The following is a 69,184-nucleotide window of genomic DNA, read 5'->3' as shown; positions in this document are numbered from 1 at the left end:
CGGGCCTAACGTCCATCCTGGGCTTCCAGGAGGGCTACATGGGACACAGCTCCAGGCACGGCATCTGGTCTGCGGCAGGCACAGAACACGTGTGTTCACAAGGCCACGTGCAGCCTGCCCAGGATGCCTGTGTGTTAGGAGACAGAGTGGGACGGGAAGGAGGCCACTGGCCGCTGAACACTTTGGGAGGAAGGGGTGGTGGTGGGATGTGACAGAATGTGCAGAGGGCAGGGCTCCTGACGGCAGCCCCCTGCAGGCAGGAGCAGGGGCACTGGCGAGGTGGGGCAGGGCTCGCGTGTGCAGAGCCCTGGGGCCCGGCCAGAGCTGGACTGTGCCTGCCTGAGGAGCCGACCTGGCCTCCAGGCACAGGGGCGCCCGGCCCACGGGGCAGAGGTTCCAAGGCCCCAGGACCAGGCTCCTGCTCAGACCACAGCGCTTGCCAGGCGGGACAGGGAGGGGGACGCAGCCCTGGCTGTGGCTGACCACACTGTGGGTCTCTCCCCAGGAGATCTGCACGGATCCCCAGTTCATTATCGGAGGAGCCACGCGCACAGACATCTGCCAGGGAGCCCTGGGTGAGTGGGGTGCGGCCAGCCGTGAGGCTGCAGGTGGGGTGGAGGGTGAGGGGTGAGGAGGGGCCGAGCTCTGCCCCTGACACTGCACCAAGGCACCAACTGTGCTGGTCTGCACCGAGGGGCTGCTGAGGCCATGGAGACCTGGGGCAGGGTGCCCCTCAGTCCCTGGGGCCCCATGAGGATGAGCTCTGTGGGGCCCAGGGCGGGGTGGGGGCCTGTGCAGGAAGAGGACCCTGGGAGCTGGCGGGGAGAGGAGACTGCAGGGCCACCACACAGCAGCCCGGCAGCTCCCGGAGGCCGTGTGGCCCTTGGTTACGTGGAGGGGACTTGGAGGACTGAGTGCCTGCTGCGTGAGGTGGCTCCAAGTCGCTTTGGATGTGCGTGTGCAAGGCTAGGAGCTCAGGGCCCTCCGTGTCCTTCCGAAAGCCCCAGGAGCAGTGGGCCTGGGCTGTTATGTGTAAGCTCTCAGAGTCACACTTAGGTTTTCTTATCTGTAATAAATGAGGGCCTGTGGGTAAGGAAGGAGATCTTTGGTCTTGTAAGCAGAAATGTGTCTCCTGCCGTCGGCCTTGGCCAGCCCGCCAAGCAAGCCCACCAGCACCAGGACGGACCGGCCAGAGCTTACCTGCTACCCTGGCCCAGGGGGCAAGACTCTGCCAATGTCCTCACACCTTCCGGACACTAAGCCAGGACTACAGCCTCGCAAGCCCTGTGATTCCCATTTCATAGAAGAGAATACTGAGGTCACCCTGCAGCCAGAGCGGGGCAGGTGCACTGTGCATTTGCTGTGAACCAGGTCTGCATGTGCAACACCCTGCAGCCCTCTACACGGGACCTGGGGTCATGTGAGCCCCAGGGGGATGTCAGGGCCCAAGGGATCGCTAGGATAGCATGGCCTGGGAGGGAGCTGTGACACGGGCCAAACTGACCTGAGAGAACAGATTCCTGAGATGCCAGAGACATTCTTATCTAAAGAAAACAGTCTCGGTCTCCCCGTGGCCCCACAGGAAGCAGAGGACAGATGCCGAAGGTGGGTGCGCCCGGAGCAGGTTAGAGGTGGTGGCTAGAAGTTCTGGGGTAAGGGAGAATCCAGTAACCAACGCAGCAGTTGCTGGACACCACTTCTGGACCAATGCCTGCTTCAGAATCCGGCAACATCAAACGGGCCGATCCCAACAGCAAGAGCACGGCTGAAAAGCCGCTGGATTCCACAGGGCCTCTTGAAGAGGAGATGGTAAAGCTTGCATTCCTGGGAGGAGTCGCCCTCTGTGGGTGCCAAACTGAATGAAAACACGGTGGAACGAGAACTCCTCAGAACTCCCCCAGCCCTGGTCCTCATTTCTACGGCTGTAAGCGCGGCTTGGGCTTCGCATTCTCTCGGGCTTCCTTTTGGAAGCTCCGGGTTGCAGTGCAGGCAGCACGCAGGCACTTTTGCCTACCTCTCGCCCTGATTCCGCGTCTGGGTGCCAGGGAAAGGGGTGGTGACCGCCACCGGGGCCCCCGGGCTCAGAAGCAGCAGGATGGGCCCTGGCACGGAGGCTCAGCAGGGTCCCAGGCTGGGGACGAGGCCAAGACCTTGCTCAGGCCCCGACCTCCCTCTCTTTCAAGCACGCAGAAGAGGAGGGAGCGGGTGGGGCACAGGGGACTGCAGGCGCCACTCTGTGGGAGCCTTGCTGCCCCTGCTCCGGGGGGCCGGGGCACCGTGGCCGCTCGTCTGTCCTCCCATGAGCGCAGGGGTGCGGGCAGCGGGCTCACCTGGGGGACAGCCTCCAGGTGTTGGGCGTCTCCTCTGCGTCTTCCCTGTGCTCATCCCGGGTCAGCAGCAAATGCTTTCCCGGGCTGCCCAGAGGAAAACGGGAGCGGGGAGCAGCGCGGCAGTAGCTGTACAGCTGCCTGAGGAGTGAGCCACAGCCGAGGTTAAAGCGGCGCCCTTTTCCAAGCCTGTGCTGCTGGGCTGGCACCACAAGGTCTTGAATTCCATTCCTGGTACCAAAAAAGAAATTAGACCCTGCTGCGTCTGTCGGCCGCTGCGCTGCCCAAGGCCCATTCTCAGTGACCCTCGGTTGCCCTGCTGAGCCTGGGGGCTGCAGCATTGACCCGCACCCTCCTCGGTGCCCTTCACAGCGCGGCCTGGCCATGGCAACCCACAGACCTCACTCTGCCCGGACACTCAGCCTGGCGCCCCGGGGAGCCAGACCCCGTTTGCAGAGCTGCTCCAGCCACGTGAGCGCAGCGCGGGGCTTGGCTGTGCTGGGAAAAGGCTCAGCACAGAGGGCCCGGGGGGCGCCATAATTGCCAGAGTGACTGCTGGGCGGGGATGGACTTCCCAGGCTGCGCTCCTCTTACCTCGCGGTTTTCCTGGCTGCACTTCCAACCCTCCCCACGCAGTTCACAGCAGCAGGGCCGGCTGCAGGCACAGGGCTCTGCCCTGAGGCCCTGGCGTCCTTGGGCACAGCCCACCCCGTGTCCTCAGCCCTCAGAGCTGGGTCACCTGCCCCCGCCCCAGAGTGACCTGGGCCCAGGACGGGCCCCTTGGAGCCCCGAGGCCAGCTAGGAGGAAAGGTGCGAAGGCAAGTACTGGCCCTGAGCCTCCCGCCCCCGAGAGCCAGAGCAGCTGCAAATCACCAGCTGTGAGACGGGCTTTGACCTAGGGCCTCTCGCCTTCTCGGGTGCGAGCGCCACACACACCCCGCAACCGCTGCACCGTGAACGTTTTACCTTCCCTGGCCACGGAAGAGCAGCGATGGCGAGGGCGCCTGCATCCACATCAGCCACGAGGCGTCCTGGGGGGACACAGGGGGCAGTCACACTGGGCCCCTCGTGCTCAGCGGCGTGGGGTAGAGGACTCAGCCTGCTGTGGGCTCCCGCCCCGTGGCCCCTGTGTGCTGGGCTCGGCAGCTCAGCGCACTTTTGTGGTTTATCTTAATGGGTGCTGGGCTCATGCTGGGTTTCTGGACTGTGGCCCTGGAGCTTGGTCACTGCCTGCAAGACAGCGCCCGAGCCCAGGTGGGCACCGTGCACAAGTTTCCCCCGACCTAGGTGGCAGGTGGGGAGGGTTAGGGTCCAGAGGGCACACGGGGAGGGGGAAGCCCATCCTGTCCTTCGAGAGGCTCCGTCTCTCAGCTTGGGTGGCCGTGGGGCAAAGAGTCCTTGCCCCAGCCTCGCCACTCCTGTGCCCCCAGAGCCGCGTCCTTGCTGCAGTTGCTGATCCAACTGTGGACTCTGGTGAACCCAGGGCCTTGGCGTCAAGATGCATCCCAGCCCTTCCATATTGTTTTTCTTTGAAACAGGGTCTCCCTGAGTTACCCAGGCAGGACTCCAACTTGCTATCCTCCTGCCTCGGCCTCCCTCAGTGCTGAGATTACAGGCCTGGGCCACTGTGCCTGGTTCAGATTCCTTAGTTTTTTCAGTTCTGTTGCAGAATCCAAGAGATCAGAGAGACCAGTGGGGAAGAAAGAGGATTTATTTCCAGGATTTTAGATGCACATTGACCCAGCCCCACTCGGTCCAAAGTGCTGGGCATCAGAACAAAGGAAAGGCTCTGGTTTCATCCATCTGGCTGAGGGGATTTGTCTTCAGAAGCCGGGGACGGGGCAAGCGAGGGACAGAAGCAAGGCAAAGCAGTAAGTCACTTAGCCTCAAAAGAAGACCCGGCCTATGACTCCTGCAGGAACATGACGGAGTAAACTCTGTTCCTGGACACAGCTGCCATCTTACCTGCACCAGAGAACAAGAAGTCTCATGGGGGTGGGGGACAGCGGTGGGGGGAGCCCACGGCGGAGGCCCTCTAAGTCCACTCTTGTTGTATCTCCCTAGGCCGCTCTGGGCATGACGCGTCTGGGTCTTCCCTGTTGTCCTTGACCCTGGCAGTTCCCAGGAGTCCGGACAGGGGTTTTGCAGGACGCCACTGTCCTGGAATTTGCAAGTGGCTTTTAAAAAATAAGGTGTGTGGTTTGGGGAAGAAAAGTTTACTTGGTTAGTCTGATGGAAAGAGTAAATCCCTCCGTTTCTCTTTCAAATGCAAAGGCCTCACCGCCCCCGCAGCCCCAGCCCACAGGCTGGACCCCTGAGTCCTGTTTCCTGTCTTCCTCCAGCCCACAAAGCGGGCTCATAGCTACTGTCCCAGGCGGAAGCTTGGAGCCGCCTGGTGCAGCTCCTAACCGGACAGGATGGGCACGCCCTGTCCCCGCCTGGCCATCACACGGTGGAGCCTGGAGAAAACCTCTGTCCCTGCCCTCTGGGACTTCCTGTCCCGCACACCTTCTCCAGAGCCCCTGGGTGCCCAGCAGGGACCTGGACCTGTGGGTCAGGTGTGACTTCTGCATTGTCTGGTGCCAGGAATGTGGGCTGGAGCCAGGCTACACCTGTGTTTCCCTAGCTCTGAGGCACTCTCCTGGGCAGGCCGTGGGGCTCTGGGCTGTCCGCCCCTTCCCCCAAGCCCTGCAGTGCGGTCCACCCTGGCCATGGTGGCTGTTTCACGCAGTCCCCTGTGGTGCTGGGCTTTTAGAAACGAGGACCCTGTGTTTTATGGCATCTGTGGGCCCTAGGCCCACTGCACTGTGAGGACCACAGGGCCAGCAGACTTGCAAGTCTGCCTGCCCCCTTGATTGTGGGCGAGGGCGACATGGCAGAGGGCCTGAGTCTGTCATTTTAAATGCAAATGGCCACAGGCGTCCTGCAGCACAGGCCAGGGCACCGTGGACGCTAAGCTCTGGGGCCAGCCTGTCCTTCGCTCTCCAGCGGGAGGTGGGGCCCCTGCTCTGCCCGGCGTGCATGGACACTCGGGGAGTTCCAGTCTGCAGCGCTGTCTCCCGGGCTGCTGCCAGGCATGCAGTAGGGAAGGGACACAGGGCAACTCAGCTGCCCAGCCCAGGCCTGGCGCCCCTGGTCACATCTCCCGGGAGAAGCCCCTCCCCGCCAGCCTGGGGCTGCACCCACCCTCGGGGCTCCCTCGACTCCTCCTCAGCTCTGCAGTCTAACAGCTCAGACTATGAGGCCCCGGTCCCTCAGGCAGGGTCGGGCGAGCCGGGGCTGCAACACCTGGCCCGCAGGGTGCGGGGCTGAGCGGCCTTGCACAGGTGGCTGGCAGCGGGGACACCCGGGAGGCGGCACGGAGGCGGCGGAACGCGGGACAGGTGGGGCGAAGAACTTTCTCAGCTTTGGCCCTGGAGACTTTTGGGGCTGAGGCTCTGGCTGTGGAGCCATCGTGGAGTCTGGAGGTCCCTGAGTCCTTGGCTCCACCCTAGATGCCAGCAGCTCTCGAGCATGACGAGCAACAGCACCCCCAGGGCAGAGGACACAGGCAGAAGGGGTGAAGGGGGAGACGTGGAGACAGGAGCTCCGCGCCTGGGCGGGCACGGAGCCACACTGAGAGCCCGGCATGTGCAGCGGCCCCCAAGGAGGTGCTGTGGTATGGGGAGGGCCTGGCCGCATGTTCCCTGGGCAGGAGACCCGCAACGGCAAGGGGGGCCACTGCACGTCGGCTGTGGGTGGAGGCAGAAGCGCTTGATCCGGCAAACCCGCACCTGTCCGTGTGCGCATCAGGAGCATGGTCCTCGGTCCCACAGCGCCACTGGCTGGGGGGCTCGTTGGCAGGTGCGTCCTGCTGACCTCGGGGTGCCGAGGGCTCGAACTCCCAGCCAGTCAGGAGGCCTGGGGCCGCCACACCTGTGTCCACTGAGTGACGGCCGAGACAGGATGGCTGCTTCATCACCTCCCTGTCCTGAAGTGACCAGGTGGGACCGGCTGGCCCACAGGGTCCCATGTGCTCCTGCAGGAGGAAGCTCCGCTGTGGCCTGCAGGAGTGTGTGTGTGTGTGTATGTGTGTGTGTGTTTGTGTGTGAGTGTGTGTGTGTGGCGGTGACTGTGTCCTCTCTGAGCGCACACTCCCTGTGCTGCACAGGGGCTGTGACTGTGACAGCAGCCACCACCCTTGTCCTGCTGCTGGACTGCCCGTCGCCAGGCCGCTGTGCTGCAGGGTGACCTGGAGCCCCTGTGATGTGCTGGCCTCCTGGCTGGGACTGCTCCTTGCTTCGCTGTCCTGAGTGTGAGGGAAGAGTCACAGGGGAGGGCAGAGGGACGGGAAACAGCCCGACCCCGGAGCCTGGAGGAGCCTCCAGTGGCCGAAGGTACCGGCAGGGCCCCAGCACACAGCCTAACCTGACATCACTCCAGCCCTGACCCAGGACATAGCAGCCCCTGCGGCTCTGGAAATTTACCGTGGCCCTGGATGAGTTTCCCATCTCAGCCCAGGGCCTGGACTTAAAGGAACCATTCATGAGCAGGGCTGGGTGCGCCTGTCCCTGGGGGAGGGTCCTCGTGGGCGTGTGATGGCCAAGGACAGCTGGAGGCCACGCCTGGCTGGGGACAGGGAGTCCTTTCACCCGGGAAGCCAGTGCACCCACACCAGCACCCCACGCCTGCACTGCACACTCCGAGGGTGTGGAGAGTGGACACGGGGCCCGCCGGGCAGGCGGGAGGGCGTCCTTGAGGCTCTTGACCAACCATGGGCCGAAGCCGGCCCTGGTCTCCCGGGTGCCCACAGCCAAAGCACAGAGAGAGACTGAGGCCCACTGCTGTGGACTGGGGAGGGAGGAGGGGGCTGCCAGAGGTCCCTTACCTTGGTGTCACAATGGGAGAAGGCATAACAGGGGCACCTGCTGGCCTTACCCTCCGGAGAGCCCAGCACTGGGGGTTGGGGTCGGGGAGCTCATGGTCCCGGCAAAGACCGTGCCGGGGGGAGTGCAGAGGCCAGCTGTGATCTCGGTCTGCACCTCTGTGACCCTGACTTCTGGAGGACTCCCAGAGGCTCAGGACGATAAGGTGGACCCTGTCACCAGCCCCACCCTCCCCCCCACCCTCCAGTCACGTCCCTGTGTCCCCCTCACATTCTCGGGATGATGATGCCCGACAGGGCTGAGGTTTTTCACTGGATCCTGGAGACCTGGGATGACCGGCTTCCATGACTGAGAAACAGGGCTCCCAGAGAGAAGAGGTGTACCATGTTCACACAACCACTGCAGCAGGGCAGCCCCTACCCAGGCCCTGACTGCACACCCTGCCTCACCCCTGCCGGCCTCCCTCTGTCCCCTAATAGCTGCAGGTCTGTGTAGGGTCCCCTAAGGCCCAGCATGGTGTGGGTGTCCTGTGCCTTATAAGGAGAGTATGCCAGCAAAGGTTGGGGAGTAGACACGTGGTCCCCACTGACACGGGACCCTCCCCGCCTAAGCTGGGACCTACACAGGACATGGACCCTCCCCACCTAGGCTGGGACCTACACGGGACATGGACCCTCCCCACCTAAGCTGGGACCTACATGGGACATGGACCCTGTCCGCCTAGGCTGGGACTACACGGGGCGTGGGACCCTCCCTGCCCGGGCTGGCCAGCCCTGGGTCCAGAAGGACCACCTACCTGTTCCACACTCAGTGGCAGCCTCCCCACCGTGTGTGACAGAGACAGCAGGGCCTGGGACAAGGCAGGGCTGGAAGAAGGTGTGCAGGAAGGGAGGTCCCAGGGCCAGCCAGGACACAGCAGCCGCAGGGACCAGAGATGGACCTGAGCCCTGGCTCTGAGGACCCTGGGAGGAGCAGGACGCCAACGCCTCCTGGTGCAGGGGCAACCAGCAGGGCCAGTCCTTGGAAGGCACAGGAGGCCCAGTCTGCAGCAAGACACTCCGCAGCAGGGACCCCAGGTCCCCACCAGAGGCAGGAAATCTCCGTGTAGACCGGGGGACACAGAGGGGCAGGTGTGGCTCAAGGCCACCTTCTCAGGGGAGAGCTCCTGTCCCCAGCGCTGCTCCTTACCCATCTTGCTCCCAAAAGCCTGCTGTGTTTCAATCCCAGGCCTTGTTCCCTGGGCATCTGTAGCCATGGCTAGCGTCCGGTGTGGGCGACACTAAGACACCAGGGCGGAAGGACCTGGTGGTCTGAGGCAGGAGGGCAAGGGCCTGCGGCCTGTCCTGTAGGTGGTGGGCACCAGGGTGGGCTCCTCTGGGGGAGCAGGGCAGGGGGCCCTTCCACGTGGGCCCAGGCTGAGCTGACTGGTGAAGGAGCGGCTACTCCCCTCACGAGGGTGCCCAGCAGCCTCTGTGAAGAGCAGTGTCCAGGCACAGAGCCATGACCCCGTCCCTGCTCAGGCCCAGGGAGCGGGGCAGGATGACAAAGGCCAGGCTGCTGAGCATCAAAGAGGAAGTCGTAGCGCTCAGGGGAGCACAAGCCCTGGCCGAGGTGACTGCAGAGCAACTGCATCCTGTAGAGAAAGAGCTGGCTCTAAAGGAGAGACCGGGGCTGGGGATATAGTTCAGTGGCACAAGCGCCTGCCTAGCAAGCACAAGGTCCTGAGTTCAATTCCGGGTACCGGAAAAATAAAAAATAAAGGAGAGACCAGCGGGCAGAGGAGGGGTGACAGCCTGGAGGAGACAGGCGCACCCTGCCTTCGGGGCCGATGCCCAGGAACCCTGAAAGACTGCAAGGTCCCCACAGCATCCCCTCACTAAGCCGCCCAGCGTTTCCAGGGCCTGGGCGCCCGCCTGAGAGTGGTCAGGGAGCGGACTCAGGATCGAAGGCCTCTGGGAGCTGCACAGGGCACTGGCCTGGACGCTTACAGGAAGCCTCTCTGTGACCGACGGCTTCCGCTCTCCCAGAGCTCCCTGACCATCTAGCGTTTTCTCGAGGGTCTAGACCTGGGGTGGGTCAGGCACAGCGCCACCTGGGAGGCACTTTGCCCTCCCATGGGACACAGCTCTGGAGCTCAGAGAAGGGGGCCCACCCCGCCCCTCCATGGTCTGCAGCGCCCACTCCTCAGCCCTGAGCCGGCTCCTGGGCAAACGGGAAACACGACAGCCTGGGTGCCAACAGGTGAGGGGAAGGCGCGGCCCGGCCCGGCTTCCGGCTGGAAACGACGGGGGACGGGACAGAAGGTGACGGCCACCAGGACAAAGGCAGGCCCGGCCCTTCCTGGCGCAGGGGCCTCTCCCCTGCGGTGGAGCAGAGCCCGAGGGACAGCACAGGATGAGGACGCCGTCACTGGAAGTCAAGCGTCCTGCAGACTGGAGGCGCGAGCCTGGGGATGCGACTCGAGCCTCAGCCGGTGGCATCCAGGAAAGGGGGCATCGGGCAGAGCCCTGAAGCCGGAGGAGCCCTGGCGCTTCCAGGGTCAGCGCGGTCATCAGCCTCTCCCCGAGGAGCCGCTGCTTCAGCGTCGACCTGGGCAGCAGTTCAGGGACTTCCTGGCCGGGAGCCGGTGGAGCTGGTGCCCAGAAGAGAGGGGCTCCCCTCCCGGGTCACCTCAGAGGGCGATGCCCTCCGGGGTGGGCAGAGCCAAGGCTGGGCCCTCCCTGGCCCCGAGCCCCTTGAATGGGTGGATGCGATTGGCACGTGTTTGCAAAGCAGACTGGGAGACGGAGAGCTCTCAACACGCAACAGAGGCCTCATCAGCCAGGGCCCCTGGGTGAGCCCCCCGCCCGCCCCGGAGCCCCGCTCCTCCACTGTGGGTGGGGTGACAGGAGCTCCACCCCAGCCGGTTCGTGATGGTGAGATGTGAGCTCACGACAATACGTAGGAAGCTGGCCCAGCACACACACGTCCCTGGAGCGTCAGCCGAGTGTGAGCTGCTGCGGCCCGAAGCTTCAGGAGCTCACGGGAAAGAAGAAAGGGGGGGCAGGGGACAGGACGCCCCGACAGGCTGAAGACACCGAGCTGGCGAGGCGAGGCCGAGCAGCAAGAGTCTGGAGTAGGGCGGGCACTCAGTGTCCCCCGTCAGAAGTGCAGACGTCCCCGGAGTGGACGCCACACTTTGTCCCACCCACCACCCAGCCCGACTCCCTGCTGGGAACGTGGAGACAAGAACATCCGCCTTGACGCTTCAGCTGCAAACTGTGCCACGCGCGCCCGCTCCAGCCTGCGCGCCCCTCGGTGATGTCGTGCTGCCGTGCACGGGCGTCAGCCTGCTGTGCGGTGAATCACGCTGCACGGGGACCCGGCCTGGTGGCGCACACCTACAGTCCAGCCCTGTGGGAGGCTGAGGCACGAGGATCACAATGTGAGCCAAGCCTGGGCAGCTTACCAGCTTGTGAGACCCTGCCTCAAAGTCAGAACTATAACATGGTCTGGGATGAAGGAGTTCAATCCCCAGTACCACGAAGAAAGAAGAAAAAGAAACAGGACTCAGAGGAAGCTACCCGGTTCTTTCTCCTTACTCTAAACGTGGGTTGCAGTTGGGTACGACCCCTGCACCGGTGCGCCCTGGCGTCCCCACTGGCACAGTGGCATCCCCGTGTGCACAGGGCCGGCTGCTCCGGGGCGCAGTGCAGGCGGTCAGCAGGGAGGAAGCGCGGGACTCAGAGCCTCATGCGTCTCTTCGGAGCCTGTGCCTCAGCAGATAAACAAGCGTGAGCCCAGCCCACCTGAGTCTGTTCCCCTCAGTGTCAGGCTTCGAGGTTTAGGAGCCAGCACACCCTTAGAATGCAGTGGACGCCCTCACAGTACCCACAAGAGACAGCGTGGTGCCTGCGAGCTGAGGCCGGGCCACCTGCATGACCCATGTGCTGCCCCCGCCACATCTGCCGTCCACAGGGGCTGCACCCAGAGGGACCAGGCTGCCCGGTGGCTGCCGTGCCATTGCCCCTGGCCTCGCCTGCTCGCCTGGCGACCTTGCCCTCCTAGGGACCCCACTGATGTGCGGCTGCCCTGGTGTCTCCTCCCTGCTCCGAGCATCCTCCTGAACCCCTTCCTCTGGCACTGACCTCAGCTGTGTGCAGAATCCTGGTGGGGTCCCTGACACCACAGACAGTGCAGCTCCGGGCAGAGCTGAGCACCGTGACCCTGGCACTGTGGCTGTCCCCAGGGCGGCCTCCTCCTCGTCAGCCCCCCCCTCCCATCATGAGGTTTCTCCCCACCCTGCAGCCTGAGACAACGCGCCCTCCGCTCCTGGTCACCTGAGCCCTGTAGCCCCAGCGGCAGGCACAGCTATCGCCCTCCTGGGATACGACCCTGTGACAGCGCCTGCCTGTGTTCACAGGTGACTGCTGGCTGCTGGCCGCCATCGCCTCTCTCACCTTGAATGAAGAGATCCTGGCGCGTGTGGTGCCACTGGACCAGAGCTTCCAGGAGAACTACGCGGGCATCTTCCGCTTCCAGGTACCCGGGGCCTGGCTCTTCGTTTCTGGAGTTTGCCAGCTCAGGACTGGCTGTGCTCTGGGGAGGTACCAAGACCCCAGGAAACGCGCAGCCTTCCCAGGACACTCGGTGGGGCAGGCCAGACAGGAGGGGACTGCCGAGTGGAAAGGTCGTGTTTGAGAGTCAAACTGAAGAGCTGTGTCCCTCTCGAGCTGGGAAAGGATGTGATATTTTGCAGAGATGAGTGTAGACTTGGGGTGCGGGAGCCCTCTGTCCTAGCCTGCTCCGTGGGGATGGCTGCCGTGGGGAGCAGGGTCTCCACCCAGCCCAGGTCCTAGATCCTGCCCCTGCTGTCCGCCCGCAGTTCTGGCAGTACGGCGAGTGGGTGGAGGTGGTGGTGGACGACAGGCTGCCCACCAAGGACGGGGAGCTGCTGTTCCTGCACTCGGCCGAGGGCACGGAGTTCTGGAGCGCGCTGCTGGAGAAGGCCTACGCCAAGTGAGTGCCCGCGCCAGGCTATCCCCAAAGACCAGGCCTGTGCCCAATGCCTGGGCCCTGTCCACAGTGCCCTGGACTCCAAAGGCCAGGAGCTACTTGAGGGGCCTTTTGCGTAGGAGCCCAACCATATGAGGCCTGCTGGGCCCACCCTGGACCTGAGGCCCAGGTCGTGCATGCGGGGTGCTGTCTGCATGCTGCTCTGGTGAGTGGCAACTGTGTCCCTCGCCAAGTGGCTCTTTGGGGTCCTAAAGACCAAGCAGCTGGTGAGTGGCCCTGCCCTGAGGATGCAGGGGAGTCCCGTGGGACTAGCCAGTCATACAATCCTGAGGGCTCAGCTACAGGGACGCTGGAGGAGGCAGGCACCCTCCTGCCACCGTGAGAGCAGAGGACCCACGGTGACAGACACACGGGCCCACGGGTGTGGGAGTGCTAGGGGCGCAGGGACTACAGTGGCAGCCTCCACCCCCGCAGGATCAACGGCTGCTACGAAGCCCTGTCGGGGGGTGCCACCACCGAGGGCTTCGAGGACTTCACTGGGGGCATTGCGGAGTGGTACGAGCTGCAGAAGCCACCACCCAACCTGTTCAGGATCATCCAGAAGGCACTGGAGAAGGGCTCGCTGCTCGGCTGCTCCATCGACGTGAGTGGGGCACCCTGCGCAGTCCGCCCAGCAACCAGGGAGCCCCAAGCAGGCCCTGGGACCACGGGTGCAGCCCGGTCCAGCACGGGCTCTTCACCCAGAACCAGGGGTCACCGGGCAAAAGCCTGACCATCTGGGGTGCAGGAGATGGGGTAATGGAGCGCCAGCTCTGCCGTCTCCCCGTACTCCGACCCCTCCCACTGGCAGGGCACGCAGGCCACAGCTTCCCGGCTCTGTCCACGCGTGCTGAGCCTGGGAGGCTCTCGGAGGCACTGGAGGAAGGCATTTCCTGCAGCGGTCATGCCGGGCCGCTCCAGGGGCCAGGGCTGTGTGCCCACAGCCTCCAGACAAAGACCGTGCCCCACCCGAGAGCCGTCACCCCTGGGGACACAAGGGACAGACAAGCAGCCCTGGATTGGCGCCAGAGCTCTGTGGACCTTGGGGGGCCCTTGAGTCCTGCAGACCAGCTGAGGTGGAGGCTTCTTTCGCCCAGCCTCTCTCTGCTCAGCTCGCCCGGAGGACACTGTGTCTCCATCAGACAGGGCAGGCGGCTCTAGTTGTGGGCTGGGCCCGGGCTCAGAGTGAGCCTCCCCAGCGGGGTGCGCCCTCCCTAGCCTGCCGCTTCGTGAACCCTGGCGCTGCTGTGGGGGACGGGCTCGCAGGGAAAGAGGGGCCGGTGGTGCTGACCGCGGCCGCTTTCACAGATCACCAGCGCAGCAGACTCGGAGGCCATCACCTACCAGAAGCTGGTGAAGGGGCACGCGTACTCTGTCACCGGGGCTGAGGAGGTACCGTGTGGGTGGGGTGCATGTGGGTGCGGCCGTGGCAGGGCCCTGCACTGTGGTCCCAGCACCTGTGTGGAGTCTGTGCCCCTGCCCAGCCTCAGGGCATCCTCCGGGCCCACCTGCAACTCGGCCTCCCGCTGCGGCCTGGCCTGGGCAGGCTTCTGTGGTTCTGTCCCGAAAGTGGGTAACAGACCTCCGTGAGGGCTGCCCTGTGTGGAGTGTGGCCAGGCTTGGCTGGACATCGGGGGAGGTGGCTGTCGCCATGCAGCGTGGGGGGGGCAGCCGAGCCCAGGCCCGCTGTGGGGCTGCTTTGTTGCCGGAGACTTGCCCTCTGCCCGTGGGTTGTGCACAGGCCCACACTGCTACGTGCATGCCCTTTCATGGGGCCCTGTCTCCCCCCGTCCTCAGGTGGAAAGCTCGGGGAGCCTGCAGAAGCTGATTCGAGTCCGAAACCCCTGGGGACAGGTGGAGTGGACCGGGAGGTGGAACGACAAGTGAGCTGGGTGCTGAGGGGATGCTGAGCTGGGTTCTGTGCTGGGTGCTTTGTTGGGTAGTGAGCTGAGTGCTGAGCTAGGTGGACCTTCTCCTGGGAGACCCTGCTGAGCTGCAGGCAGAGGTGCTGAGGGCTGGGCTGGGCGGTGACTCTGAGCACAGTGACCCTGAGCAGGCGGCCAGGAGCCTGAGGCCCACCTGGTCTCACCGGCTCCCTCGCAGGTTGCTGCAGAGATCGGGAAGAGGCTCCTGTGGGTTTCCGAGGCCCGTCAAGGAGCCCGGGCTGGCTCGGTCCCCGTGACAGCTGCGTTGTGTCCTGGGCTCCTCTGCCGGGTCCTCAGCATGTGCCCACCCTCACTGCACTCCTGGGCAGCACCATGCTCTGTGAAGTGCTTTGCTCCTCGTACGTGTGGCTCAAGCCGGCTGGGCACCACCTGTCGGGGCTCTGGGTCCTCGGTGGCCATGCCCCGGCTCTTGGGGTGGGAAGGTCGCCATCACGTGTGTGCTCCTAAGGCCTCCGCCTCTGCTCTGCCCCCAGCTGCCCAAACTGGAACACGGTGGACCCAGAGGTGAGGGAGAGGCTGACCGTGCGCATGGAGGATGGGGAGTTCTGGTAAGGCGGGCAGGGGTCGGGAGGCCGCGTGGGCCTGGGGCAGGCTCGACACTGCTCCCCGCCTCCCCTCTTTCTTCTTCCCTCCCTCCTCCCTCTGTCTCTCTCTCTCTGTGCATCTGTGTGCGTGTGTGCACAGGGGATTGAACCCAGGGCCTTTGTACTGAGCTGCATCCCCAGCCCTTATTTTGAGACAGTCTCACTGAGTCACTAATTGCCCAGGTGGGGCTCCAACTTGGGATCCTCCTGTCTCAGCCTCCCAGAGTGCTGGATTTTTAGGCAAATGCCACCATGCCAGACCCACCCAGTGGTGGAAAATTGGTAATAAGAGTGAGTTTATTATGGCAAGGGCAAGTGGAGTCCTGGTTTCATTGTCTTAAATTCACTGCAAAGTCCTGCACAGAACCACCCTCCGCCTCCGGAACCTGCCGTCTCCCGGCAGGATTCCTCCGGCCCCGTGCTGTTCAGACCCCCAGGAAGTGCCCGGGAGGTGGGGTGTTCTCCCACAGGCCTCGGGAGCCTCAGCATGTATCTGCAGTGCCTGGGGTCCCCTGCAGCTCAGCACAGGCCTCTGTTGCCCCCGCTGTCGGCCGGGGCCCTGGGACTCACTCCAGCCACCCAGCTAGCGTGGCAGCACCACCCTGGAGCTGGGAGCTGCGAATTCCGGGCCCCGTCCACCGCTGGGCCTCGGCAAGGCTGGGCCTGGCCTGGGAAGTCAGGGCGGGGGACCTGTGCTGGGGCCGGAGCTTCAGGTGAGCTGGGTGTGGGTCCCTCCTGCCAGGATGTCCTTCGGCGACTTCCTGCGGCACTATTCTCGCCTGGAGATCTGCAACCTGACGCCCGACACGCTCACCAGCGACACCTACAAGAAGTGGAAGCTGACCAAGATGGACGGGAGCTGGCGGCGCGGCTCCACCGCGGGCGGCTGCAGGAACTATCCTAGTGAGCTCCGCCCAGCCCAAATCCAGGCCCAGCTGACCTGACCCAACCCCAGCCCCAGCCCACCGCTCCTGAACCCCTTCTCCCGAGCCCTCAGCCCTCAGCCCGCAGGTGCGGCCTTCTGAGACCAGCTGGGAGGTCGGAGCCCTGGGCTCACCTGCCCCCTCATGCTGAGCTCCTTCATCCAGCCGGAGCCGAGACAGGGCCTGCAGGCTCCCTGGCACCATGAGCAGGAGCCGCCCACAGCCTCTGTGCACCCGGGTGGGAGGCACACCCGGCCTGGGTCCAGCTTTTGTTGATCCCCATAGCCCCTGTGATACCACTGATTGTGGGGCGCACACCAGGCCCCAGGGGCGTCCTGAGTGCTCTGTGCATGTGGCACCCCCTCCCCTTCCCAGCAAACCCATCCATCGTCTCCTCCATCTTCAAAATGTGGGGCCCGAGGTCCAGGAGGCTTGGTGACGCCAAGGCCACACAGCCTCCGGCGTGGGAGGGTCACCGTGTGCGCGGGTGTGCGTGGGTGATAAGTCAGTCAGTACTGGTGCTGTTACCAGTTTAGGGCGGAGCTGGTGGTGCACCAGGCCCACAGAGCGCGAGGCCTGGGACCAGCTGGCCCTGCCGCCAGCTCAAGGACACACCCACCAAGTGAGGATCCCGAGGTGCCGCAGAGGCCTGTGTCTCTGAGTACTTCCCATGGAGCTCCACTAGGAGGAGCCCCAGCCTCACGAACTCGGCTTGAGTGGGTCCAGATCCCAGGCCGAGCAGCCACAGGACCTTCCGCTGCGGGTCCCTGCCCTCCTGGTGCCAGTGCCTGCTGCCGCCCTCCCTCGCTTCCTGCTGCTCAAGGAGCCCTCTCTGCCCTTGCAGACACCTTCTGGATGAACCCCCAGTACCTGATCAAGCTGGAGGAGGAGGATGAGGACCAGGAGGACGGCGAGGGCGGCTGCACCTTCCTGGTGGGCCTCATCCAGAAGCATCGGCGGCGGCAGAGGAAGATGGGCCAAGACATGCACACCATCGGCTTCGGCATCTACGAGGTGGGCAGCGGCTGCGCAGGGTGCCGCCTGCCCCTGCTCCTGGGAGATGGGGAGGGGCCGAGGCCAGGAGCTCAGGCGTGCAGAGCAAAGCCAAGGGGTCCCTGTGGGTCGCACGGAGTCCCTGCTGCTGACCTGCGTCCTAGGCTCCCAGCCCCTTCCTGAACCCCCAGGGGGCGCCCAAGTTCTTCTCTGGAGTGGCTCCCCACCCTCTCCCACGACCCCCATTGCAGTCAGCACAAGTTCCAAACCCCGAGGTGACTGACCAGAGCGAAGCCCTGGTCCCACAGAGAGCCCGTGGGGGTTGGGTGGAGCCACAGGCCCAGGGGTCAGAGCCCAGAGGGTCGTTGCTGGCCCAGGGCAGTGCTCAGAGCAGATCAGAGGGACACTGTCCCCAGGGCCTGCTGGCTGCAGCCCGCTCCCTGCAGACAGCCTGTCTTAACAGCCCGGCCTCTCATCTGCGCCAGGGCAGAGCCCCACGGGCCGCTGCGGCTCAGGCCCCTGGGCAGGGACAGGGAGCTGGCCCAAGTCGGCCCGGTGGTGCTCGAGGCTTAGGCTGTGTCACTGAGGGGAGCAGAGAAGCCAGGCCTCAGGGCAACTGAGAAGACGGCTCCTGCAGGCCCCGCAAGCCACTGCCTGTGCTCGGGGAGGTCCCCTTGGCTGAGGCCAGCGTGGGGTCGTGACCCTGTGGGAAATGGCAGATACTGCTGAGCGGGGCTCCTGCCACCCGCGCCAGTCTCCAGCATGCTGGTGGCCATAGGCGGCCTTTCACCCTGTCCCCTGGAAGTGGGCCTGGCCACCCATAGCCCAGCGGGGAGTCTGGATATGCCCTGCTCCTTGGGGGCTGCAGAGATGAGGTGCCCAGCGCGGAGGGTAGTGACCGGCGCTGCTGCCCGGGCCTGAGCGCCTGCCCTTTCTTTTGCAGGTTCCAGAGGAGGTACGTCTGCTTGCTGCAGCCTCCCCGGGGCTCAGGGCTGCCTGTGCTTCAAGGCTCACACTACAGCGCTCAGGGAGTACTGGGGACCCAAAGGCCAGGGCTCCAAGGGATGAGTCTCCCCCAAACCTCAGGGCCTGCTGAGGCTGCTGGGCCCGGGCCCCCACTCCAGCTTAGGGCCAGGTATAGGGGAGGCCTCGAGGGGCTCTCACCCCCGAACATGGGGCCAGGCAGGGCTTAGCCTCTGCTGCACAGAGGCTTGTCACAGACCCCGTGTGTGGCAGAGGCTGGCATTGGCTCCCAGGCCGTGTGACCTCTCCATCTGCCACCCGCAGCAGTGGGCATGAGTCAGGTCGTACCAGGCCAAAGGAGCTGCAGTTAGGGTTAACAGCCTCAGGTGGGTGCCGGCAGCTGTGCTGCTTCCAGAGTAGGCACTCAAGGTGCCCGGCCTCCTTCCGCTGCTTCCTCGAAGGAAGGCAGGGCCATGGCTCCCCTGGATGGGCCCCTGGGCCCTTCCTGCCCGCATCTTGGCTTTGCTCCCTTAGCGCGTCTCCAGCCCTACCCAGGACTGTCCCCGCCTACAGGAAGGCCAGGGCCCCACAGGGAGGGCAGGCCTTGCAGCTGCAGTGGACAGTGGTCGAGCCGAGCCTCTTCATAGCAGCCCTTGCGACTGTCATCCTTGGAGCATGCTCTTGTCCACCGGCCCCAGGCACGTTCCTGTGAGGCTTCACCCCAGCTTTTTCTCTGCTCGCCCCCCAGCTGTCCGGGCAGACCAACATCCACCTGGGGAAGAACTTCTTCCTGACGACCCGCGCCCGCGAGCGCTCGGACACCTTCATCAACCTGCGCGAGGTGCTCAACCGCTTCCGGCTGCCCCCAGGCGAGTACATCCTCGTGCCGTCCACCTTTGAGCCCCACAAGGACGGCGACTTCTGCGTCCGCGTCTTCTCGGAGAAGAAGGCCGACTACCAGTAAGTGGTGCGGCCCCTCTGTCCCGCCACCATCTGTCCTGCCCCTGTAGGCCAGTGTCTCCTCCGTGCAAGCAGGGTGGGGTGTGGAGGAGTTTCGGGGCTCTCTGGGAAGCACGCAAGCCACCCCGATGGCTGGCGCTGGACAGGGCAGCCACAGAGACGCAGACTCCAGTCTCAGCCGTGCGTCTGAGTTATCCCGCGGTCCCCTCACTGGACCTGGACTGGGCCAGCCCTGACTGGCGCCCTCCTGTGAAGGGGGCTGGCCACGCTGGCATCGCGCGTCGTGGTGGCCTCAACTCCAGAGCTGCCCCACCACAGCCTGGGGTCTCCGACGCCCCGGCTCTTGGGTCCCGGGGCCGTTGTCCGTGCGACCTCAGTCCTCAGTGGCATGTGCGTGCTGGGCATTGACCCGACAGCATTTATTCAGCGGGTGGCTGACTGCAGGGACAGAGCCCACCCGGGCCACTGAAGCAAAGGGGAACCTGCTCAAGGGCCCGGCGCTCCAGGGCTGGGGGCGCCTGGGACAGGACACGGCCAGGGGCTGGGGTGCGGGGTCCCCCCAGTTCAGGCCATGGATCCGTGGTCCCCAGATGCCAGTGGGCCGGGCTGGCCTGTGAGGGAGGAGGGCGCACAGCAGAGGCGGGAAGGAGCAGCCTCGGTGCTGACAGTGGATGCCCTGGCATCTCCCGCCACCTGGGCTGAGCCTGCCGCGGGGGTGGGGCAGCTCCTGCTCCTGGCTCAGTCCTGCTGACAAGGACACAGGATGTGACCAGTACCAAGGTGACGGCCCTGTCCCCCCACCAGCCACTGTCCGCCAGAGGGCCCAGACCCTCGGCTCCCCGCAAGGCGACTCCGCAACACTATGCTTCGCTGTCCTGGACAGTGACCCCGTCCCATCCCTGTCCTCCCTGGGTGGGATCCCAGGTCAGAGCTGGACAGGGACCCCCAAGCGTAAGGACTTCCTGAGGAGTGCATGAGATGTGGGGGCCATGGCCCTGTGGCGGGTGACACTCCTGGCCTCGCCGGGCTGCAGTAGGGTGAGGAGGCCATGTGAGCCTCCGTAGATGGCAGTGTCCCCAGGGGCACCGCAAGCAGCCTCGCATGGGCAGAGCCGGGACTCAGGCACAAGAGGGCCGAGTCCGGGGTTCTGGGCACGCCTGGGGCCCGGGCTGCACGCCATCCTAGCCAGGCCTTCGCTGCCTTCCACAGTAACAGAGCTTTCTCCCATTTCCAGAGCGGTGGACGACGAAATCGAGGCCAACCTGGACGAGGTGCTTGCTCTCTACCTCCTCTGCAGGCCCCAGAGCTCAGGGCGGCCGAGGCCACCCATGGGGTGGAGGGGACCACAGTGCCACACCGCGCGGCCAGGCCCTGCCACGTCCACAACGTGGACATGCAGGATGACGAGATTCTTTGGGGTCCTGGGGTCCCCAGTCCCTGTCCATGGAAGGTGGTGCCTGTCACCTGCACGCAGAGGCATCAGAAACGGTGCTCACCGCTCACAGCATTGCCAGCCCGGCCTGATCTGAGGCCCAGGCAGAGCAGAGCGTGAAAGGCCCCTCCAGCCGGATGTTGGGGGCGCCCAAGAGTGGGTCACAGCGAAACTCCTTCCAGGGTTCAGAGCCCTCTCGGGACTTCCTCACCCGTCCTTTACGGCGACCCCAGTCCCTTAGAATGGGAGCGAGGAGAGGGGCAGGAGGTATCTGGGGGCACCCTGCGCCCTCCCGCAGCGCCACCATCTCCGCCCTCACTTGCAGACAGACATCAGCGAGGAGGACATCGATGATAGCTTCCGGAGGCTGTTTGCTCAGCTGGCAGGGGAGGTGGGTGCTGGCTCTGGCTTGGAGTCCTCTTGCCTTGGGGTGCAGGGTCTCTCATGAGGTTTGCTTTACTTTCCCTGTTCCATGCCAAAGGTGGCATGAATCCAGGCCTCACCCTTGGTATTTGGGGGGCCTGGGGGGGCTCCTGGCAGCCACACAAGAGCACCAGGCTTCCTGTGCACTCCCAGGGTGTGGCCCTCTTCCTTCCTGGTCACCCACCTCTGTTGTGTGAGGGGCTTAGCACTCTCGGCGACCACTACACCCCTCCGGGCCCCTCTACCAGGCAAAGCCTCCCCAAGTGCCACCAGGCCCCGGCCCCGTGCCCTACCCTCCTTCCTCTTGTGTCCCTGGAGGCGCCTGTCTCCCACTGACCACGTCACATGCGGGCCTGGGCCCAGGAAGGCAGAACGCTGCAGGTCCCTGGCTTCCACCCTGGGGCTGTCACACGAGTCCACCTCAGCCTCAGCGCAGGTCTTGGAGCCAGATGGCTGGTGTAGCCAGCACTGCTGAGTGGCAGAGCCTGGTGCTAAGGCGGAGAGGAGGACTGGACACTGGGTGAAGAAAGGCCGAGCATGGCACAGAAGCAGTTGCCAAGCTCTGGGCGGGGTGGGCTGGGCGGAGTGGCTCCTGAGGGCTGGGGACAGCGGTGCTAGCATCGCTGGGCAGGAGACACAGTGCCAGGTGCCACACGGGTGCACACCCCAGCCCCGCCAGAGAGTAACCCCATTCTGTCCCCTTCAACAGGACGCAGAGATCTCGGCCTTTGAGTTGCAGACCATCCTGAGGAGGGTGCTGGCAAAGCGTGAGTGCCCCCCGCCCCGTGGGCACGGGACACGGCCACCTCCCCTGGGGGCGCTCCCACCTCTGTCTCCAGGGCTGCCTCTGGGGAGGTCTGAGTGCAGCAGTGACCAGGAACAGTGGTTTCTTGGGCCCAGAGGGCAAAGCTGGGTGTCTTCCGCCAGCCAGCCTGGGACCTGGCCACACCCGCGGCCCGTCTGACTCTGGCTCCTCATCTTACAGTGGCCCAGCGTCTTGGAGGTGACACGTAGGGACCCTAAATCCCGGAGTCAGGAAGCTCGCTGGGCTTCTGAGCTCTCTGGCAGCACTTAGTGGGGAATCCACATTGATTGGCACAAAGGAGAAATAAATATGGGTCCCAGGACGGGCAGGAAGCCGCTGCCTTGTTCTCACGGAGCCTCGGCTGCAGGCCCCGCCCAGTGACTTTTGTGGCTGTGGCCCTGAGCCCCGGCCACAGAGCGGTTACGCTGGGACAGAGACAGATGCGGCCGCAGTGCCCGCAGACCCCTCCAGCTGTCACCGTCTCCTGAGCAGAATTCCCTGGGGCTGGCTGTTGTGGTCCAGCGCTGTGCAGCGGGGAGAAATACGCCTTCCCTCAGATCCGGAGCAGGGCTCCAGCGTGTCAGGAGTTGGAATCTGGGTCAGACTGTCAGCGCTTGGAACTCCGCCCTGGCACAGCTTGGGAAGCCCCAGGGCCTCTGAGGCTGCCTCCCCCAGCCCACCGGTTAAGCACACACCCTGCAAGGCGGAGTCAGCAGCAGGGCCTGTGCCCTGGGTGGACCTGCTGAGGCCCCGTCTGGTGGGAGGACAAGAAGGCACTGTTGCCGGGCGTGGTGGTATACGCCTGTAATCCCAGCACTCAGGAGGCTGAGGCAGGATTGTTGTGAGTTTGAAACCAGCCTGGGCTACAAAGTGAGCAAAACGCCAGCCTGAACTGCATAGCGAGACCCTGTCTCAAAAAAAAAAAAAAAAAAGAGAAGACACTGATTACCCTCAAGGCCGCCAGACACAAGAGGTCATAAGTGCAGCTGCCATGGGCAGTGGAGACCGAGGCCTCTTGCCCTACATGGATGGAGGGCAGGAAGAGTCAGGCCCCCTCGGCTTCGCGCTCCCAGGGACGTTTCCCTGTGAGCCCAGGTCTCTGCCCATGCCCAGGCGTGGGTGGCCAGGTAGCAGCAGTTCGGGAACAGGACAGGGACACAACTCCAGGACAGGCCCTTGGACATGCTGGGGAGCAGATGAGCACTGGGAGCCAGGGCTCACACTAGTGACACGAGCCTAAGCCACCCAGGAGAGCACGGTGGCTCGGGGCAGCTTCCCATCCCCGTCCCTTGGTCAGAGGGGCCACGCCCACAGATGGCAGCTGACACCCCTCACTGGTCTCAGCCTGCGACACATGACACCCCCTGTGATTTCTCTCTGCCCCCCAGCAGGCACAGGCTGCTCTCCACCCTGGGGGCACTTGGGGTCCAGTCATGTACCCTTCTTCACTTATTTGAAACACAGTGGAGTCACGCACTGCGGCGCACACTTGTAATCCCAGCTACTTGGGAGGCAGAGGCAGAAAGATTGCTTGAGCTCAGGACGGGGCAACAGTGAGATTCCACCAGTAGATGAATGAAGAAAAATAAACAAACAAAAGGCACTTTTTAAAACCCTGCTGGCCACAGCAGATACAGAAAAGTCAGGCAAATGTGGGGCATCTTCTTCGTGGGAACAGGGAGGTGGCCCCCACACCCGTGGCTGTTTGCGTGGCATGGAGCAGGGACACTGCTCCCGCAGAGGTCGCTGTGTGGTGCCCCTCTGGATGACTCCTGTCCCTCTGTCTTTCAGGACAAGACATCAAGTCAGACGGCTTCAGCATCGAGACCTGCAAGATCATGGTGGACATGCTGGACGTATCCTCCTTGCACTCCAGCGGGGTGGCTGGGTGCAAACCCCACCCGGAGCACCAGACATGGTTTCCTCAGGACGGCCAGGCACGCAGGCTCGCCACAGGCTGAGGGCTGTCCCCAGCCCAGACCGTGGTGCGGCATGCCCGCCATCCCCTGCCCAGAGCAGCCCTAGGTTGTTTCCCAAGGTCATTTTAGAAAATACTCCTAAACCATAAGATCTCTGATGTGAGCTGGGCATGGTGGTACACACTTGTAACCCCAGCTCTCTGGGAGGCTGAGGCAGGAGAACTTGAGGCAAGTTCAAGACCACCCTGGGCAATTTAGCAACTTATCATGATCCTGTCTCAAAAAAAGTAAAAGATCTGCTGACCGAGCTCAGTGTGAAGGCCCAGGGCTCATCCCCCGTGCCTGGGAAAAGAAATCTCTGATGTGATCCGTTTTCCACCTCCCTGGCCAGCCCTTTTGCTCTGCTCTGGCCCCTTCCTTGGCTGCCACCTCCTGTGAGCTGGTGAGCCACGGTCGCTTGTCTTGTGGCTCGGGGAGGAGCAGCGTGACAGTCTTCGCTGCTTGCTGCTTGCATCTGTCTCCCTGGTGGGCACCCTCGGGTGACTCCTCTCGGATGCTGCCACATAGCACAGCACCCAGCTGCCCCAGTGCACGGCGGGTTCCCGCAGGCGGGAGGTGCAGTCTGGGAGGTAGGCGGCAGGGGCGTCCTTCTGAGAGCCCTCGGGCAGACGACACGGGACAGGGCAGGTGACGCTGTGCCCACGTGAGCTTTCCTTGACGGAGCCAGTCGGACGGGAGCGGCAAGCTGGGGCTGAAGGAGTTCTACATTCTGTGGACGAAGATCCAGAAGTACCAAGTAGGACCGCGCGGGGCGGCTGTGTTGGGAATTGCGGAGGGGTTCTTTAGACGCAGTTGACTTGGTGGGGGGGCATCTCCTCGGAGACCAGGACTTCACCAGGGCACTTGAGGAAACAGAGATGTGAAGACGGATGGACAGACCGCTGACCTCTGCACGTGAGGGTCCACTCTGCACGCACTTGGTGAAGGGCATCACCAAGAGCCACCTTCAAAGGCTTCCTGAAGAGGCCCTGTGGCCCCTTGGCCTTTGGATTTGTGGCAGCTTGAGCACCAACACCACACGAGGCCCTTAATGGGCCTGTGGTAGGCACAGCCCACGCGCAGCCACTCTGAGAAACGGCTCACAGAGAGGGCAGATGCCAGCGGGGACGGGAGGCAGGCGACACAGCAGGGCCAAGTGAGGGCACCGCAGGGACCCACCCCTGCTGGAGCCTCAGCCTGTTTTGCTTCAGGTCTTGAGTTTTCCAACCGTCTTCCATATTCCAGAAAATTTACCGGGAGATCGACATAGACAGGTCTGGCACCATGAACTCCTACGAGATGCGCAGGGCGCTGGAGGAAGCAGGTAATGCCCCTACCATCCTGTGCCCTGCTTCCGTGCTGCACACCGGCTCTGCCTGGCGGGTGCTGGTCCAAGACAGATGCACGCGGCCCGTCGCCTCTCCTGGTAGCCTCACGAGGCAGTGACGTCCTGTCTCCGTGCATCCTGGCATCAGTGTCCCAGCCTAGCGGGGTGGGCAGCAGAGCTGGCCGCAGCAGATGCCCCCACATCCCTTTCCACGTGGAGCTGGCCAGGCGGGAACAGAACCTCCCGGCCCAGCCCTTCCGGGAGCCAGGGCACATCTGGCTGTGGGGACGGCTTCGGCGCCCAGTGCAGGGAGACTGGTGTGCTCGGGACGGTAGAACACTGCCGCTTGCTGTTAGCTGGCACACGGTGCTGCAGCAGAGACCCGAGGATCGGCGGCTCCTCAGGGGCGTCCTTCATCTCGGGCAGTCCAGAGTGGGTCGTGCCTCCCGCCCCGAGGGCCACCAGCCTTGCTCACTTCCCTGGGGGCAGGCTCCTGGGACCGCTTTGCTACAGCCACCGCTGCCAGCAGGCTGGCAGAGGGCTCCTTCCCGTGAGGGGCATGGCCACCACACCCACCCACACAGCCACTGCCAGCCCTCGGGCCTGACCTCGGGAGGCTGCCGGAAGCGGGGCCGGCTCACACCCCGCCCACCGGGCAAAGAGGAAGTGCGCAGCAGTCACTTCCAGTGGGAGACACCGGCTCCGTGGAGATTCCCAGCTAAACAGACGAGGAGGCGTGGCTGGAGTGGGGCAGCCAGGCCGCGGAAGGGACAGGCAGGAAAGCCGAGCCCAGCACAGGGCACCCGAGGGACAGGCAGGAAAGCCGAGCCCAGCACAGGGCACCCGAGGAGCTGAGGGGACGGCAGAAGGCACTGGCTTTGCAAGACGAAACCTTACTTGAGCGCAGCCAGGACAGAGGCCGCCATGGGCGGTGCGGGTGACCCATCCTCAGCAGGGACGCTCACTTGCCCGCCCGCAGGGTTCAAGCTGCCTTGTGAACTGCACCAAGTCATCGTCGCCCGGTTTGCAGACGACGAGCTCGTCATCGACTTTGACAACTTCGTTCGGTGCCTGGTTCGGCTGGAGACGCTGTTCAGTACGTGCTTCTGGGGGAGCCCTGAGACCTGTCCCTGAAGCAGCTGCCTCTCCCTGGGACACGGTCACCTGACCGGAGCCCACTGTCCAGCATCCCCGACGCCACGCCTCCCGCGCACCACTGGGGAAGGAGCAGGGACTGGTGGCCTTAGCGACAGCGGCTGCCATGCTGGAGCGGAAGCGACTGCAGTCCTCAGCTCCCTCAGCGTGGCCCCCTTTTCCCCACAGAGATATTCAAGCAGTTGGACCCTGAGGACACCGGGACCATCCAGCTTGACCTCATGTCGGTAAGTCAGAGCCATAACTTCGAGGCTCAGGGTCTGGGGCCCTGCCTTCCAGAGCGCTGCTCTCCAGCCGCAGCCTCCTGGGCACGGGCCTGCAGTGGTTCTATAACCCGCTCGCACTGGTACCGCTGCTGGTTCCAGCTCCTTCCTGACTCTTGAGCCAAGAAGACCCCGGGCCCCTCCCAGGAGCCCTGATCTGTGTGTGGCACGGGGTGGCCAGCGCTGTGGAGGGGCTTGGAGGGAGGCCCTGGACAACACCCGAGTGGGGTCTCAGGAAGACCTGGCGCTGTGCAGCAGACCCACCTAGGGTACTTTGAGAACACTGCTTTTCTCACCTCCACCATTAAGACAAAACCACCCACAGTAATAGGTTTGCCCACATGGTGCCGCCCAGCGTGCCTGTCCCTGAGGGCTGCCTGGTCTGCGTTGGCTGGTGTCCGCCGTCACACAAGTCCTGTGCCACCTGATGACAGGGGGTCCCACGGGAAGGAAGAGGCAAGGTGGGGCACGTCCATGTTGTAGGACAGCCACCCGCACAGGGCACAGAGGGACACAGGGCGTGGCCGGTGCTCGGGGGACGGGTCATCTGTCCTGACCCCACGCCACACAGGAGCCAAGCACTGAGCAATGCAGGGCTGGGGCTGGCAGCTCTTCCTTGCACCCTGAACTCTGGAAGGAACCAGCTGCTTCACCCTGCTGTTGGGTTTCGTGAATACCTTTGTCCGGCAGGAAACACCCTCTTGCTGGTTATGAGTAACAGCTCAGGATTTGAAACCTTTTGCCTGGGAAGCCCCTGACCCCAAGCTCGCAGTCTCAGCACAAGCTGTGACATGAAGCCCCAGCACCATGCTTTTGGGATGCCTGGTCCCACCCTGCCCCGCCCTGCTGCTTCCCGCTTCCGCTGAGACACACTGAGGTCCGCTGAGACACACTGAGGTCCTGCGAGCTCGCCCCACCTCTGCTGTGATTTCCCAGTGTGGCTGTGGGTTCTGCCCTGGGGTCTGCAGAAGTCCTGGTGCCTGGGCGTGTCCCAGACCTGGCAAGGATCAGAGGGAGAGTTCCTGTGTGCTCGGGGCCCTGCAGGGGCCACCTGACCAAGTCACGAGCGAGCTGGTAGAAGCCAGACTCAGCAGGCAGGCGGAGATGCACATTGGCGCTCTCCTGTCTCAGCCTCTGGTCAGCTTTTGGGCACAACAGTTATTCTCCCAGAATAACCCACAGGGGCCGAGAGAGCCCATCGTCTCGGAACGGTCGCTGAGATGGCTGTCCTTCCTCCCACAGTGGCTGTGTTTCTCAGTGCTGTGACACTGCCTGGAGACGTCGGAGAAGGAAAATCAGCAGGGACTAAGCTTCTGGACACTGCATCAGGCCCTGGGAATTGTGGGAACATTTACGTAAACTGAGGGTGGTAGCCGGAAAGAATACTGTCTGTCTGAGATAGCCTCCCTTTCACATATCCAGGTAGAAGGTTTGCGTATTATTGTACTAAATGCAGGTGAGCTGCTTAACCCTTGACAAGCGCAAAGGAAGCTTTACATCTATAAACAGTACATACTTTCGACTTTTACAACTTTCCTGTTCAGAGCAATACTAATCCACGAAGACATGCAGGGAGGTGTTTTAAATCAGTCTCCAGGCCTTGAGGGCCTGGCTGGTAATGTCACCTTTACAACGAGGTGGTGGCATCTACCACCTGGCAGCCCAGGTAGGGCAGTATCCCCTGTGGGCACCAGGAAACTGGTCTCCCACGGCCTGAGAGGGCCCGCAAGGGAAGCATCCCTCATCGGGGTCAGACAGGCCGGCACGCGCAGCGCTCAGGTCCTCGCACACACGTGGCCTCACCCCGACAGGATCCGTGCGCCACCCGGTGGGCTGTGGGCCATGCCAGGCCCCTGGTTTGCAACCTCTGACCCGTCGGCCGCCTGGACTCTTCAGGTCCTCTACGTACCTCTCTGACACTCTGCAGGAGATGCCGCAGGCCCGCTTCCTGGCTTGACTTTGGGAAAAGCTGGCCATGCCATAAAAACATTGCCTTTTGCCTTACCGCCATGCTAGTGTCCTGTTGAATAAAGAGTTGCCTGCCAGCCACGCTGCCGATTCCTTGCTGAAGGGCACCTGAGGGATGCCGGGGTTCCCACTGGCAGTCGTCTGCCTCATCAGGAAGAGGATGCTTCTTACCTATGACCAAACACAGGACTCGAGCTTGAGCTCAGAAACGCCGTTTCTCATCGGTACTCTGTGCCGCTCGGATGGCCTTGCCCGTCGGCTCAGTCGTGACGTCCTGGCCCCAGCTGGGACTGGAGTCAGTGGCCCCCGGCCCCAGGAGGCACCTGGAGCGGGGAGGTGCAATGACCCGACGGCAAGCGTGGCCGGGCACTTCCTGCAGAGACAGCGGGGCGCTTCCCACGCCCCGCTGAGGGAGGCTGGGCGTGCAGGGACCAACGGGTGGGCAGCAGGATGCCAAGCGGGTAGCCCTAGGTTGGGAGGAGGGCACAGGGAGGCAGGTGGCTGAGGATGAGGCTGGGGCGGGGGCAGAGGTGGGCGACCGGACCAGGGCAGAGGGCGGCCCCTGGGGACCCCAGACAGTGCTGACCTGGCAAGGGCTTCACTGGTTCAGACACAAGATGAGATTTTAAAAGTTGAAAAAGAAACAAGGTCAAAAAAGCCTGAGAAGTCGAGGAGGGAGAGGCCCCGCATCCTGGCTGCCCACGTAGTGTCAGACCACCATGCCCACTTTGCCTGGGGAAGCAGCCCCTCGGCTTGCTGCCTGTGGAGAGGCCCGGCCTGCGCCTCTGCCTTCCCTGGTCCGAGCCCAGCCCCACTCAGCTGCTGCACCAGCTCAGCCTCTCCTCTGCTCCCCTCCCATCCTGCCACGCCCGGCCTCACTGCACGCCCCACCCCACCAGCCTGCAGAGGGCTCTGTTTCTCGTGGCCTCCAGCCCCGGGCACCATGTGGCAGCAGCTGATGAGACTTCCAAGCCGCTGCTTCTGCTGACCGGCGGTCGCCTGGCACCGGTCCTGTCAGCCCCCACCCCATCTTCAAGGCTGCCCGGCTAGTCAGGGTTAGATTAGTGTCCCGCCCATCTGCACCCCATCCCATCCTGTGGGCAGCTCCTCTCCCTAACTCTGCTCCTTTCACAGGACTCCCCCACTCAGGACCCAGTTACAGCCCCTCAGAGCTCCACTGCCTTAGAATCTAGCAAACCCCAAGCCTCCATGCTCCCTGGAGCGCGGCCCACGCCCCAGCTCCTTTACTTCTGTTTTCTAAAACCTACAAACTGCTACCATAAAAACATGACCCCAGCCCGTAATCCCAGCACTCTGCAGGCTGCAGTAGGAAGATCGAGTTGAAGGCCAGCCTGGGCTGCGTATGAACACCCTGTAGCAAAAACAAAAAAATGACCCCAGCACCAGTTACACTAGGCCAGGACTGAAAACCACTAAGCCATGTGTTCAAAACAGACATCTGACTGGGTAGGTTACATGATGGGATATTACACAGCCATTAAAAATGTGCTTATCATGCAATCGCAAGCACAGAACAGAAGACAGGACAGCTTTGTGTGCTCTCAATTATGTGAAGAGAATCGTAGGAAGGGCTCCAAAGAAACATGCCCACGGGTTAGTAGCGCCTCTAGGGTAGCCTTTCCCACTTTTCTATACTTTTAAATATTCCTACAAGGAGCTCTGATATCAGGATACTTTGATAATAAAGAGGAAAAAGGAAGCAAGTGGTGCTCCAAGTTAGGGTTATAACTTAGTGTTCTAAGTTAGGAATATAAAACAGATCCCCATGGCTCCCTCATTTCCCAGGTCAGCGGCTTACCCAGAAGCTGCGTGTGTCATAGTCCGCACAGTCGCCCTCAGCAGCTCTCAGGTACACAGAGGTGCAGGTGTCAAGGGCTGCCCACAGAGCAGCCGCGGCTGGGGAAGCCCCGTGTCCGGGCAGGGCGGCCGAGGGGGTGGGTGACAGTCTTGGCCCACCCAGAACCCACGCAGCTGCTGCTGCAGCTCTCCACACAAACCGAGCGGCTCAGGATCGCTCTCATCTCCCAGCAAAGCCTGGAGGCCATCGGTTTCGAGGTTCCCTGAGACGCAGGGAGGACGCTTCCCAGGCTGCTGGCTCAGCTCTGCGTGGCCACGAGAGAGGCCCTGCCTCCTGCCACAGCCTCTCCTCAGCTCCAGGGCAGTGGGCCCAGCCCTTCCCCCACACACACCTGTTTACCCTCAGGAGCCTCTACACCCCCCCAGCTGCTTCCTCCTGCCTTTGAAGCTCGGGATAACAGGCTCTTCGCCCTGCAGGCAGGTGTGCTGATTTGCGAGCCAGGCCGACTCTGCAGAGCCTTTCACCACACAGGTCAGGGGCGGAGACCCCAGGGCAAGATGGCGGGGGAGGAGTGGTTACGTCCTTTCATCCCATCCTGTTGCAATTTAGCTACTCGTAAAAGTATGTAAGGAAAAGTGACCCTGTTCTTCGTTCGGATCCTCTATTAATTACCATCCTACCAACAAGATGGGTTCCAGGACCATTCCTGGATGCATCAACAAAATCCATGCGGGCAACTCCTGAAGCAGGGAGCGAGGACCCCGGGCACCAGGGAGAAGCAGGCAGGCTTCGGGCAGCAGTCCTCGCTCCACGGCAAGGCCCACCCCCGCCTGCGAAACGGAGAGCTCTGTACGCAGAGAAACGCTCCCTCACTTACCCATGCGACTGCCAAAGAAGCCTGACTGCCCGACCTGTGGCTGCATTTAAACGAGGCTGTCTGTGATATCAAAAATGAAGGCCAGCGAACAGCTCAGAATCAAAAAGCTTTATTTTATTACAACGAAAGTCAGCTATGATCTTGACAAGTATCAAAGGTAAATCTGAAACAAGTTTCTAATTTCCAAGATACAAAAGATAATAAATATAGATTCAAATTCAGCCTAAAAACAAGATTCTAAATCTAGTTTAGCTTAGGTAGTGTGCCTTAGTTTCAGTATTTCAAATGTACGCATAATTCTTAAGATGCTACAAGAAACTCCTACGATGTTATTGCTCACGGACGCCAACCCGCATGCGTGTGTGCGGCCTTGGAGCCCAAGCTGCTGTGCGGGGGGCCCAGGGAGGCGCCCCAGGGACACTGGTCCTTTCTGACCAGAGACAGGCACAGGGCAGTGCTGGGGACGCCCGCCGTGGGGCCGGGAGCCGCACACCGGCCAGTGTCTTGCAGGAAACGGGGCTTCCCCACGCGTCGGCCTTGTCCACGAGGTGCGGCCTGCGTCATCACGAGCCGGAGCAGCGCGTGCGACCTCCCAGGGGCCTCCTCGGTCCTTCATTCTCTCCCAGAGCCGACTCTTCACTCCTTCCGAGCTATGCTGTCATTCAAGTACGTCTTGCTAGACTTTTGCCTGGAACAAGTGTATTACTTCTTCTTAGTGACAGCACAGAGTGAGTCTTCGTGAGGTGAAAGTCTGCGAAGTTTCAGGCCAAGCTCCTTTGTCTTGGTTTGATTCTTGGGTACAGCTGGAAGAGAGTTTTAAAAAATACTTACATCCTGCACAGTGGGTGGGAGTGTGACAAAACTTCAGGAGACACTGGCAGGAGGGGAACAAACACAAGACAGACGTCAAAGAAAGCCCTGGGCCTCGCGCTCTGCACAAGGCGGGTCACAAGAGCCACGGCTGCGGCGCAGCCACGGAGCAGCCACACGAGCACCCGTGAGGGCAGCGCCAAGCCTGCGGACCTGAGAACAGCATCTCTGTGCGTGGGTCACTCGGGCGGCTGGACGCACTCCATGCTCCAGTGACGCAGGACAAAGACAGCACAGAGCAAGGGCTGAACTGTCCCCAGCAGATGGAACGCTGGGTGGGGACTCCAGGCTCGGGACCAAACGCCACCGCCTCAGAGCATGCAGAGGAAGGAAGAACAGCGCGTGCACCGCTTCAGACGCGGGTGACCTGGCACCGCCCACTGCTAGCGCCGGGCAGAGGCCGGCAGCCGGGAGCACGCAGACCTGGAGCTGCCACTGGCCACTAAGCAGATCCCGCCTCCTCCTTCCTCCTTCCCCAGAAGGTGAAACCCAGCCTACCAGAGACAGCCAGACTTCCCACCCAGCAGGAGAACTAACCCGGCCCAAGTATCTCTGAGAAGAGATATTTAGCCAGTACAATGTTCTAGACTCAAAGCTAAAGCCTCTGCCCCAGAATGCACCATTTATGGACTTTTATTTTTTTAAACATCAAAAAAAAACCAACCCAGAATTGTACAGAGAACACTTCTGACCAACTCTTCCGACCAGGAAAGAATCCCAGAGGACCAAGAACATCTAATCTTAGAACTCAAATGACATGCTCCCCAGCCAGCAGCTGGCCAGGCCTCGGTGATAGGACATTACTCAGATTCAAGAGCTCTACTGTGTATTACAGTGATCTCGGTCAGTAACAATGTATAACATCCTCAAAAGCTGCTAAAATAGATTTCATTCTCACCGCCAAAAAGTCAACTGAGGTGACATGTGTTAATTAGCTTGATTTAGCCATCATACATATATACTACATAATATAAGCGTGTATAATTCTTATCTGACAACTACAAAATTAGACTTAAAGACTAAATCCAGCCAGGTGTGGTGGCACACGCCTGTAATCCTAGCACTCGGGAGGCTGAGGCAGAAGGATCATTGCGAATTTGAGACCAGCCTGGCTACAAAGTGAGCTCAAGGCCATCCTGAACTGCACAGCAAGACCCTGTCTCAAAAAGAACAACAACAAAAAAAGACTAAAGCAAGTCCCCAGCTTGAAGCAGCAGCCCTCTCTCAGAGAATGTGCACCATGTCCATATTCCTGGGTGACGGGAAGCTCTCTTTACAAGCGCTGCACACTAATGTTTGAACCTTCACTAAACTGGACACTGAGATCGATTAAGTGACACTAATCCCAGAGGAAGCATGTCACAACAAACACTGCCCTCGGGAGGGGGACCGTCACTGCACGTGACATTGCCCACGCACCATGGGGAGGTGGTCAGGAGGGGACACCGGGCCGAATCCTCCAGCCAGGCCCTGCGTTGGTGTCGTCCCAGGAGCTGCACAGTGCCAAGCAGCAGGGACCCCCAGGCAGCGCCTGCTTCCCGCTGGTGGGGTCCAGGTGGCACATGGGAGGACACCTGCGGGGCAGGGCCGCTGCTCCACCTTGGCTGCTGTGCTGCCCTCACCAGTCCGGGGTGCAGGCCTGCTCCCCACCCCCACAGCTACCAGAAGAGGCTGGGATCTGCGGAGCCGGGACCCTGTGCATACACTGCGAGTCCCACAGGCCTGCCCTCCCTCGAGCCTCCCTACTCCTCACCAGAAGCAGGCTGTGCAGGGGCTTCTCCCTGCGGACTACATGGCCTCTCTCCTCTATCCTCCTCATCTCTGTCTCACACTCCACACACCCCTGTGCACAAAGAACCTGTAAGAGACACAGGGTCTACGGCAGAGCTTAACGCAGTCTTCAAGCACAACGTTCTCACGCTGAGCATAAGGGAAGCACTGACTACGTCTAATCTAAGAGGTCAAAAGCTCACAACGGCATCCTCGTAACAGGAAAGTGTATGCGTGGCACACGGTCTTCACAAAGCCCTCTCTTACATGCACGCACGTGCGCACACGCGCACGCACACACACACACACACTGAGGGTCACTCACGCCCAGCAGGTTGCGTGGGACGTAGCCCTCCTGGTCGCTCAGCCGCGCCCACCACCACTCGATCTCGTCCTCATCCTCTCGGCGGATGATGGTCATGCAGTCTCCTTCCTTCATGGACAGCTCGTCTGCGTTCTGAGGCTCATAGTCCCACAGCGCGTAGATGACGCCTTTGTTCATGATGCCCATCTTCTCCTGAACCCCTGCAGAGGCGAGGGAAAGGACAGCAGAGGAGACGTCACTCAGGGACTGACTGGGACGTCGGAATACTCCAGCAGATGCTCAGTGAGCATGTTCCGGGCTGAAGGAAAGACCAGCGGCGTGCGGCGCACAGAAGACACACGAGGTGCGTGATCACATCTAACGCAGCCCCGACTCCAGCCCCGTGAGCACCCCTCACACTGTCTCACTCCAAGGACAAAAGCTGCTGCCAGCCCCGGACCTAAAACCTGCTCAAGTTGAGGGTTTTTCAAAAATAAATGATCCGCTTGTCAGCTCTGAGCCCACTTCACAATGTAATGAGCAAGGAACTCTGGAAACATCGCTCTTTACCCCAAACCCACCAGAGACAGAAAAGATCGGCAGTCTTGAGTCTATTCTTTGGGGCTCCACTGAGCCCCAAATGCACCAAGGAAAGGAAATACACTATCAAGCATGGTAGAAAGTAGAAATTCAGCAGTTTAGACTTGATATAAAAGTTTATATGCAAGCTACTCTAAAATAATGAATCAGAACTGAAAAGATGTTGAAATCCCCAAACTGGGGCTGGAAAAATCTTCAAAGGCCCACTTTTCCCCAGAGTAAATAATCCCTCTGTGAAACAGCGTTCAGCGTTACTTTTCTCCATTTACCCCTTCCTGTTCTCGGGGGCCATGCCACGCAGAGAAAGCGATCGCCAGCCACAGGCCACCGGAAAGGCAGACAAGGAATCAGTGACTCGGCATTTACTTATTTTCACCTTTTTCTGATACTGGGAATCGAACTGAGGACCTTGCGCTTGCCAGGCAGGTGCTTGTGCCACTGAGCTAGATGCCCAGCTTATTTTCACCTTTGTGTCTTTAAAAATCCAGAAAAAAAAAAGCCCAGGGGAATACATGCTTGTTCTTGAATAGATCTTTCAATTTATATGAGCACCAAAGTATTAAGTCTAAACCATTTTCTCTGCACCAGTTCACACGATGTACCATTCTCATTCCCACCCGCCTCTGACTGTCTGCCTGTCTGTCTCTCTCTCCCCTTCCCGTGGCAAAAATGAAACAAAAAATGAAATTATACTTCACCAAAAGAAGGCTCTACCAATCTAGAGAGTTACACAGATTTCCAACTTTCCTGCTGAAATAAGACTTGTAAAGCATGACAGAATAAACATCATGATACAGCTCAATTCCACCAAGTTTTAGAACTGGCCGTTCACATATCTCTTTGGGATGGGAATGGAGAAACAGGTAGGGAAGAAATTCTGGACATTTTAATATGCTCAGAATAACAGCTCAGGGCCAGGGATGTAGCTCAGTGGCACAGTGCCTGCCCGGCAACCACAAGGTCCTGAGTTCGCTTCCTGGTACCAAAAAAAAAAAAAAAAAACCCTCAGACAGCTGGGGCACAGAGTCCCGGGCTGCACTGCACGTCCCCTGCCTGTGCCCTGCTCCTCTCAGGCAAACTGAAAAGAGCTACTTCAACTTCTAAGTCTTGTGAATAAAAAACTTTCCCCAAATAAAAATGGAAACTGGCATGTACCCAGCTAAACCTTCAACTCTGCTTTTCTTAGGGATTGATCTGATGTGAGCAATCAGAATCATCAACTCAGACTCAAGAAATAAAAAGAAAAAAGCCCCAAATAGGCATTGCCCTTGACTTCAGGATGCGGCCGATTTGCCTGCAAAGTTGGGCCGTCCGGATTCCTGCGGCGGTGAAGCGGGGTCCACTCACTGCAGGTCCAGCACCTCACAGCACCAGAGCCCCCGGGGCTCTCCCGGACTCAGAGCAGGACACCTGGCATGGCCGAGGCCAGGTGACACCCGCGACCTGGCACCCTGCGCTCGGCGCCCAGGACGACGCGGGGGTACATACCGTAGAGGAACTGCGAGCACTGCGTGTAGCCCTCCTCCATCTCCTCGCACTTGTCAGCCGCGGTCTGCATGTCGCTGTAGGTCATGGCGAACACGGCCGCGCCCGACTCCACCAGGAACTTACACACCTGCACGTTGTTGCATGAGGCCGCGCAGTGCAGAGGGGTCCTGCAGGAGAGAGGAGCGCAGCCATTTCCAACCACGATGGCACTGCGGCTCCCTCCCAGCCCAGCTCTCCAACACGCGAGGGGTGGTGCCGTGTGGTGTGGTGTGGTGCGGTGTGGTGTGGCACTGTGCAGTACGGTGTGGAATAGTGTGTCATGTGGTGTGGTGTCATGGGGTTGGTATGGTGTAGTGTGGTGCTATGTGGTATGGTGTGGTGTCATGTGGTGCGGTGTGGTGTCCTGTGGTGTGGTGTGGTGTTGTATGGTCTCCTATGGTGTGGTGTCATGTGGTGTGGTATGGTACAGTGTGGTGTTGTGCGGTGTCCTGTGGTGTGGTACAGTGTGGTGTCCTATGGTGTGGTGCGGTGCAGTACGGTGTGGTGTCCTGTGGTATGGTGTGTGGTGTGGTATGGTACAGTGTGGTGTTGTGTGGTGTCCTATGGTGCCGTGTGGTGTGGTGTGGTGTGGTGTGTTGCAGTGCGGTGCGGTACGGTGCAGTGTCCTGTGGTATGGTGTGTGGTGTGGTGTGGTATGGTACAGTGTGGTGTGGTGTGGTGTGGTGTGGTATGGTACAGTGTGGTGTGGTGTGGTGTGGTGTGGTGTGCTGCAGTGTGGTGCAGTACGGTGTGGTGTCCTGTGGTATGGTGTGTGGTGTGGTATGGTACAGTGTGGTGTTCTGTGGTGTCCTGTGGTGTGGTGTGGTGCGGTGTCCTATGGTGTGCTATGGTGTGGTGTGGTGTGGTACAGTGTGGTGTTGTGTGGTATGGTACAGTGTGGTGTGGTGCGGTGTCCTATGGTGTGCTGTGGTGTAGTGTGGTGTGGTACAGTGTGGTGTCCTGTGGTATGGTGTGTGGTGTGGTATGGTACAGTGTGGTGTTCTGTGGTGTGGTGTGGTGCGGTGTCCTATGGTGTGCTGTGGTGTGGTGTGGTGTGGTGTGGTGCGGTGTCCTATGGTGTGCTGTGGTGTGGTGTGGTGTGGTGTGCTGCAGTGCAGTGCGGTACGGTGCAGTGTCCTGTGGTATGGTGTGGTATCATGTCAGTGGTGCTGGGGACTGAGCCCAGGACCTTTGCACTGAGCTATACCCGCTACCCTTTACATTTTTATTTTGAGACAGGCTCTTGTGGAGTCACTGAGTTCCCCGGGCTGGGCTAGACCTCACATTCGCCCATCTCTGCTTTGCAGAGCTCTGGGGTGACTGGCTTCAAACAGCCTTCCACAGCCAGAACCACCACAGAATCACAACGAAGGAAATGTCACAGAGCAACAGGCCCCACGGGCCAGGCGCCAGGTGAACAGCGAGAAGAACCAAGGAGACGCAGTTCACACACAGTCCAGGGAGGGCAGGTGAGGCAGGTTTAGTTTTATGTCTGATTCGCCGGCCCAGTCACTGCTGTCCAGCGGGAGGACCTCACAGCCGAATCTGGACACACTGCGAAACACACCCCAAACGCTCTCTACTGCCCCTACCGAGAGAATCCAGCGGCAGGTACGCTATCCCTACAGTGGTTTTTAAAACGCAAAGTAAATTTGAACTGAAACTATTGGTTAATTCAGACCAGAAAAGTAACTGTAAAACGCACATTTCCATCTGTTTTAGGGACCTGATCAGCAGGAACTTATTGATGCCATCAGGCAGAATCCTCAGCATCACACACGTTTTCGGTCATCAGAGACCCCATGCAGACAGCGACGGCATAAGAGGAGAGCGCGTGCACCTCCTGTCCCAGCGAAAAGATGGGCTGGGGCGTCCGACTCCCTGCTCACTCCTCTCCCCTTCGCCTGGCTCCCTCGGGTGCACAGTCTTTAAAAGAAATTTCCCTGCCCGGTCCAGGGAACTACTGATGGTCTGTTGAATATTACCATGGTCTTCCCTACATCATTTTTAACAGAAAAATTACACACAAAACTCCCCGTGTTAGGGAAACAAGGACATTATGATACAGTAGGGATTTATTTAGGGGTAAATAATCACACACGCACACGCACACGCACACACACGAAATGATCTCCGCTACCTTCTTAAAGCACACACAAAACCAGCTGGGGCTGGGGGTGCTCAGTGGCAGAGGCCATGCCAAGGCCCTGGTTCAGGCCGCGTGCACAAGAGGAAAGGGGGGACAGTGAGTGAGCGCAGTGTCCATGGCGCTCGACGCCAGGCCATGGAGATGCCCTGGCTTGTTCTCATCTTCTCAGTTCTCTATCCTGTACATTCTCCACCGTGGGTGTACATTACTTTTATAAACGTGACCCTTTTTAAAAGCACAATCAAAAAGCTTCTCCAAGTATTAGTTCTAATAAAAACAACATCCAAAATGAAAATCAATCTCAATGACTACTGAGGGGGAGCAGCCTCGACAGACGCATCTGTGGTCCCCCTGTGCAGTAACATGAAGTCGGTTCATACGTGTGTGAGCCATGTGCCGCCTGCACGCATGCATGTGAGGATCTGAGGCTGCAGCATAACCACTTCTATGTAAGTGCCTCGCACTAACCAATCATGCCACTGGAGCTTCTGACCCTGACACTGGTGCCTGAAATGCCCCCACCTGGCAGTACGTCGGGGTGGGGTGGAAATGCTAGGAGTTGAGGCCTGAGGGGAGGAAGGGGTCCAGGCGGCCTCAGGAGGGGACGTTCTGCCCCTAGTCTGGGCCCTGTGCTGGGGCCACTCACCTGGATGGAAGCCTCTGAAACTGTGAGCCTATCAAACCTCTCTTCCTCCAAGTCACAGCCCTCAGCTTTTCGGTCACAGCTACAGAAAGCTAACACAGCACTAAGAGGAAAGATGGATTAAAAACTAAAAATACTATGGTATAGGAGTATAACTTTTTCTATAGTTGCCCAAGGCCAAAAGTAGCCTGAAAAGTCTAACCAGAAAATTCCAGATGAAATACTCCACAAGCTCTACACTGCACCTGTTCTGCGTGGTATGATGAAATCATGCACGTACTCTGCCCCACCACAATTCGGACTCTCCTGCCCAGTGTATCTGCACTGTATATGCTGCCTGCCCATTAGTCACCCAGTTCACTGTCTTACCCATGGTCACCGCATCGCTCGTGATCAAGGAGACGACTGCTCCACGTCACGCATTTATTCCTTAAAACCTGAGGCCACATCCCTCCGGCTGGGCGCGCAGACTGGAGGACACGCAGGGACACTGCTGGCCTCCAACAGCACAACAGCCCCCACCAGCTGGGCGGGACCCTTACCACCCGTCGCTGTCGGCAGCGTTCACATTCACCCCAAACTGAACCAGGAACTTCACGATCTCCGTGTGGCCGGCACACACAGCGTTGTGCAGTGCGGTGATGCCCTCATCATTTGGCAGGCTGGGGTCCTCCACCTGGAACCACACAAGAGGGACAAACTTGACTTCTGTCGCCTCAGCTGTCCCCCCGACTCCTCAGTCACAGGCATGGAGACAGGCTTTGTGACATCTCTAAAAATCACAGTGAAAACCTACAGGAGCCGAGAAGACTAAACCAGGAACAACCTTAGAAATAAAGGTACAGCCACACTACGTAGGCACTCACTGGGGAAAGGTTTTTTAAAAAAATGGATGTAATTTTTGTTTGTCCTCCCAACTTTCTAATTAATTGGTTTCCAAGCAGAAGAATGTTCCAAGCAACATTTGCTATGGAAAAAGAAAAAGGCAACCAAAAAATATTTTAAATAGTAGCCTTCTGAAAAGTAGGGACCACATCTGCGATCCAACACTGTACAAGTCCACACATGAGCGATTTCTAAAGAGTCATAATCTCCCCGGGAAAGAGGAATACTCCAGCAGATGCCAAGTGAGGGGGCCGCCTCCATCATCAAAACGTTAGTCACACTTTTAAAACAGTGGAGCCTACTTTAGCATATGCTCCAAAGCTCCTCAACCCCACAACCCTAGAAAAGAAATTTAAAAATACAACTTCCCTAGAGTAACTTTCTAATTTGAGCTTTAAAGCAAAATCTACAAGGTTATATCCCAGAAATGAACATCACACCTCATAAATGATTCTCTGCACAAGGTCGAATTCTCCCTCCAAAGAGGAATCCAGGAGCAAGGCGAGAGGGTTGAATTTGACCCTCATTCCGTGCGCAATCCGCTCTGAGCCTGTTTTACGCAAGTTTGTCCTTTTGCCCTGCAGAAGAAAGGTGTGGAAAATGAAGCGAAAGAAAGCAGGGTGAGGAGGTGCTCAGCTGAGGCAGTGGAAGGAACTCTGACGTATGATGTAGCTCATTATACCGCAGACAGCGTCACTCAGAAAAGCATACAAACCACGGCACGCACTTCACCAGTGTCCACAGCGCCACTCCACGGGGCTGAGGCAGGGGCCTGGCCTGAAAGTACCTGGTGACAGTGCGGGGGGACACAGTGACCAGGCGGCGGGCAGGCGCCCCTGCCACGCACCCCACCGCCAAGCCAGGCTCCATGCGCTCACTTTCGGAGGCTCATGGGGACAAATGCCCATTCATGTCACCTCACAAAGACCCCATTGTCCCGACTCACACAAAAGCGACTAAGGCAGGGCCAGAGAGCACAGAGCGGGGCTCCAGCCCCGGGGACCGGCTTCTCTGGGGCCCTTCCTCTCCGCCAAACCAGACCATCTGTGCAGGCCAAGCACACCGCGAGGCGCGACGCAGACTGTTGTGACCGTCAGGGGCACTGAGGGACCCTGCTAGCCCTAAAATGTTCTGGTAAGTCAGGCTTCTAAAAGGCACCGGGCACGATGGTGCACGCCTATAATCCCGCTACACAGGAGACCGAGGCAGGGGCACTGTAAGTTCGAGGCCAGCCTGGGCAATTTAGAGAGAACATCTCAAAAACAAAATAAAAAAGGACTGGGGTGCAGCTCTTGCCTAGTATGCGTGAGACCCCGGGTTTGAACCCCAGTTAACACACACACATGCTCACACTCAAGAATCTGAATGTCTACATCTAAATCCTGTAAAACAGATTTCCTAAACACATCCAAAGAAGTGGAAAAGTTCTCAAAGATACCACACACTTCTCTCTCGCTTTGTATCAGCTGTAGAAAGCCACTGAGTTCTGCAAACACGAAGTGGCAAATGATACATCTCACAAGCGTGCCAGCCCCCGTGGACAGAGTGCCCTAGAGGACGTGCTATGCCCGCCCAAGGTGCAGCGCAGGCAAGCTGCCACCCACCCTAAGGACACTCAGGATGGCAGTACCCATGCCACCTGCACAGGAGGACGGAGCGCTCACTCTCCTAGGAAGAGCTCAGCAGAACCTTCAAAAGAAAGCACACTGCTTTCACAAACCCTGGCTTTCTCCTCCTCAAGTGTGCATTTCCTTGACACAACCACCACCAGCTGCAGTGTGGGTTGATTTGGCCAACAAAGCTTGGTTGCTTTCTTCTCTGTCACACTTAAAACACGAATGCACAGAACCAGGCCTTCGCCCTGGAGGGGCGTGGAGTTGTTTGAAAACTATTAGCCTCATTTTAAAACATCTTTCTCTAACTTGAACTGTTTACTACCTAAAACCTGTAAGCAGGTATTTATCGGAACCAGTAAGGCAGCTACAGATACTCATCATCTTGTACACTATCACAGCTAAAAGATGGTAGAAGGCACCAAACACACAAAATAAATAGCAAGATGCTATTTTGCTTTTAACCACACTTTAAACTCACAGCTCTGCACTCCACTCCTGTGCTTGTGGAAACAGAACAACTTCCAAGTAAAACAGACTATTTTGGGATATCCTGGAGTTCTTATTCTCACATCTGTGTCAAAATAACACAAGAGCTTCCAAACAAGTGCTTGCCACCGTGAAAGGGCTCCAAGGCAGCCCGAGCCAGCCCCTCACTCCCGACATACCTTCCCGGGAGAACGCAGAGAAGCCGGCCCTCAGGTGGGCAGAGACCTCCGACCCCGCCAAAAGGGAACTTGGGTGGCGGTGCCCCCACAATGCCCCTTCCTCCAACCCTGGCAACCACACACAACCCACATTCCACTAAAAATAAATGTCCTGCACTGGGAGTGCAGCTCAGTGACAGCAATCCCTCAGCTTGTGCAATGCCCTGGGTTCCATCCCCAGCGCTGCACAAAACTTTAAGAAAAGCTTTTTTGAAATTCACTCCTAGAAAAAGAAAGGTTTGAGAGAGTGGTAGTGCCACCTAGAGCAGTCATGCCACCCTGAGCCGGGGTCACAGGGCCAGGCCAGTGTTCAACATCCAATCTGCCTCGGCTTCCCCACACGGGATGAGAGCCGGGGAGGAAACAGCAAACGCGGCCCCAATGGGGATAAGAACAACCAGCACTGTCCTTCACAAACAAGTGCGGGCTGTCTTAGACTCTAGAAATGTTTCTTATCCTGAGCATGCTGCGTTTTTGTGGTTTCAGTTGTGTTTTCTGGGATAGGGTCTCGCTCTGTAGCCTAGGCTGGTCTTGAACTCACAATCTTCCTGTCTCAGCTTTCTGGGTGTGTGCACCTGCCCCCTGCTTCTACATAAACTGCATCTGGTTACAGTTCTAAGACCTGCGCCAAGACAAAGTAAAAACCGAACTGGAGGAGAAGGCTGGGACCACAGGAAGAGGGAGGGAGGCAGAGACGCGGCGTGGCCCGGGCCACGGGCACTCACGGGAGGCAGAGCACCCTGCCCGGTGACCTCTGGGGGGCGCATGCTGGCAGGGTCTTCTCCAGGCACCTCAGGCTCCCCAGACGGGTAGGGTGGTGGCGGGTACGGAGGGTACTCCTCCAGGTACACCTCCAGCAGGTGGGGGGGCTCTGCACGTGGCTCCTCTGCAGCACCCTGGGGACCCGGGCCGCCATCCGCAGCCCCTTCAGACACACAGTCGAGGCCCGAGGGAGGAGCAGGCCCTTCGCCGTCCCCTGCCCTGCTGGGCCCCACGTCCTCTGGGGACAGCGGCTCGGGGGCAGGGGCAGCCTCCTTCTCAGGCTCCACATGTAAGTAGGGGTTGGGGATTTCTCCCGGGCTTTCTGAACCATCAGTCACGGGGGCGGGTGCCTTGCAGGGGTGCGTGGGCACCGAGATGGTCTCCATGGCGGCCAGCGTGGTCCTCTGGTACAGCAGCTTCTGGATGTTGGGCCCGTTGGGCCCCTCGGGCTCCGTGATGGAGCTGCGCTTCTTCAGCGGCCTGGGCGCGTTGGAGAGCTTCTTGCGCAGGGCCTCCAGGTCGGCGTCACTCTGGTTCCGGTAGGGGTGAGACAGGAAGGGCAGCAGCTTGGTGGGGCTGAGTGGGCGTGGAATGCGCTCGTGCTCGTGGCTCTCCTGGGCCGAGGACGCGGACTCCACCTCGGGCTCTGGGCTGCCCGGCGGGCCCTGGCCGCCGCCACCGTACACGTTCTCGGGCTGCTGCTGCTGTAGGTTCTGGGCCGCGGCAAGCACGGGCTTGCCGTACACTGACCGGAAAAGGAAAACAACAAGATCCAGGTTAGGACTGCGCAAGCAAAGCGGCCTGGAACCCAAAGGGACAACAGCAACTCAGTCTCCTCTAACTTCCAGGTTAACGCACATGTCCCTGAAGCACAACCATTCTTAAAGCTCATCTCTGCATAACACAATTACAGAATCGAGACCGTCGCATGTGCCAGTACTTTGTGAACCAGTCAAAGGAAAACGTCTGTGTAAGAAATCTGACTCCGGTATCCAAATTGTCAGAAGTGCAGAAAAACACTGGGACCCCTCCTGAGGGGCTGGAGATATAGCTCAGTGGCATAAGTGCTTGCCTGGCAAGACTGAGGTCATGAGTTCAATTCCCGGTACAAAAAAAAAACCAACACTGGGAACCCTCACACATGTCCAGACTGAACCTCAACTACATGCAGATGGTCCAGAGGTGAGACAGCGGGAGGGAGCTGGCCCGCTAAAATCCCCACAGGGGTTCGGGCAGTCCCCTTCCAAAAGAGGAGCCACTGTTAAAGTCCTGGGACAGTGGCATCAGTGCCAGAGGGGCCAGGGGCTTTGCTGTCCCGGACAGCGGGCGGGCGGGCGGGCGGCGCGGGCTCACCACTGGCGAAGTGCGGGCCTCGCGGCTGTGTCTTGGTCAGCGCACTCTGCACAGCCTGCTGGAAGTTCTTCCCCGGCGCCGGGTGCTGCGTGTACATGGAGTAGATGGAGCTTGCTGCCACGGTCTGGGGCTTCCTGAGGGCTGGGAGGGAGGCGTCTTTGGGAGGCTGGGGCGTGAAGGGCCGCACGGCGGCAGCAGGGGGGCTCTCCTGCTTAGGGCCCGTGGACAGGCCGTGGTCGTGGCCGCCGGCAGGCATGCTGGGGGACAGCACCACCCTCGGCTGAGGCCCTGCTGGCTTGGGCTTATGGCTCACAGCTGTCACAGCGGACGGCAATGGCTGCAGGTTTCCTTCCGGCTTGGTGTCAGAAGGTGATGGGCTGGCTTGTCCAAAATAAGGCAGGTTAATCTGCTTCGGTTTTGTAGGAACTGGAGGTGGCACTTTAGTCATGTTCTTATTTGCAGCCTGTAAAACACACACGCAGAGCCAGTTAGAATGCTGTTCACTGGGTATCCGGGCTTCAGCTGACCTCACAAACATAAGTACACACTACGAAATATCAGCTCCACATTTCTGCACCTCCTACCGGATCTCACTTAACACGGGCTTCAGCAATACGACAGGCTCCTCTCAGGACTGCTCCGCCTCCTGTTGGGCATTGTAAGTGCCACTTGAAAACACCTCCCTGCTGACTTCACATTCACCGATGGCCCCCTCCTAGACCACCACCTCATTTACCAGAACCTTGCACCGCCTGGGCCACCGCTGTCAGACACCACCTAACCGGGGCCGACAGGGCAACCTGCCTCTCCACGGTTAAGAGCTTCCCAGCACTGCTTCACATTAGCTCAGCCCCAGACTTCAGAGAAATAAGATCCCCGAACAGCACAAACACTTTGTTCTTCCACACAGCTATACTCTTGAAGAATCACACAAAACAGCCAGACAAATACGCCGGCCACTCTCCAAGCACTGGAGAGCTGCTGGATTCCCTAGGCCTCCTATCCACTGCATTTCTTTTGCTCTCTCTCCTAACTCCTTCCCCTACACCACAGAATTACCGGCATATTTAAAAACCCACATGCCCCAGTACCTGGGCGTCCCGCAGGATGTCCTCGCTGCTCTGGTTTTTCCGCAGCATGCCGAAGCCGGGTGGGACGGCGCCCTGGTCCACCGTGTCAAACATGGAGAACGGCCGCACTTTCTTCTCCTTGTCCCTCAGTGGAACCTCCCCATCGTCAACTGAGGGCGGAAAGAAACCACACTGATATGACACTGTGTGGCACGAAGCTGCTTACCCACTCGGAGGCGCCCGGCCTTACTCTAAGCTCCGCCCCACCAAGGGCTTTCCTGCTTGATGCCACGCTGGTAACACCACCGTGACACCACCTCAGGCTCGGCTGAGTGAAAGTGTCCAGGAGTCAACAGAATGCTCTCAGCAGCCGACCCCAGGTGTCACGCCCTAAAAACCACCCACCTAGGAAAGAAGACACAGGACCCTTTAGATGGTCAGCAGGCAACATCCGGGAGCCGCACGGGTATGCTCACCTTGGTCCGCGGCAGGCCTCGCACTCTGCGGCATGGACAGGTCTGCACTCGAAGGGGCCCAGTCGGGGACAGGGACGGCAGGAGGGGCTTTCGGGCCTAGGGTGCAGAGAGAAGGCAGCTACGCTCCAGTGACTCAGCACACTAACAACACTTTGATCTCTAGACAGCTCTAGATTCACACAACCGCCCCGGAGATGCGCTCAGACCGCACCTCAGCAGGCTTGTACTTCTCATCTGGGGCTCTCCACCGCACTTGGGGAATTCAACTGAGTCCCAGCAAACAAAACGCCTGCCGCAGTCAGCGAGGCCCGGCTCCTCCTCGCTGCTAAGAAAACTTCACTGGCCACCAGAGCACGTCTGCCATGCAGCAGGACAGAGCCTCCGAGACGCGACCCGCACGGTACTCGAATGACCCGCGCCGACAGAAAGGCCTCTGTGCACTTGTCAACGCTCTGCACTTTCGACCCCCAACTGCGACCTCCGTCCTTCACACATCAGTGTTTGCAGGCTTTTTCTACACTGACATTTAAATTCCAGATGCCACGGCTTTTATTTTCCCCTTCTAGAATAAACAGAGCCAGATGACTCGGCTCCACTTCTCCCCAGCACAGCGATGGTAGTTACCCGCTGCATATAACAATGCTGAGGAAAGTGCCCAGGCTGGCGATCACATCCTCCTCCCAGGGGTCTGAATGGTGGCATTGTTAGAGGAGCTCTGTGCGCTGCCCTTGCAATGACTGGCCCTTCAATTTCTGTGTCCACACAAAACCCTGCTGCACCTCCCCATGTATCTGGACTACGCAGAATGCCAAGATCACACGTGCAAGAAGCCTCAGTATTTTCACCCTAAACCTCCTAGCATGTGTTCACCTCTGTTCTAAAAACTATCAGTGGGCAAGTTATTGTGCATAAGCACACAGGAACACTCGGCACCATTCACGAAGAGAACAGATTCACAGCCTCACTTTCTGTAGAGACAACACTAACGTTTATGTGTGTGGTGCTTTTATACAAAGACCAAGGTCCTCAAGTTACTAACCTCCGACCAAATTTCCTACCTAACAAGAGGGAACTTCTTAAAGCAATTTTTAGATTTGCAGAGTATTAAATTTCATTTTCTGAATAGAATTTATATTAATCAGAGTTTAAAAAAAAAAAAACACTGACCGACAATCCAAAGGGAATTTCCAATTTTAAACATGAATAGGAGCATGCAGGTAACTTTGTTTCTAACCCTGACTTGGGGGAATCCAGGGAGAGAGCCGCGGCGCTGTCACCTTTGGGCAGTGTGGCCGCAGTCCTCATGTTGGGCAGTGTCTGCATCTTCACCGGCCCCTCCAAGGCCTGCACGGTCAGGGGACTCTCGAGCAGCGCCGGTTTCACCAGCAGCTCCGGCCTCGGGGGCATCCGCGGCATGGTGGACGACTGGATGTATGGGCCTACGGCAGCCACGCGGCTCGGAGCGGACACCGGCGGCTGGGAGAGATTCCCATCAGGCAGAAGCTGGGGAAAAGGGCCCAGGGCCCGGGCTGTGAGTACCAAGCGGTGCAGTGGGAAAGGGCTGGGGAGACTTCACAGTGTTTTCAGCACACAGGCATAATCTACAGACACCCCCGAGCCCCCAACAATGCGCCCACGCCCAGACTCCATCCTGGGGGTCCGTAACAAGGGAACAAGCAGCGCTGCACAGGTGACAGCATCAGAAGGACGCGGAGGACTGTCGGGCTGACCAGCTGCCGGCCCCGCCCCGCCCACCCCACCTTACCGGCAGGTTCTCCTTCTGCTGCAGGGCCGCCTTCTTCTTCCACAGCCGGTCGCGCAGCTCGCTGACACGCCGCTCCATGACGGCCACTTCGGAGTTGCGCTTGTTCAGGCATTCCCTCTGCTGCTGCAGCTTGGCGTTCTGCTCCTGGTTCAGCTTGTTCCTCAGCTGCAGAATGGATGGGAAGGACTAACAGGCGGCAGAGAAAGAACAAGAGGAGGAACCTATCCCTGGCAGGCAACCACATGGTTCACTGTTGCCCAACTTCTAACACTGTGAGGTGTGGCCACACAATTCACTCCTGGGTTAAAACTAAGGGACATCTGCGCTGGCTGCGGTTGGGCCCATGTTTCCTGTCTGAGGTGCCACCAAGTTTATTCTGGTCCTTTGGGACAGTGCCACCCGCCCGCACCCTCCCAGGAAAAGCAGCTGCTCCAGGCACTTCCCGCTACCCCAGCTCCCAGACGGCTCTGCCGCACGCACCTGCAGCTCCTTGTACAGCCGGTCCAGCTCGGCCACCGCAGACTGGCTGTCATGGTGGCCGTCGATCCTGCCATTCCTCAGCATTTCCAGCTGCCTCGTGAGCTCCTCTACTTTAGACACGGCCAGGACCAGCTCCCTCTGCTTCTGCTGGAACAAACTATTCATCTGTTCAATTTCCTCCACTGCAACGAGAGAACAGAAAAGAAAAACAGGGATGGACTCCTTCCCAGAACCAGCTCTCTTGAGAAGTGGAGAAACCTTTCAGAATGGCCTGGAACCAACCTCAGCCTTTCAGAAGCAACTGAAAGGAACCTGGACATCTCAAAATGTCAGTGCAGCGTCTGCAGGTGCTGCAGGCTTTGTACAGTGAATGTATGAAACATTAAACTCCATATTTTGGGAACAATGAACTTTTATTCTCAATTGTACAATGATGGACAGAACTACTGAATTACTAAAATCCTAATTTTAAATAGTATTATAATAGATGGAACTATTATGTGAGTAAAATCTATATCTTCATCAAATTTTTACTCCAGAGTTAATTCAACAGAAAAGAAAGTACAACCTTTTCCACGGTTAATTTGAAAAAGTCTACAAAACACTCAGTGCCAAATTCAACTGAGAAGAACTTGCAATGTCACAACTGCAATAAATTATGCTTTTTCCAAAAATTCCTTTTAAAATAACCTACAAAAACTCATCATCTGAGCAAAAACTCACATAAACTGCTGACGGCCCTGAGTCTACGCAGCCCCACATCCACGTAGCCCCATATCCACGCAGACTCACGTCCACACAGCCCCACGTCCTCGCAGCCCACCATCACCCAGCCCCCATCCACGCAGCCCTGGATCCATGCAGATTCAAGGTCTTCCTGACCCCAGATTTTTTGAGGGGTAGTGGTGCAGGCCTTGCTGTGTTGCCCAGGCTGACCTCAGACTCCTGCCTAGGTGACCCTCCCGCCTCAGCCCCCGAGTAACTGGGGGAATCCAGGGTGAGAGGGGCGTCCACACAGCCCCACGTCCTCGCAGCCCCGTATCCACACAGCCCCACGTCCTCACAGCCCCATATCCATGCAGACTCACGTCCACACAGCCCCACGTCCTCGCAGCCCACCATCACCCAGCCCACATCCACACAGCCCTCGGGCTCAGCTCACCCAGCTTCCCGTTGCTCAGCCGCTTCTGCTCCACGTGGCCCTTGAGCGCCCGCACCTTTTTCAGCTTGGCTTCCTGGCTCTCGGCCAGTTCTCTCAGCCTCTTCAGCTTCTCCTGCTCGGCGGCCTGGTGCTGCTGACGCTGATCTTGTTGTTTCAAAAACTTTAAACGTTGCTCCTAAAGGCGAACATGGCAAAAGCAGTCACCCGCAGGTCCTCACAGTAACCACCGCAGCAGGCGCCCCGCAGGCACCCCTGGACAGAAGACCCAGGAAGCCCAGCAGTTCACACCCAGCAGGCAGCAGAGACCTTGAACAGGTTTTCCTAAACTGCACTGCAAGGTTAGGACGGAGCTCAAGTGCATAGGAGGCAGCACGCGAGGTAGAGAAGTGTGCAGGATGGGAACTCAAATCCAGATTCAAAGCCCAGCTCAGCCACGTCTGACCCACGAGAGCCGGCCCGTCCCGCGGCCCCGTGACGTGCACAAGTCTTTGCCTCTGTCCCTGCTCAGGGTGACGGGGTAGCCGTGGCCCCTGCCACAAGGGTTGGGAGGCGGAAATGCGGCTCTCCCCGGTCTACACTCACTCACACCCCTAGGACACTGCAGCAGGGCCACGGAGACCTTATTCTTACACTGAAACCGTAGCCACCTGAGAAGCACAGTCACACGCCCAGAACACTGAACTCCGCCCACGTGCTCACAGCTCAAGGGACACGGAGGCGGCTTCGCCACAGGGACCCTGCAGCAGAGACCCATCGGGCGACCCCTTCCCGCGGGAACGCGTCCCTGCTGCTGCCCCAACACTGCCCCCTCTCAGTCGGAAGGCAGGAATGGTGTGGGCGCCCTGGGAAGTCCCGCTGGACAGCACCACATGCGCACGCCACATGGCCGCAAGGACGCACCACCATGGGAAACCATCCAGTGTCCACTCCAGTGGCAAGGGACAACGGTCCCTGCAACACCGGTGCAGGCAAGTGCGGCCCAGGCCAGGCCTGGCTGCTCCTGTGGGAGTGTCCTGGCACAGGGCACGTCCCGCACGGCTGCCCACAAAGCAGAGCCCAGCAGCTGCCACCGAGGTGGTGCGGCTCTCGGAGGAGCACGGGCTGGCAGTGCTGGCTGAGCTCAGACTCTGCCGGGTTCCAGGAGGAGCCACGAGCTGGGACGTTGATAGTAACAGGAAGGGTTCTGGTAAGGGCTTTTCTTGCTCAAGGCCAGGTGTGGGGTCAGTTTGTGGGTAAAAAGTGTCCCCAAAAGGCAGTACTCTACCGCTGGTCCCGAGCAGCAGAGGGACAGTATTGGGTCAGTAAATGTTAAGAGTCACTCCATCTGTGGTCCAGAGGGGTCCCGGAGGCAGAGAAAGGCTCTTAAAACTTGTTCCACCCACCCCCAGCTGCACAGTCAACCGGGATCACAGTCGGGATCAAGCTGGGCACTGTGGTGCTCCCAGTTACTCGGGGGCTGAGGCGGGAGGGTCACCGAGGCAGGAGTCTGAGGTCAGCCTGGGCAACACAGCAAGGCCTGCACCACTACCCCTCAAAAAATCTGGGGTCAGGAAGACCTTGAATGTGTGGGATGATACAAGCCTTCTGTACCACGCCACGGCAAGAGGAGGCAAGCACCAAGGCCGGATGAGCTCAGGGCTGGGGACTGCCTCCTCTGCAAGGAGCTGGGTCAGGCACGGGCGATGGCAGACGGCTTCACACACGTGCTGGCCATGGGGCCACACACCTGGGGAACAGACACTACCTTGGTGGCCAGCATTTGCTGCTGGGCCTCGATCTGCTGCTGCTGGCGAGACGCCATCTCCTGGAGCTCAGCGAGCGTCAGGTCCATGCGGGGACTGTTCACCTGTAGCCAGAGACACACACCGAGCTCCAGCCTGCTGCACTGCACGGTGACCAGGCCTGCACGGCCACAGCAGCCTCAGGGGCCAAGGCCAGCCCGGGCAACAGCGAGACGCTGTCTCAAATTCATATCACTTAGCTGCTTTCCTTCCTGTAAGCGAGTATATTAGCAAATAAAATTACTAAAAAACACGTAGACTTGTTCAACACATTGTGTTCTTGATTTGCGATGCATTCAGCATCTAAATCCTCACAGTCGTCACCCACGTGGATCTCACAAGCAGTGACAGTGTTTATGGTAACCTTGGGGGGCCATGCTCAACCCACTGGACACAAAGTAGCTTCCAGGCAGCCTCGGTTTCCGCACAGCAGGTGGGGATGGAAAGGGACACTCACTCCATTCTCCTTTCTCCGGTGTTCTCCGGGCACTTTCACACCATTTCTTCTCAGATTCGGCTCCTGAGGCCGTGGGCCACTCGCTAAGCACAAAATTGAGAAAGGGACATTAACCCAAGAGCCGGGAGCCTGAGCCACTCCCGTCAGGGTTTTGTCCTGACCACACTGGGCTCGGGGTGAACAGGTGCCCGACCTGCTCCTACAGCGACAAGTTAGGGTGCAGGGTAGGGAGCAGTCGGCCCCAGGACACCGCACACCGGCCATCCACTGGAAAAGCGCCGAGCTGCCTAGCAACAGTAGAAACCCCAAAATACGCACTCCGGGTACGGGGTTTCACACCGTTTGCTACAACATCCGAGTTCTGAGCTACTCGGAAGTGAAACGAAAGAGCTTCAGGAACAGAAATAACTGAAATCAAGTCAGCCCTTCCCTATACTCATTTATGACTGTTGAAACTCAGACAGGAAGGAGGCGACCAGCAGAAAAAGCGGGGTTTTGGTTACTGCGGCACCCTGTGGTCAGTCACAGGCACACTCTGAAGAACTTCCTCACGTAAGTGTTCTTCTCTGGAAAACACTACCTGAAAAGCACTGAGTGTTCTGATTTTTCAGCTAAAAATAATTCTCCACGCCAAAATACATGAGTTTCTCAGTCCCATCTAACACATCAGAAAAGGGAAAGTATTAAATTAATATATTATAAAAATAATATCAACAAAGAACTTCTAAAAAAACAAAACAAAGTACTTCTAAAATAAACTTTATACTTGTAATCCCAGAGATCAGAAGAATTATTAAATTATCTCTTAAATGTCTATTGTACCTGCCAGGAAGCACTACAAATCCCCACATCAATAAATCAATAAATAAGCGTGTCTCTCTTCAGAGCCAGACGTAACAATTATACACAACTCTCACGGTGTAACTGTATTTTTATTTTTTGCAATACTGGGGATTAAAGCCAGGGCTTCACACATGCGAGGTACGGGCTCCACCGAGCAGCTGCAGCCATAGCCCATATTTTTTGTTTCATTTGTTTTGTTGTGCTTTGTTTTGTTCTTTTGAGACAAGGTCTCACTGTGTAGTTCAGGTTGGCTTTGAACTCATGCTATACTCCTGCCTCAGCCTCCCAAGTGCTGGGATTACTGGAGTGCCCCAGCACACCCAGCCTCCAGGACCGTATTTTAAAAATACTACATGGACATGGCAGTCAAGATACTGAGGAGACCCAGCCAGGAGAATCACAAGTTCAAAGCCAGCCTGGGCAATTTAGGAAGACCCTATCTCAAAATCAAAACGTCTGTGAATACACCTCTGTGGTAGAACACCATGAGTTCAATCCCCAGTAAAAAGAAAAAAACAGAACAGTACTGCTCAAACTGGGCACAATGGTATGTATGCATAATCCTAGCAATTCAGGAAGCTGAAGCAGGAGGATTTTGAGTTCAATCCTGGCTAGGGTAACATACTGAGACCTCACCTCAAGAACTAAAAAAAGTAAATCTTGCTGAATTCTCTCACAAAAGAGCTCAGGAAATCTGTCATAACATTTCTATAAGAAAAAAGAAAATACTTGTTTGCTGCCTCGAAGAGAGAACACTTAGCTAATCTCTCCCTCATACAACAGTTACACAACTACAATAAAAAGCAAGAGCCTTAAAAATAACTTTATACACACGTGTGCCAGAGTCCCAGTTACACGGGACAAAGGCCAGGGCGCCACCTCCTGACTCGCGGTCCTGAGGCCGGGCTCCCCGGGGCAGGGACAGCAGCCCCGCTCTGCCCACCTGTCTGTCTAAACACCGTGGCGCTGGCGTTTTGTGGCAGGGTGGCAACGCCTCCGTGTCGTCACATTACACGTCTCAGGTTTCAGGCACCGAGCCTGAACAGTGCGCAGCGGGAGCCTCGTTAATAATTCGCCACTTTGCAGCGGATGCTTGAACCGGGCCATGGACAGGGAAAGCTCAGCTGTGAGCGAGGAAGGACCGCGTCGTAACAGACTCAGGTGCAAACACCACCTTCCACGTGGAGAGAGAAGGCGGGGAGGAAAACACGAACACTAAGATGGAATTACAGACACAGGCAGGTCGTGGGCACTCGGGGTGCCCTGGCTGGGGAGGGCCCCTCGCTCTCCTCGCCTGTGGAGCAGGGCATGGTAGAGCTGCCATGTCTAACGTCAGTGGGGACAAAGGAATCAAACAGGCGGGAAGCAGAGTAAGATGTCACCTCCATCACATCTGCCACTGATGCTCTGACTCCCGCGACAACTGCCCTCAGCTTTCCATTTCTAAAATTCCAAGGTTTCCACAGATACCTGGCAAATCTGCTTCTCCCTGGGCAGAGGTCCCCACTGACTCCGGACCCAGAGCCGAGCCTCTTGCGGCCTCACCCCCTGCGTCACCGCCTACCTCCTCCTGCCATCCCCACTGCTCACTAGGACGCGGCCCCAGCTCCACCACGCTCTGCACCGCCAAGGCCTCCTCCCTGGGGGCGATGCTGCACCAGCACCAGCGCTCCGTCCTGTGGCCGGCTGCCCACCAGTCCAGCCCAGCTCACACACACCTCTGACCTTATAAATTCCAACACTGTTTCTGAAGAGTCCTCTCAATCTCCCGCCTCGCTCATCCTCTCACTGCACCTGTCATCTCCTCTGTGCCCACAGCCCCTCCAGAGACCCCTCTTCCCGCCCAGCTGAGCCGCCACCCTGTCAACACCGTCCCCTCCCTGCCCCGCTGACTTCCGCTGAGGCCTCTGGCAATACCCAGCACCGGTCACTGCTGCCTCCTCCCACAGCTGCCTGGGCTAAGAGCACTGCGCCCGGCCTCAGGGTGATCTGACCCCCCATGGCCCCGGGGTCTCTCCTCCCAGCTGACCTCGAGGCTTCCCCGAAAGTGCCCTCTCCCCTTGGACAGCTCACCCTACACCCCACTTACATCACTGTCGGTCTGGCCAACTTTCCACCCCACCTTGGAAGACACCCACGTGCGGACGAGAAGCCCCTCAACTCGCACCCACAGAGCGCACACAGTGAGCTGCAGCCACTGTGCTCCTGTCCTGGGCAGCATCTGGGCCTCTGTGGTCCAGGGGACTCTCGCGGGGCTGGGGAGCGCCCAGGAGCCTGGTCCTGCTGTTCTTACAGCTTCAATCTCCAGTCCGTCCCATCCCGCAAAACCCTGCTGCCCACCCTTGCAGCTCTCTGCGTGACAGCCAGGCTGAGGAGAGGCCTGCGCTGCCTGTTCTCTGCCTCTCTTTGCCTCTCAGATTAGTGGCCCTCTCCATGCCTGCCCTCCTCTCCCCACAATCGTCAGGCAAAAAGGAAAGGCTCAGACATCTGTCCTAAACCACAGACTACAACCCACGTATGCCCACAGTCCACGACTCGCCCACGTCCACAGTCTATGACCCACCCACACCCACAGTCGACAACCTGCCTACATCCACGGACTACTATCCACATACATCTACAGTCCAGGACCCACCTACATCTCTGCTGGGAGGGCGCTCGTGACGGAGGAAGAAACGAACTTCATTCCGCTGACTTCCAAATCGCTGGAGAACTTCAAACATTCGCTCATTTTCAGCAACTGGACGTTCTGTGAGAAAAGAGAAGTCACATTATCTGCAGGAAAAAAGAGTGATGAACACATTTATTACCCAGTCCTGAGTGGATCACACATTAGGGGTAGAGGGAATACTTTGCATCTTGACAGTTCTTTTCTTGCAGTGAAAGAAAATGAAGTGGAACCCATTTCCACGCAGACCACCAGCGCTGAGCCAGGGCAATGCCCTGAGGGAGGCAGCATCCGGGCCTCTGAGGCAGCATGCACCTTCCTTGCCCCCTTTCTTTTTTTTTGAGACAGGGTCTCACTCTGCAGTTCAGGCTGGCCTTGAGCTCACTTTGTAGCCCAGGCTGGTCTCGAACTTGCAACAATCCTCTGCCTCAGCCTGCCGAGTGCTGGGATTACAGGCGTGCGCCACCACGCCCGGCATTTGCCCTTTAACTTGTGTGGGCTCCAAAGGTTCCTGCTCAGTCCATAATGCAGTGGGCCCCTCCTGGCTCCACAACTCTTCAAAGAAAGTATAACCAGCAACTTTGTAAATAGCCTGGTGTGACTTTCAGTACAGCTTTTAATACAGGCTATTCCTAATTCATAATCTGGTAAACAATGCTAAAAAACCAGGCTTATCCACTTCCAAACAAAAAGCTCCAGACTGCCGGGGGAGTATCTCTCCAGCGTGACAGCCAACGGCAAAGCGAGAGCTGTGTTAACTTGAATCATCAAAACATCTCCCAATCTCTGGAAAGGAAGCTGGATGGGAAAACCCAACCCACTGTTTGAGAAGGCAATCAAACTCCCCAGGATGGCAGTGTGATTCTTAAATGTGCCTGCTGACATATCCCAAGAAAACTACACACTTGCCAGTGATTAGAGACACCACCTTAGCACCCTACATAAACACCAGGGACAGGCACTGCGGAGTTCTGCCCACGGAATCTGACCTGCCTGCTGGAACACACAGGGAGTGGCCTTCGGTCCCAGTGCAGAGAACCAGCCCCCTCTACGAGCTGCACAGCCCCGAGGCATCCGGAGAGGAAGAGTCCTGTATCTGAGGCGACGTGATTCAGGGGAACGCTGAAACCCTCTGCATGCCCACTACGCAAACACAGCCTGCGCCCCTGGCTACCATTGGGACAGACGCAGCCTCAGCCCCGGCCCAGCACCTGCAGGCAGGGCGCTTCCATCTGCACCCCTCGGAATCACCACCATGCAGGCATCCAAGGAATGTCCCCTAAGCAAATCTGCAAGTGACAGCAGGGGCGGGCAGGGGGAAGGAGAAGAGAAAGAAAAGCTTTAACATTTGCGAAGGAAACAGAAGCAGGCACTGACAGCTTGGTGTAAGGGAAGATTTCCACAGCCGACACACAGGCCTGAGATCCAAAGCAGTTTTCCAAATGCCTAAAACCTAAGAAGGGCGACAACCAAAGGAAACCGGGGTGAAGGTTACGAAGAAACAAACTGAGAAGCTGGAACTCAATGGGGGCTGAGGCAGGGGCCCGGGTATGTTCCACGCTGCTCAGATCTGCCGAACAGAAACCCACCAATCTGTAGAGCAAGAAAAGAAGTGAAAAGTAAAAGGAAACCAGGTGTTGGGGTGTGTGCGTGTAATCCCAGCACTCAGGAGGAGGAGGCAGGAAGGTTGCCATGGGTTCAAGGCCAGCCTGAGCTACATAGTGGGTTCAAAGCCAGCATTAACTACATAGTGAAATCCCAAAAATTAAAAAATAAAAAACAGTAAGCTTTCATGGCCAATAAGCAAATGAAAAGATGGGCAAGCTCACAAGGAATCAAAAAAAATGCAAGTTTAAACCAAAGACCATTTCCAGCTATCAGTTTAGCAGAAATCAAAATATTACTGCAGCAACTGTTGATGGGAGATTCTGCTAGGAATGAACGGAAAGAGCGGGGCGTGGTGGCACACTCCTGCAATCCCAGCACTCGGGAGGCTGAGGCAGGAGGATCATTGCGAGTTCAACACCAGCCTGGGCTACAAAGTGAGCTCAAGGAGAGCCTGAACTGCAGAGTGAGACCCTGTCTCAAAAAGATAAAAAAAAAAGAGGAATATATGGAAAAAGGATGAGCTGGCAATGTATCTGGCAACACACATCACATTCCTAAGTGTGTGAACATTAACCAAGGAGTCCTGCGGTGGAAAGTGTCATGTGGGACTAAAAGAGTCCCAGCATTTATTGAAACAAGAGCAGAATTAACTTCAATTTTCATGAATAAAAGACTATTTCAACTGCAGATGCAAAGTTATATGACAATTAAAAATGATGATGTAGATTTACACATAGGAGTCTGAGAAGATCTCCAAGCTGTCAGATAAAACAGTGAACTGCATGACACTGACACGTATGACACTCACATAAACAAAACCAGAACCCCCCACACACAGGTATTTCTGCAGTGAGTTATGAATGCAGGGAAGAGCCAGGTGCTAAAACCACAAGCGCTGACCCCAGGGGGTAGCGGGGGACGGGCGAGACGGCTCCTCTGTCCTCACTATTTCCTTTGTGTACACTTTCAGGCATTGTCATCAAAGGTTCTGAGAAGCAGAGCTTCCCCGTCACCATGATCCAAGAGGGTTGCTGAGCTGAGTGCAGCCAACGTACGAGGCCCAGGCAGGTGGGACCTGCACACTTCCGGCAGGGTGGGACACTCCCTCCCTGGACAGCAGGGCAGAGCAGGAGGCTCCTGGTCCCGCCATCGGCCCAAGGGAGGGGACAGAAACCCACCGTGGGCTATGAGGACCTCAGCGGAGGGGACAGCAAGGTGACGTGTTGAAACAGGACATCACAGAAGCATCCAGGCATTCACTAACTCACTCACAAAATAATCACCAGACATGGAGCAGCACCAGAGCAGCCCCAGCCCAGAGCAGAAGCAAAGGCTCTGCCCTGGGGTCCCTCCTACCTGGAGCGTCTGTGGCCAAGGGGAAGAACAGGGCAAAAAACCAGCAAAAACCCACAAAACCTGCAGCAAGCGTGGTGTGCGTTCCACAGGGGACGCAAGCAGGACACGAAGGAGAAGCAACTTCAGAGCTACTCTGGCTGGAATCCACGTGAGCAGAGGGGCAGCAGTGGGGCCAGCGAGGACACTGCCCCCTGGTGAGAACAGAGTGGCAGGGGCAGGGGCAACAGCACAGGCAGCGGCGAGCACCGCGGGGCTCAGTCATCCACCAAAGCCTGGGCCTCGCGCTAACTGAAGAGTCGGGGCAGGAAGGTGTCACCCAGCGTTCAAGCTGGAGGCCACTGGCTTCTTTATGCAAATGGTCTCCCTGGCTCCTGCATGAGGGAAGGGAAGGAGGTGACGCCCCACCGCGGGAAGCCGCCAACAAGGAGGAAGGGCTCCCTGGGAACACGTGAGGGCCTGAAGTCGCAGGTCACAAGCCTGATGTGTCCCACTGAGCACAGCTGGCCCCAGAGGAGGAAGAGGACCCCATGGGGTGCCTGACTGGTGGGAACAAAGCAGAAGCAACCAGAGTCACGCCGTCTACGAACTCCTGCGGGGCAGAGAGAGCAGTCACATCTTAGAGCCGCAGAGCGAAGGGTGGGGGTGACTTCACAGCCTGTGCCCAGTGACAGCCCCGCTGCTGGCCGCCCCACAGGTACGCAAACCACAGAAACTGGAGAAGAGGCCAGCAATCAAGAGGCCTCCGACTTCTCCTCAAGCAAAGCCTGAACACGCAAAACCACCTTCCAGCACTGCACGCGCCCATAGCCCCAGACTCCGTGTGCGGCGTGTGGCCTCAGCCTCCGGTCCTGGACCTTTCACGCTTGACACCGCAGTGTCTGCATTCTGTGTCACAGCACAGCTAGACAGAGAACAGGACCTGTGTCACGGAGTGAGCACACACTACACTCCGCGGACCCCAGGGACAGGAGGCAGCAGAACCACACGCCTGTCTCGTACCGGAGCCGCGCCACACTTCGGCCAGGTGGCACTCGCTCTCGCCGGGCTCCTTGCACAGCTCCACCAGGTCTCGGCACGTGGTCTCAGGGGTGACGGGCACCTCCGTGAAGTGCTGCTCGTTATTGCTGAGGTACACGGTCAGGAACATCTGCAAAGAGACACATGGCGGTCACAGCACAGCCGGCACGACTCCGGTCACACAGCAGTGGGCCAGCCTGGCCAGGGTAGGGTAGTGGCCTGGCCCTGTGGCCCCAAGGGCCCCCGCCCTCCCTGGGGTCCTCCAGAACCACAGCACCGCACACCAGAGATACCCAATCCTTCTGCCAGCTTTGCTCAAACTATTTGCTTACCAAATACCTCAAATCGTTTCAGGACTTGCCAAACCCACACTACAAACTCATCTTTTAATCTGTACTTTCCAGCCAACTGGAGACCCTCACACACACACACTCCCAGGCCTCCTGGAAGGGCGCGTCGGGGGTGTGCACTTCTCAAAGGGGGTGGCAGAGGAAGCCGAGCAGTGTGGGAACCAACGGCTCATGTGCCGCAGCAGGCTGTCTGCATCACTGAAAGCTCTAAAACATCACCGTCACTGGCTTGGGGAAATTGAATCTTTGTCTTCTGTATATGTCACCTATCAAAAAAATTTAAACCTAAATGTTTTCATCAAAGTTACATACCTACTCTAAAGTAAAGGATTCCAGCAATACGTAGAAATGATTACCCATTATGCTAAAACTTACCTGACCTTTCATATACATATTCAGGGTAGTAGATAATTAAAACTCATTTAAAAATCTCCTGCAAACAGATACCATCTCAAAAAAACACTGCTACTAAAAAATTCACATTTTCCAGACTATGCACATAGCTGCAGTGCATTTGCCTAGTAAGCACAAGGCCCTAGGTTCAACCCCCAGCACCACTACTAATTAATAGTAATAATAATTTGCAGCTTTATACCTATAAATTACAAAAATACTCTAAAAATTCCCAGTGCTGAAGAAACTAAGTGAAACAGCAGCCAAGTTTTGGTGCTGATGAAAACTGGGGACCCATTTCACTCGATTTCATGAGTGTCCACACAACAGTCAGTAGGTGCCAGGAGAAGCAACAAGGACACTCTGGAAGAGACAGCCACTGTGCCACTGGTACTCTGTGAACGATTCTCATGGAAGACACTCAAGGCTGTGGGACATACGGGATATGGGCAAGGAAGCAGGACAGCCTTCCAAACAACAGGACTGCACTGCACTCTGGGGACAATTGGGGGTTTGCAACTCCAGGAAAAAAACAGAAAGAGCAGGTTTCACACTTCAGTCCTGCACACACCAGGACACATGCCAGAGGCCGCAGGTCACCAACCCAACCCTCCCTGCCAGCCCAGCCTCACCTGAAAAGGAAGTATGAGGCTCTTCTCTGGGGACGGTGGCACCAGGGTGGGGACGATGACAGAAACTCTCTGGGCACCAGGCAGGGCCACAGGACGTGGCGGACGAAGGGGACAGAAAGGGGACCTTCACTAAAACCCGCTTCCCCAGGCAGCTGGGTCTGCACTGGGCACAGGATCTCCCGGGTCACTGGAACACCGTGGGAGGCGACCCAGAAGAGCCAACACTGCTAAGCCAATAAATAAAACATGACAGGGAACACTGAAATTTCACATTGCCAGCCTGGCTTTGGCGCCGTTTATCTCAGGCCTTTCACATTCTGATAAACTGTAACACGTACAGATACATGGTTGCAAGGCCTCCTCTGAGCCAGCAGGGCAGCACTTCAAAAAACTGTTCTACTGAAACCGAAGCCCTGGCCACATGGCTGGAAAACTAAAGATTAACCACCCTGGGGAGAACACTTCACTCCAGCCTTCCATGCGCAGCTCCACCTCCCGCCACACAACTTCCTTAAGAACAGGCACCCGGAGACCTAGAGGGGTCTGCTACGTTACACAAATCCTGGACACCCTGCGCGTGCACAGGCCACCCACCTTCCGTGCTGTCCCGCGGTGCCGGCTGGAACGTCCCGGCTCTCAGGTGAACAGGCCAGGCATTATTTTCTGTTATAAATGAAGAGCCCCAGCACCACGATCTACTTGGCCACTGAACGGCAGGCAGGTCAGGAACAATTCTGCTCTCCAGGTCTCCTCTGCCCACCCATGTCCCCCGCACAGGACAGGGCAGGATGGGATGGGACAGGACAGGATGGGGTGGTATCTGAAAACGCTCCCCTCAACTACTGCCACCGAGAGTCTTCTGCTTTCAGAAAAACCAGCAGCTTCGTACTTCAAAGTTTAGTCACAAAGCAGGAGGGCAGGCGATGTGGCTGCTCCAGGTCTCTGCACCTCCACAGGAAAGACAGCTCCTGGGGATTTCAGCGAAGGCCCCGGGGTCCCGGAAGCCAGCCAGCAGGGCGCAGAGCCCCAGGGAAGGCTCTGGTCTGAGCCCCAACTGCCGCAGGAAACCAGGGCCTCCTGTCCTCTCCTCTGCTCTCCCAGTGTGAGTCACCTGAGCTCCCTCACACCATTAGTAAGTGCTCACCAGGTGACAACAGCCACAGCCCATGTGACCTCCACGCCCACACCTGTGCCCGCCACGCCCACACCTGCACGGCCCCACTGCCCTGCTCTGCTGCTCCATAAACCGCGGGCGGGCGGTTCCCACGCTCCCGAGCTCTGCGGTGCCCGCCCCGCCCCGCGGCAGTGACGATGACAATGACGCACACAGGTGGCCCCCTTCCTCTTCTTCCTGTCTTATGCCGCTGTCACCCTCTCGTTAGTCCGCCCTGCCCCCCAGCTCCCAGCACCAGGCACACACACCTGCCACCCCGCACAGCACACTCGCTGCACCTGGTTTCCTGACTGCTCGCTAAGCGCCGGGGCCCAGGGTTCGTCCCTGCCAGCTGCTGCTTGACAAGCACTGGGCGGACAGGAAAAAACACGACGGCACCGCACTGCACAGACCAGACCCCAAAGCACTGCGAGGGCAGTAACTCCCCTGCCCCACAGCTACTGAACGGCAAAGCCGACCCCACCCAGAGCCTGCTTTCCTCCAGGCCGAGCTCTCAGCGTGCTGTACCCTGGACATGCCTCTACACTGTGGGTAGAGCCAGTGGCAGGGGCCAGCACCACCAAAAACTTTTTAATTTAAAAAGCCACAAAACTGTATATTTCATGACCTTACTGATGGGAATTTATCCCAAAAAAATGACAGAAGTAAAGAAAAACTAAATGCATACAAATTTTTGCAAGAGTGAGGTCTGTGAACAATATAAAAGCTAAATGCCCAGGAAGTTGGAAGAGTGAAGTTAAAATACATTTATAGAAGGACCAGGCTGCAGCTCCCAGCAGCTGTGGGTGTAATGGGAATGCGAGAAAGTGCTGGGGTAAAGTTAACAACAGTAAGTTGTAGGTGAAAAGAATACCAAGTGTGCGGTACTAGGAGAGCTGGAAAAGATGTCACTCTGCGATTTTAAAAAATGTCCATGTCGAAAATTTTTTTTTTGAGGCAGGGTCTCGCTATGCACTTCAAGCTGGCCTTGAGCTCACTTTGTAGCCCAAGCTGGTCTCAAATTTGCAACAATCCTCCTGCCTCAGCCTTCCAAGTGCTGGGATTACAGGCATGTACCACCATGCCCAGCTTTCCACGTTGAAATATTTGTACAGTAACTTGCAACTTCAAAGTGCATTTAATACAATGATCACTACTTGTTTCTACCGCTTACAGTGGGAAGGATAAAAGAACACCACACGCTGCCCAGTAACCCAGGCCAGTCAGGCCAAACCTAGACTTGTCCTTCTGAGGACAAGACAATTTCCAGTTTCAAAGAATGGGTCACAGATTTATTTTAAACTTCTGTTTTTATAGAATACCTATTCACTGTCACCAATGTTATATCACCAATAAAAGAATGTTTCACTTTCAAAGAACTATTTCAGATTAAAATTTGAACCACCTTTCCAAAAGGATGTGCAAAGAGCAGCTAGGGCATTATAAAGAATGTACTCGGGGTCTCCGGTTCAAGTTTATTCATTTCATTTAAAAAATAATCTAAGGTTCTATAGAAATAGAAAAGGAGCCAGGAGTCTAAGAATACCTCCAGTTTCGATTTATGAAACTCCAGCGTCCCAGGTTTACCTGAGACAAAAAACTGTCCTATAAAGTGAACAATCTGTAGACAGCGAGGGCTCCTCCCCAGACCTCACTCACAGACAGGGAGGCAGCAGGCACCCTCAGGCAGGGACCCAGATCTTCAGGGAGAAGGATGCCAACTTCCCGGGCTGGCCAGGCAGAAACAGCACAGAAAGGGGTTTAACAGAGAAGCAGTGACAGCAGGGCAGGCGGCAGCTGAGCGCTGACCTTACACCACACTGCGTCCCAGGCCTGGGCTCCACCCCAGCACCACAGAACCCAGAGGAAGAAAAAAATACCAACATCAACACAGGCACCCTTCGGCCTCTCAGACCCGCACTGCAGATGTGGCTCAGGTCACTGAGGGATTTTCAGGAACAAGATGGCAACCGCGCTGGCCCCCTACTGCAGACAGGGTGCTCGGCCGGCCTGTCTGTGGGCTCCAAGGACACCCCAGCTTCAAGTGGCCTTCCTCAGACGCGCAGCTCCTAGGGGATGGGTTGGCCTCTACCACAGTTCCTGGAGGATCGTGCCTCATAGAGGTCGTGTCTACCCCGGCCCTGAAGCCATCATTCAGAATCTCGGGGTCTCCAGGAGCTCTGTCTCCCCACGATGTGACACATTCGCCTGCCACGGCCCCGGGTGCGACTCCCTCGGGACACACTTCAGACAAACGGGAGTTATTCAAAACACCACCACACATCACGTCCAGGGGGCCTTCACACTGTGAACTCCTTCTCCGGTCACCCACGGCCAGCGGGAAGTGGACACACAGAGCATCCACTGCAAGGGGGGCGGTATATTACTACAAAGTCCATTGCAGCCAGAGTACCCCAGTTACTAGTTTAGCAGCATCCCAGGATGCCGCCGCTTCTGAGGCAAGCGGCATTCCAGGAGGCAGAGGCGTGACACTCTCAGCCTGGCATCTCATCAAATCACTGGCCCTGAAGAAGCTCAGCCCGAGGCCCCTGGCCCCACTGCCCCGGTGACTTCGCACCGCAGTCCACACAGAGGGAGCACAGTGCTGAGAGGCCGCACTCCTCGAGGCACAGAGACTGCAGGCCGCAAAGGAGTGTGCTGTGTAAAGCCCTACGACAGGGAGTCAGGAGGGCAGGGTGCTTACCACGACCAGGGAGGGAGGAGCTGGCTCCAGACACAGCCAAAGACATTGCACCCCAACAGAGGGGCACCGGAGTGGGAGAGCCTGGCCTCTCAAACGGCAGCAAGAGCCCGAGATTCCTGGGACGAGGACCCTGACCCCAGGGACCCGTGAGCTAGGCCTGGAGTACAGGTTTCACCACCACAGAAGTCACGAGAGTCTCCACTCAGAGCAAGGTCCCCACACCAACAGCATCAGTGTGACCGGCAATCTGTCCCCACGGTGCCAACAGCCACCCAACGGCACAGCACGACGGCACAGGCACAGCCCCTACCCATCGGTACCCATCTGGCATACTCTGAACTTCAAGGAATTCTAGTTTCAGAATCAGGAATGCAGGCTGAATACCCCTTATCCAGAATGATCCGGAAGTACTTGGGATTTCTTTACATTCTGGAATCTTTGCACCTACATGAAGGAAACAGCAGGGAGCGGGCCCACAATGAACACCGGTGCTTCCCACAGGCTCCCACACGCAGCCCAGGGCCAGGTGAGTGTTCCGGGAGCGCTGCAGCCTGTCTCGAGGCCTGACAGACCTCCCTCCCGTGGTGGCACCATGTCAGACTCGAGAAGTCTCGGATTCCCGAGCTGTGTAGATGCTCGACCTGTGTGACATCCTGAAGCTCACTTATTATCCTCTCCACAGGGACGCCTCAAATCGCCAAACAAGAAACTGAAAACCCCTCTTTTCATCAGTTCCCGCCCCACAGCAGTCTCCCTGCTCCCAGCCCTGTGCTTAGTGCTCAAGTGGCCTCCGCCTTCTAGAATAGCTCAAAGACCATAAACGCTCCTCTGGGAGGCGGGGACGGAGACTTGCTCTGTGTCTGTGTCCAGTTGTCTGTCCCTGTCTGTCTGTCCTGCTGGTCTGTGAACTCCAGGAGGACCACCGTTCTGGTTTTCAAGGCTTCCTGCCAGCTACACTCCTCCCCCAGTACAGCCACGGTCCAAAACACGCAGGTCCTAGACGCCGCCAGTGGACACCGCCGCACCGGCCCGAGCCAAGTCTGTGGGTCTGGGACCCCACATTCCATGGAGATGCAGGGGCCGGACAGGAGGCCAGGCCGAGAGGATCTCAAGACTCACGACCACCAAAGCACAGCACGACTTTGCAGGAGCCTTTCCAAAGCCAGACCACAGAGCAAACGGGAAAGCTAGCCATTCTGCCCTTCAGCAAAAAATTTGGAAATCTTATCCAATCAAGCCTGAAGGTGAATTTAGATGTTTCAAATTCCAAGCACAAAGCAGCTGCCTGGAGGATACTCTGCTTTCAACAGTTGTGATAAACAATCCCCAAGTACATGCACAGTTAGTTAACTCTTTCCACCACGAAGCTGTCTCTGGTTTGTCATTTAGTCTTGAAGGCTACTCAGGCAGCACCCGTCTTTCTACCCCGCCTGCTACCGCAGTCCACTGAGTCCTGCCAGCTCCCTTCAGCAAGAAAGGGGAAGGGCTAGAGCACAGAGGTGGAGCGGGCGGAGCCCACACCCTCAAAGTGCTCACCGAACAATGAAGAGGCCCTGCAAGAGCCACCTGTGGTGCACATCCAGTCCCAGCACGCTGGGAGGGTGAGGCAGGAGGATCTCAGGTTAGAGCCCAGCCTGAGCAATTTAGTGATTTAGCGTAATCCCGTCTCAAATAAAAAATGGCTGGGGATGTAGCTCAGGGTGCGGGCCCTGGGTTCAATCCCCTGAGCCAGGGGAAAAAAGAGGCACTCCAAACAATCACCACACAACGTGAGGACGTCCTGGTGCAGCACAGCCAGCCCTGCGAGGAGCAGCAGTCTCACCCCTGAAGGACCAGGGCCCTGTCACCATGCACAGTGTCAGTGATGCCACGGAGAACCCAGCAGGAGCAGCTGTCACAGCCGAAGTGAAGACGCTGAAAAACCAGGATAGGAGGATGTGGCGGGACAGAAAGGGGGACACACAGGTCGATGCTCCACCACGGGCCACAGCTGTGCCCCGGAAATGTCCAACGTGTACAGCTTGTTCACACACACACACACACACACACACACACACACACTCTCACAGTCGCACAAGGCCAGAGCTGCTCCTGAGGGACAGCACCCACACTCTGCTCCCAACACCTTTCTCTTCCACACTGGCCTGGCTCGGGGTCCGAGTCCTGGTCCTCTCTCCACGTAGCTAAAAGCTCTGGAAGGGAAATGCGCTGCAGACCAGAAGGGAACCCGTCCCTCTAGGCAGCAAGAAGCCAGGCACCCAGATGCAGCCTGCAGCAGCTGTGTCTGGTGCTTCGGACTGAGCGGAGGAGCCCGGGGCCCGAGCAGAGGGACCCAAGTGCTCCGTGGCGAAACTGCCACTGGGGAGGAAGGAAGATCAACACCCAGACCTCCGGCTACTGGGAACGCAAGCGAAACCCAGCAGAGACCCAGCCAACTTCCAAACCAACTCATTCCCGAAGCAGCCCCCTCTCAAGAAACCAGCACGCATTTCAAAGCCTATGGGCACCTCTCATACGGGCGGTTATCAGCTGCGGATGCAGGACGCCGCCAGGAAGGTCGGTTCAGTAGGTGACGCGCACTCACCACAGCGCTGCACTGGCCCACAGCCCTTTCTAAAACAAAGGCAGCTCTGACTTGACTTCCTTAGACCCCTGCCCACTTCGTGTCTCAATCAGGACAACAAAGACACCCTGATTTAAAGAAAAAACTGCCAAGGATCATCCGGGCACCCAGAGCAGCGTGGCCGCAGGGTCACAGCGCAGTCACGAGGTTGTAAGGCGTCCTGAGAAAACCTGATCTACCCGGCTCCACGCGGTACAAGAAGGGACATTCTCCCCCAGGCCTTGAACGGAACTGCGCGGTGGCTGCTCAGAGCTCAGGACAGAAGGCTCAGGGCGCCACTCTCTCTCCGCCTCCTGCAGACCCTCCCAGCTGGGTCCTGCTATCCATGCTCCATCCCCAAGGCCCCTCGTCCTCCATCGTGTCCTCCGGCTTCTACACCAGTCCCGAGGGCTTCTCTACCCCGAGGTTCCACCTGCAGATTTTCCAGGACAGGCTCCATGTCGCCTCCCTGACCTTCCAATCCGAAGCAGCGTCCCATCACTCTGTCTCGGCCCCAAGCTCTAAGCTGGCGTCCTCCTCGGCACACAGCACCTGAAGCAGGGCCTGTGGCCAGGGGCACACGCAGGATTCACGGACAGGGCTGTCCACAGAAGGCCACCCAGAAACCAGGTTAGTGAGGACGAAGGGAAGAGCCGGGTCCCTGTGACTTCAAACTCAGTCCCTCGTGTGTTTTCAACAAACCCACCTCAGGGACCACACTATCGCTCGCTGCCCGACAGGCGGGGCTGCACAGGAGACACCACTGCCACCGGCTTCCTGGGAGCCTCGAGGCCTCACAGCCCCCGCCACCAACCAGACATGGGCCATAGTGGCTCAGCCCACAGCACGCTCTGCGCCACCCCCAACGCGCCTGCGCCAGTTCTGGACCTCTCCTTCCAGCAGCACTTTGCGCCTTGTCTGAAGACAGCCTTGCGGGAAGGCACGTCTCCCAACTCCCGCCAACCCTATCATTACGCCCCATGATTACGCCCCCTCTCTGCGCCCACAGAAGCCAACAGCTGCGAGCTCTGGGGCGGGACTCGTGGTGGAGAAAGGACAGTCTGCGGCTCCCTTTGTCCAGGGGAGGCAACCTTCCCTCCTCTGCCGAATCCCCCAAGATCCACCAATTGCTAGTCAGCTTGGGTCTCAACAGGGAAGACCTCCCCATTTCCCCTTTTTCTACTCTAAGTATGGTTATGCTCTGAAGAGCAGCACTGGACTTAACCATAAGCCAAACGAACACAAAAACCACTGTCTGTCCTGTGGAGGGCCTAAGCTCAATATGACCCAGAATCTGCAGTCCTGGGCACAGCAGGCCCGCAGGTGTGCCTGGTCCAGGTCTCCTTTGGGGCCAGGGACCGGGAGTGGACGGTGTAAGCCTCTGAGCTGCGAGATCCTGGGCTGCACGAGAAGGGGAAGACCCACGCAGCGCACAGGCCATGAAGCGCCTGACGCCGACCCGACCTGACCCCGACCCCGACCCCGACCCCGACCCCGACCCCGACCCCGACGTGTCTGCATTCACACCGCAGTGGCCACCAGTGACCTGTAACCTCCTCAACCGTGTCCTCATCGCCCCACCCAAGCCTGCTGATCTGCACCAGGTTACCCATCGTGGTTTCTACCATTTTCCCTTGCCGGTGTCTTAGGAACTTTTGATTAAAACATTCAAAACCTAAACTAGTACCAAGTCAGAAATTTGATTCTAGAAGAACAACGGATACATGTGTTTCAAAAGTTCAGTACTTACCAACCAAAGGGACATTTTGATCAACAATTTGTTCCATTATCATACAGATAAACAACTTGTTTTTAAATATATTTTATGGAGAAGAAAGGCTAACAGTGACCATGCATGTCTAAGTCTGTGAAACTGCTCTTCCTGCCCCATGGTGGCCTGACAGCGCTCAGGGTTTGCATGTCTCTATCAGATGCGGTGTCCCGTAAGATAGAAAGTTACGTGCTGTGACAGTCACAGTCTCCTTCATGCTGTGCTTCCTCAGAGGTTTCCAAAACACCGAGACTTCTTGCTGGCTTCCCCAGGGAGAGGAAGAATTCTAAGGTCTCATCTACCGCTCCAATGTAAGTACACCTTTCACGACAGTCCTGACAGCTGTGTTCCTCGCTCAGCGCCAGCTGATTACAGAAAAATGTTCTGTTCAGTACCTGGCGCCCCCGCCACACCCAGGTATTTAAACAGCATGCAGCAGGTGAGGTGTCGGAATTCAAACCTCTCACCACTCTCCTCACTCTCTGGGTACGCCTGTAGGGAGGGCTTTGAGAAGTGTGTAGCCCGGTTGTGAGTGCACCCCAGTGTCACCCTGTGGCCATCCCTCCACTCCTGAGCCCAGGAAACCTGTCGGCACCACAGGGGGTTTCCGAGAAGCGCTCTGGGTTAAGACAGCTTTAGAAGGACTTTAAGGAGGCCACACACCACAGGGGACCACCTGAAGAGATAACCTCTACAGTATTCCTTAAAAGCTGCAGAAGAGTTCTTTGTTTTTACTGGGGTGGGGCATGGAGGGGAGCAGCTCTTCCTCAGAGTACAAGAATCAATAAATTCTCTTTAATTTTTAAAGTACAAGCAAGTGTAAATTTGTGCATGTTTCTTTACTAGATCTAAATTTAGTTTCTCTGAACAAACAAAAGTACAATTTCAAACGTCTTTCAGCTTTTCACTAACAGGCCTGAAATCACAAGGCAATACAACCGAAGACCACACAGAACATGAGGTAGTTAAACATTTTCAACAAGGGACAGTTTGTTTCCGGGCCTTTGAGGAGGACAAGCCTATGAGAGGAACCTACCCCTAAGAACCATATCTCATCATCTTAGCTATCTTGTGCATATATAGTTATCTCC

General features: G+C 58.2%; 2 protein-coding genes across 5 annotated transcripts; one reads left to right on the top strand and one right to left on the bottom strand.

The window, feature by feature from the left end:
• Positions 1-515: 515 nt before the first annotated feature.
• Positions 516-28,005, top strand: Capn2 (calpain 2, (m/II) large subunit; the record flags this gene model as incomplete). The annotated part of the gene is given in 20 exon segments (XM_013507063.1): positions 516-575; positions 11,595-11,713; positions 12,057-12,190; positions 12,662-12,830; positions 13,535-13,618; positions 14,024-14,109; positions 14,646-14,720; positions 15,499-15,659; positions 16,524-16,693; positions 17,616-17,627; positions 18,384-18,595; positions 19,830-19,866; positions 20,353-20,418; positions 21,160-21,217; positions 23,047-23,111; positions 23,902-23,970; positions 24,459-24,537; positions 25,520-25,636; positions 25,864-25,922; positions 27,201-28,005. Coding segments are annotated over 20 exon segments (1,856 nt in total), but the record flags the coding sequence as incomplete, so codon positions are not given.
• A 2,710-nt stretch (positions 28,006-30,715) lies between these two features.
• Tp53bp2 (tumor protein p53 binding protein 2) lies at positions 30,716-60,981 on the bottom strand. 4 transcript variants are annotated; one of them, XM_013507059.1, is made up of 19 exons: positions 60,458-60,981; positions 58,471-58,618; positions 54,475-54,588; positions 50,997-51,079; positions 50,503-50,604; positions 48,759-48,933; positions 47,597-47,778; positions 47,117-47,281; positions 46,629-46,854; positions 45,352-45,447; positions 44,897-45,045; positions 43,806-44,268; positions 42,416-43,197; positions 39,811-39,948; positions 39,028-39,161; positions 35,655-35,821; positions 33,588-33,787; positions 33,246-33,350; positions 30,716-31,425 (listed from the first exon to the last, which is right to left on the bottom strand). In XM_013507059.1, exons 2-19 carry the CDS (start codon positions 58,616-58,618, stop codon positions 31,384-31,386), a joined length of 3,471 nt encoding a protein of 1,156 aa, XP_013362513.1. In that variant the 5' UTR covers positions 60,458-60,981; the 3' UTR covers positions 30,716-31,383. The 4 variants fall into 4 exon arrangements, with proteins under 4 accessions (XP_013362513.1, XP_013362514.1, XP_013362512.1 ...); XM_013507060.1 differs by lacking the exon at positions 60,458-60,981 and adding an exon at positions 59,864-59,888; XM_013507058.1 differs by lacking the exon at positions 60,458-60,981 and having other exon boundaries at positions 33,246-33,335.
• Positions 60,982-69,184: the final 8,203 nt, after the last annotated feature.

The sequence above is a fragment of the Chinchilla lanigera genome, unplaced genomic scaffold (genome assembly GCF_000276665.1).
Source record: "Chinchilla lanigera isolate Chin_1 unplaced genomic scaffold, ChiLan1.0 scaffold00119, whole genome shotgun sequence".
In the NCBI taxonomy this organism is placed as follows: Eukaryota; Metazoa; Chordata; class Mammalia; order Rodentia; family Chinchillidae; genus Chinchilla; species Chinchilla lanigera.
This window is presented reverse-complemented; position numbering and strand designations above follow the sequence as displayed.

Excerpts from the sequence above, each read along its gene's own strand:
- Tp53bp2 (XM_013507059.1), bottom strand. The coding sequence starts at position 58,618 with ATGTTCCTGACCGTGTACCTCAGCAATAACGAGCAGCACTTCACGGAG. Across the intron at positions 44,269-44,896 it reads ACATCCTGCGGGACGCCCAG|GCTGCAAATAAGAACATGAC; the intron begins GTACTGGGGCAT and ends TGTGTTTTACAG. Across the intron at positions 39,162-39,810 it reads TGCAGAGAATCATTTATGAG|GTGGAGGACCCCAGCCTGCC; the intron begins GTGTGATGTTCA and ends GTGTGGTTCCAG.